This window comes from Callospermophilus lateralis, chromosome 3 (genome assembly GCF_048772815.1).
Source record: "Callospermophilus lateralis isolate mCalLat2 chromosome 3, mCalLat2.hap1, whole genome shotgun sequence".
Classification (NCBI taxonomy): Eukaryota; Metazoa; Chordata; class Mammalia; order Rodentia; family Sciuridae; genus Callospermophilus; species Callospermophilus lateralis.
The window spans coordinates 32,895,344-32,967,432 of record NC_135307.1 but is presented as its reverse complement, the minus strand read 5'-3'; the positions used below and the strand labels follow the sequence as shown (position 1 = coordinate 32,967,432).

Below are 72,089 nucleotides of genomic sequence, written 5' to 3'. Positions count from 1 at the left end.
CAGGTGGAGTTATTTGGTGAGGAGAGGCAGGAAGCCGGGGCCTCCTGGGCCCTGGCCGGGCTGGCTCCCTGGCACAAGTATCTCTGGTGCTTGTGCAAGGCCTGGACGGGGCACGCGAGGCTGCCACTTCCCCTAACCCTCTGTCCTTTCCGCCACCCGTGTGGTGTGCAGGAGGTCTGAAGGCACCGAAGAGGGAGCGGCTGTGGGGAGCAGGGCGTGTCCGCTGGGGCACAGGGACCTGGAACCCGGACCGGGGCTTCAGGGGCCAGGCTGGTAGGGTCGGATGGGATCCAGGTGTCCACCAGACACTACCGCGGGGGACTGTGGCTGTGCTAGTTGCGCAGCCGCCTCCCCGTGCGCCATCTGGTTCTCCTCCATTACCAACCCGCACCCCTGTGAGTATCCACACCCCCACCTTCCCGGGGCCGGCGGGGAGGGGCGTGGACAAGGCAACCTTCTCCTGGGTCATTCTCCACCTGGTGCCGGGCTCCTGGCCCTCTCAGGCCGACTTAGTGCCATCCTCCTAGACCCCGGCCCAAGGCGGGACGCAGAGGTTTGGCATAGGGGCAAGAGGGCCAGAGCACGAGAGGAGAGACCCTGCGCGCCCTGGGATGCGCGTCTTGGTGGTCGCCGCCCGGCCAAGGCCCCACCAGTTGGCGGGGCATGCCAGGCTTCCGCTGGATACCAGGGGCTCCCTTGCCGAAGGGGTGTGTGTGCATTTAAGTGTTTGGGTGTGTGTGTGTGTGTGTGTGTGTGTGTGTGTGTGTGTTGGTCCTGGGCCCTGAAGGCAAGGACTGAGCCTGTCTAGGCAGGGCAGGGCGGGGCAGGGAGGGCTCCCTGGGGTGGAAGGCCCACAGTTGTAATGGGACCCCACCCCCGGACAGGACCTGCCAGCTCTCCTCCGCCATCTGCACAAAGGCAGAGGACCCGGCCCGCCGGTGTGCACCCTTCGATAGCTCAGCTGGTAGAGCGGAGGACTGTAGACTCAACAGACAGCTGTGGACATCCTTAGGTCGCTGGTTCGATTCCGGCTCGAAGGAAGTGCCCCACGCTTTTGCGCACACGCAAGCCCCTGCAAGCCTCATCCTGCCTTCTGAGCCCAGAGCAGGCAGAGCCTCTCCAGACCGCCCACCTCTTCCACCGCCAACCCTTGCATCTTGGCCCCCAACTCCCCCGCGCTCCCCAGGAGCTGTCCTGCCTGCTGCTGCCCGCCAAAGCCAGGCACCAGTCCTGGGAAGGCCCATTCTTCGCTGGCTGCCCGCAGGGGTTCCTGCTCTCAGGTCGCCTCACCCATGCAACCCACCACTAGTGCCCCCACATACCACACCCCTATCCCTGGCCCCTGACGCCACTGCAGCTGCTGCTGCCCTTGCCACACCCCCACCGCTCCTGCACTTTCAACCACAGGGCACTCCTCCAGCGCCTCAGCGCCCGAGATTCTTGACAACACACAGGCAGGCTTCCCTGCCACCCAGCCCTTCCCACCTGGATCATCATGGACTTGCCTCTTGGGAAAGGCGAAATGTCCAGAGCCATGGATGTGTTGCTCAGCGATCACCCTGGCATCCTCCCTGAGATCGCCAGGCTCCATCCCTCTCCACAACTGGGCCAGGGCCCTGGAGCCACTGGCCACATGCCCCCACCCCACGTCTGCCCCTCTCCATCTTTCTCACTTTCTGTCTGCCTCTACCTCTCTCTTTCATCTTCTTTCCTTTCCATGATGCCCTGCCATCTCTCTCCTCTCCTCCCTCACTCTCCTCCATCTCTCCAGCCACAGGCAATCAATCTCTGCCTCTGCCTCTGCCTCTGTCTCTGTCTCTGTCTCTGTCTGTCTTTCACCACCTCCCCGCCTTCATTTCTGTCCCCCACGCTGACCCCTGTCTCTGTTCCTCTCTTTCTCTGTCTATTGGTTAGGAATGCATGAATGGACAAGGGAGGGAAATGTCCATCCCAGCTTGGTTAAGTGACATGGTGCCCTGGTGGTGGTGGCGGTGGCCTGTGTTCTGTTTTCCCTTGGGGCTGAAGAGTGGGATGTGCCCTTCCCGCCCACATGCCACCAGCCTCACCTTTCGTGAACTTTAAGGAATAGGGTTGGAGCCGCAGCAGGACTCAGTGGTCCTCCTGGAAGAGCCAGCTCACGCCAGGTTCTGCTCTTCACCTCAGGAAGGTACCCAAAGCACCTACCTGTTGCTATCATCCTGCCTGGGGTGAGCTGAGGGGGAGTGAGAGAAAAGCCGAGTCAGGGCAGAACTCAGGATCCCCCCCCCCCCACCAGGGAGTGGGAGCTGGTGGTTCCAAGGCAGGCAGCCAAGTGACCTTGGGCAGCTGCTATTGTCTGGCAAAGGGCACGGAATCACACCCCCCTTACACAGACCACTGGGCTGTGAGCTGCTTGATGGCTTGAGCGCCCAGTTGGAAATAGAACCTAGCAAGAAGATGCTGCGGACCAGCCAGAGAGTGTGCAGGAGGCAATGGGCTGGGCTTTGGAGAATCAGGCGGGGATGGGGTGTGGGCTGCCAGAGCAACAGCCCAGAGTGTCCCTTGATCTCAGCCTTTCCCAAGAAGAGATGTCCACAGCTTGATGTGCAGAGAAATCCAGTCACAGAATGGACAGTCACTGGAACCTGCATGGGAGGGCAGCTCAATGCAGCCTTGAAATGGGAGGGAAAGGGGACAGCATTAGACCTGCATTGCCCTGGGCGCTTGAATGCTTTCATGGAGTGCAGGTATTTGTGTATGTCTCTGTGTGTGTATGTGTGTGTGTTTGTGTGTGTGTGTGTGTGTGCGCGTGTGAGAGAGAGAGAGAGAGAGAGAGAGAGAGAGAGAGAGTGTGTGTGTGTGTGTTGGTCCTGGGCCCTGAAGGCAAGGACTGAGCCTGTCTGGGCAGGGCAGGGTGGGGCAGGGAGGGCTCTCTGGGGTGGAAGTTGGACAGTTGTAATGGGACCCCACCCCCTGCCAGCTCTCCTCCGCCATCTGTACAAAGGCAGAGGACCCGGCCCGCCCGTGTGCACCCTTCGATAGCTCAGCTGGTAGAGTGGAGGACTGTAGACTGAACAGACAGCTGTGGACATCCTTAGGTCTCTGGTTGGATTCAATCTTGAAGGAAGTGCCCCATGCTTTTGCGCACTGGTGCTGCCCCCGTCCCCGCCACACCCCCACTGCTCCTGCACTTTCAACCACAGGGCACTGCTCCAGTGCCACAGCGCGTGAGATTCTTGACAACACATACACAGGCTTTTCTGCCCCTGGGCCCAAGGCGGGATGCAGAGGTTTGGCATAGGGCCAATTGGGCAAGAGCAGGAGAGGATGGAGCCATGTGCCTCCTGCTAAGCGGTTGTAGGTGGTCGTGCCCCTGCCTGGTCCCACCTGGTCCCCGCGCATGCCAGGCTTCAGCTGGATACCAGGTGCTCTCATATAGAAGGAGTGTGTGCGTATTTGTGTGTCCTTGTTTGTTTGTGTGTGTGTGTGTGTGTGTGTGTGTAGTCTGTCCTGATGGCAAGGATTTAGCCTTTCCGGGCAGGGCAGCTCGGGGCAAGACGGGGCTCTCTGGGTTGGAAAGTAGACAGTGGCCTTGAGTCCCCACCTCGAGTCCTGTGAGCTTGTCTCTTCCATCTGCACAAAGGCAGAGGACCCGACCCTTTTGGTGTGCACCCTTATATAGCTCAGCTGGTAGAGAGGAGGACTGTAGACTGAACAGACAGTTTGCATATCCTTAGGTTACTGATTTCATTCTGGCTTTTGTCAGCACAGGCACATGGACTCTCCCCCTTCACAGGGGCCCTTCTCTGCCCTGAGCAGGCAGAGCCTCTTCAAACCGCCCACTTCTTACAGTGCCAACCTTTGCATCTTCGCCCTGAACTCCCCAACTCCCCCAAGGAGCTGTCCTGCCTGCTCTTGCCCGCCAAGGCCAGGCACCATTTCTGGGAAGCCCCATTCTTCCCTGGCTGCCTGCAGGGTTTCCTGCTCTCCTTAGTGGCCTGCCTTTCTTTGCAGGCCCTCCTCCCTCTAATACTGTGTGTGTATGTCTAGAACTTCCTGGCCTGTAGAGGGAATCATCTGCCTCAGAGACTATGGTATAAGACTAGGAAACTCACTACCCTATAATAATAATCTCATAGCATTCCAACGTCTATAATCAGTGAGTAAAATTATAATTATGGAATGGATATTAAATGTCTTCCCAAAGCCCATTTTTTGAAGGCTTCGTCTCCAGCTGATGGTTTTCTTGGCAGGTGGTGGGGCCTATGAGGAGAAAGTCAGTCATTGGGCCCTTCCTTTGAGGGATATTTAGTAACCCTGTTCCTCCCTCTTAATCTTTCTTTGCTTCTTGGCTGCCACAAGGTAATCAGCTTTGTTCTCTATCACACCCCTCCTCCAGGATCTTCTGCCTCACCATAGGACCAAAGTGATGAAGACAAGTGACATAAACTGAAGCCTCTGAAACCATGAGCCCAAACAAATCTTTCCTTCTTAGATTGATCTCTCTGTTATTTTGTCATAGCAAAGAAATCTTCTTGTCACAGTTTCCTGAGACAGGAACACAAAGGAGACTGTGAGTCCTTGCAATGGCCTTGCTTTAAACCACTTTTAATATGAATGTTGGCAGCACATCTGAAAATACATGTCCCATTGTTAGTGACACTCTTGACTGTGTTGCTAATAAAATAAAAGCCCTAGGATTTCCATTTCTTTAAAATTTATATTCCAGTCATTCTCTTGAAGATAGTTTTCCATAGGGGAAGGAAACAAAGAAGTGGGAAGATACGGGGAGGAAGCAGACAGAGTACCAGAGCAAAAGGCAACGAGAATAGTGACCATGAATGCCCGACATTGTCTTTGCTTATTTCACAAGCTTGCAGCAGGCCAGGGCAGGCAGAGGACATACAACCAGGAATTTTTCCAGACCTTAAAATATTATTTGTTTGTTTGTTTGTTTTGATTTCTCACTTTTCTTGAAGGAAGTATTAGATTTCTGAAAGTCGACAGATTCCACACTGCACTCCCCTCATGGGCATCACTCCTGTTTCTCAGCCCCAGAGCATTTACATTTGGGAATCCTGCCACCTGCTGGATTTGTGAAAGATGACATGCCACCTTTCGAAATTTTCATTTGTTGGATCCAGGGAGTGAACTGTTGTTTCAGAGATTTTTTTTTTTTTCCTTGTGGGGTCGGGGTGGGCTGTGGTTGTGGCAGCAGAGGCTTGAGATGATTTCCCTGAGATTCTTGTATTTTTATAGTATAAATCTTTCAGTGGATTTTAAAAGCACACCTGTCAAAAAGCCTAAAATAATGTGTTAACGACCCAAAGTAATAATAAAATAAATCAACAATAATGGTAAATATTACATTCAGTGCTTCTTATGTGTCAGGACTGTGCAGAGGACCTGTAAACATTGCATTTGGCCACATTCCCCTATTGCTGGAGACAGGCAGATGTGAATGATGGAAACTCCACTTCTATAAAATGGTGACCTCCATGTGTTTCCATCCTTGATAATCAATTTCCCTGCAGCCCTTCTTGGCTTAAGTGGTTTAATGTTATATTTCATTCATTTATTTAAAGATGGAGGTCTCACTGTGTTGCTCAGGCTGGCCCTGAACTCCTGGGCTCAAGCAATTTTCCTGCTTCAGCCTCTCAAGAAGCTAGGACTATGGACCCTCACCACTGCAAAAGAATGACTTCAAATGTCCCAAAGAATTTTAATGATGCAGAAAGCTGAGACACAGTAAGTAGTAGGAATAAAAAAAAATCTTTTAATCTTGAACATTTTGACCATAGGATTATAGTCTTTTGAAATTAGATAATGCTTTGTCAATCTTTCAAGCTATCGTAAATGATATTCTCAATTGTTGGCCTCCATTTAGAAAATTGTTTCAAACTCGTTACAGCATGATCAAGTTCTCCTAAGTCACACCTGTGAATATTATCTGTGGAAAATATGCTTTGAGCAAAATATGGTTGAATACAGGAAAACCCCTGGACAATGGTTCCTTCCAAGAGTGCTTGGGGCTCAGTGTTCCTAGCAGCTCAATTAACCATAGCTAAGATATGGAACCAACCTAGATGCCCTTCCACAGAAAAATAATTTGAGCTTCGTCCAGGGTGAGACATAGGGATTTAATTTCATTTTGCTACATATGGATTTCCAGTTTTCCCAGCACAATTTGTTGAAGACACTATATTTTCTCCACAATTATTTTTGGTGACTGTGTCTAGTATGAAATAACTGTGCTCATGTGGGTTTGTTTCTGTGTCTTCTATTCTGTACCATTGGCCTACAAGTCTGTTATGGTGCCAATACCATGCTGTTTTTGTTACTATGGCTTTGTAGTATAGTTTAAGGTCTTCACTCTTCTTGATAAGAATTGCTTTGGCTATTCTGGGTCCCTTATTTTTCCAAATGAATTTCATTTTTGCTTTTTATACTTCTATGAAGAATGTCATTGGGATTTTAATAGGAATTGCATTAAATCTTTTGGTAGTATGATCATTTTGACTATACTAATTCTGCCTATCCAAGAATGGGAGATCTTTCCATCTTCTAAGGTCTTCTTCAATTTTTTTTCTTTAGTGTTATATAGTTTTCATTGTAGAGGTCTTTACCTCTTTCGTTAGATTGATTCCCAAGTATTTTATTTTATTTTTATGAGGCTATTGTGAATGGAGTAGCTTTCCTAATTTCTCATTTAGTGGATTCATCACTGATGTATAGGAACGCAATTATTTATGGGTGTTAATTTTATATTCTCTTACTTTGCTGAATTATTTTATGAGTTGTACAAATTTTCTGGTGGAATTTTTTGGGTCCTCCAAATATAGAATCATGTCATTCGCAAACAGGTATTAGTGAGTTCTTCTTTTCCTATTCGTATCCTTTTAATTTCCCTGAATCAGACAAAGCCTGTGATATATTTGTTAGAAACATATTCATTTCATATAGGCTTAATTATGGCAGTGCACAATGCCAGATCAATTGAGCACTCATATCTGGCCTAAAGATCTAGATAATGGTAATCAGAGACCTCATATTTCTTATTTAATATGTTATATGACTATAGAATTTAATTCAAGTATGAGTGAGTGATCTCTACCCTTTTATTAACTTCTTTGTATAATTTTCCAAATGTTCTCATTTTTTTCACCTTTGGTTATTTATTTTATTTGGTTTAGCCTGACACAGTTTTATGGGACTCTTGATAATTGGGTATCATAGGTAAAAATAATCCAGGTGGTCTCGGACACATTTTGGAGTCACCTGTGCTCTAAATGGACAGGTGAATGGACAGGAGGGGTCATTCTCAGCATGAACTGTCACATCCCTTCTTTCTTCTTCTTAACAGCATTTATTTTCTAACAGAGGGATATGGTGACCCAGTGGAGTAAGGGCTTGTTGAAGTGAACCATGAAAACTAGCAGAGTTTGAGGGCTGGGGTTGTGGCTCAGTGGTAGAGCGCTTGCCTCACACATATGAGGCACAGGGTTCAATCCTCAGCACCACATAAAAACAAATAAGTAAAATAAAGATATTGTGTCCATGTATAACTAAAAATATTTTTAAAAACTATCAGAATTTGATTTCAATAGCTAATGACTAAAGGTATAGCTTTTAGAATGTGCTTTTAGTTTATCTATGTAAAAGGCTGTATAGATTAACTGAACATCATTTTCAAACAGAGAAAAAAAGGAAAAAAGGGCTAGTTTGAAACCATCCTAATGACTCCATGTGACAAATTTACCTTCATTTTTGTCTTACTGTGATTGATTTAGACTTCATCAGTATTTCCTTTCAATGAAATTTGAAGCTCCAAGACTTCTACAGACAATAAATTCTATTCAAATAATATGTATCTTGGGATGTGCTTGGTCATTTAAAAAATTCTCAGATATCCTTATATACATGTTCTTTGTCAAAAGAATAAAGTAGGGCTGAAGATGCAACTCAGTGGTCTTTGTTTGTGAGCTCCACACTGCTCTACACAGGCCAGTGGGGAAAGCCAGCAGCCCTCTTCCAACAGAGAGAGCCCCTCTCCTGCTGACCCCTCTGGTAGTACACTTCACCTCCTGACCAGGGCTGAGGCTGGGAACCCCACAGGTGAACACCACAGTGCTTCCTAGCATGTGCCAGGCCATAGTTCAGTCCTGACGATGGCAAAAAATAAAATAAGGTAGATTTGATGGATAAGTACAGCTTTTTAAAAATCATATTCTATGGGCTAAGAGATATAGGTCAGTTGGTAGAGTACCTGCCTCACATGTACAAGACTCTGGGTTCAATTCCCAGCACCACCAAAAAAGAAGAAGGAGAAGGAGAAGGAGAAGGAGAAGGAGAAGGAGAAGGAGAAGAAGAAGAGGAAGAAGAAGAAAAACTTGCTATGAATGTAAACATCATCAATTAAAATAAAAAGCAGGGCTGAGCTGGGGTTGTGTCTCAGTGGTAGAGCACTTGCTTAGAATATGTGAGGCACTGGGTCTGATTCTTAGCACCCCATATAAGATAAAATAAACTTTCATCAGCAACTAAAAAAATACATTAAAACTCTTTTTAGAAAGAATCTGCTTTAAAAATCATATTCTACATATTTTTTTAAAGGACACAGTAAAGATCCTAGGTAAGCATCTACCAGGTAACTCTTCCAGGCCATTGCAGACCTAGCCCTGTAGGAATCTGAAAGTTAACAATTCAATCAGTTGCCATTATTCACTCAATAAATAGTCAACAAATGTGTATATGCACAGAGCTTTGATGTGTTGTGAGGGAGACAAATATGAATAATAATTAAAAAAATTTTATAGTTATGGATGGACAGCATGACTTTGTTTTATTTATTTTTTATGTGGTGCTGAGGATCGAACCCAGTGCCTCACACAGGCTAGGCAAGTTCTCTGCCACTGAGCTTCAGCCCCAGTCTGAGTAATAAGTTTTTGACTGTCAAGGAACTTCATCCTTAGTAGTAGCTGAGGCCCAACATCGACAACCAAAATTACCCTAAAGGCAACATGACACACGGAAAGCACAAAAGGGATGCTGTGAGAAGACAGAGGAAGAAATCAGTGACAGTTGACAAGACACAATCACAAAATAAGAGGACGAGAATGCCGTGGTCTGGGTGAGGACGAAGGCCTTCTCTCCCTGTCTGGCAAGAGGAAGTGCAGGGGGAACTTGCCCAAGGGGTCTGTGAAGATCCTCTGGGACTTGTACTTGCACCGCTACAAGCCCTGCTCTTCCATTAAGAAGCTAAGCCTTTCTGGACAGACCAATCTCTCAGTGCTGCACATATGTGATTGGTTCATCAACCTCTGGTGGTGGCTTCCCCAGACATGCTTTGGCAGGATGGCAAAGTCTCTAATCAGTTTACCATTTCCTGTTGTGGTGCTAAGCCCTGGGAAGTGGCCCTGCCAGGTGGTAACAGCCCCTCAATGCTGACTATCTGTACCAGGCCCCATCAATGTGCTGGTTGTCTGTGTGCTCACACTGCTCCACACAGGCCAGTGGGGAAAGCCAGCAGCCCTCTTCCAACAGAGAGAGCCCCTCCCCTGCTGACCTCTGGTAGTACACTTGACCTCCTGACCAGGGCTGAGGCCGGGAACCCCACAGGTGAACTCATCAACACACCATAGTTGATAAACTAGGCAGAAGAAATGATTGAGTGTAGACAATACCCTCACAGGTAGGCATTAGAGTCCATTGAAAGAACTAGGGCTTCATTAGGAGCAGCAGGACCTGGCACCCTAGATCCTACACATTCCCATCACTTTAGTTTTTGAGAACCCCAAGAAGGCATCAGCCAACAGGGGTGCTCAAGGCTCAAGCCAGCTGTTCTGGGTTCCTGGTTCACTTCCCTTCTATACAGAGGGTCTTCTCTAGATCACTGCCAAGCCTCAGGACCAAGACATCGTCTCTGTCCAGGGGTCAGCTGGCATCACTGCATTGTGACAGGGACTTCTCTACTACTAAAGATGAAGTTCCTTGACAGTCAAACTCTGCCAAGTCTCCAGGCCTCCTCAATGATGAGACAAAAGATCCACAGAAAGCAAACGCCTAAGGCTGGGGTTGTGGCTTAATGGTAGAACACCTGCCTAGCATGTGTGAGGCGCTGGGTTCGATTCTCCACACCACATATAAATAAACAAAATCAAGGTTCAAAAAATAAAATTAAAAACCACCAATCCTGTTTAAAAAAAAAGAAAGAAAAGAAAGGAATGGCTAACTCTAATCAGAGGCATACAGGGAAGGGAATACACGGAAACTTTAGAAGGACACTATTCAATCCCCTGTATTCATTAATAACCTCTCCAATCAATGAGGTGGTATCATGGAGGGAAGGGAGGGCCACTCTGCCCTCCCAGACCATCTCTCAGCACATCATGGAATGGCCAGTCACAAGGCCTTCAGGCAACAACAGGAAGCCCAGGTCAAAATGCCTCAAAGAGGGGCTCACAAGAACCCCCTCCCTTCCCTCAAACAGAGGCCTGCCTCAGGGGCAAAACACAAGGGGCTACAAGGGGAGATGCCTGCCTCTGTAATCCATAGCCCCAAGTCCCTGACACAAGTGATGAGGAGTTTCCAACCACTCAGAATAGCTCCACACAGAAATGTCTCTGGGTCCTGTGGGATGTGGGCTGCTGATAAGTAGAGATGGCTGAGAAGGTGATTCTCTTTCTCAGGACAAGTACATCAAAGGTTCAGTTATAAATGGCCAGGAAGCATATTTGACAAGACAGGGGTATTGATCAGGAAACAATGCTCTGGTGGAAGCAGCACTCTTTTCAATGAGTAAATAAGATGGTGTCACTTGCTAACTCCTCCAGGGATCATCCCTCTTCCAGCCCAGTGTCTTTAATCTGGTGTCATGGCAACAGGCTGGCCTTGGGTTCTCCTTCTGGAGCTTTCTTTTGCTAATGTGTCTTTTGTTCAAAAGTTACAGCTTGCTCCTTCCACTGTGTGGCTCCCAGCACAAGTGACAATGTGGGAGAAAGTGAGTTCAGATTTTACTGTTTAGCATGACTTTTGAAGTCAGCCCAAACGAATAATCTGGCCAGCCGCTGGCTACACTGAAAGGCGATCTCCTGCCTCTGCACAGGTGTGTACATCCTTGCAGTTCTTGTTCCCTTAGCAGCAGCAGGGAGCTTGCTAGAATCTCAGAATCTCAGACCCCACCCCAGCATCAAAATCTGACCTTAGCAGCATCCCCAGATGATTCAGAGTCACAGTAAATTTCAGGAAGTACTGCCAGATAGAGACTTCCTTTAAGAGCACCAGCAACAGCTTCCTGCAAAAGTTTCTCTTCCGAAGAGCCACATTTTTTTTTTTTTTAAATTAGCCTTGCTGGCCTGTCAAGATTTCAACAAAAAGTATGAGAGAGACACCATTTGTACAGTAAGGAGAAAGCCCTGGGAATGGAACCCACCCAGTCACCTCAGGGACCACGGATTGTGAATCTAGCATCATGTTCCAGCTGTATAAAGCAGAGGAGGCTGTTCTAGAATCTGTACCAAACAAACGACAAAGCAAGCTCCATTCCAGCTAGGCTACAGGAGGATCCATCACAGCAGTGAATTTCTTGTCTAAACACTGACCTAAGGATGTTTATGAAAACGTGTTGCTATCCTAGAGAATCAGGTTTGAAAGATTTTCCTCCATTCCTAGAAGACATAGGAAAGGCCACAAGCCAGGTCTCTACAATCATAATGAAATAAGAAATGGAAAACAAAGCACAATGTTAAGGTACCAACTTGAACCATGACACAAAGAAAAGACCACTGACTTCCATTTAAACCAAATTAAAGCAAGATTACATTGTGTACACAAGAGAGCTGATCAGTGACTTTCTCACCTGGAAAATCAGGGCCAGAGAACAGCAACTGATCTGATTACAGAGAAGTTTTTATAGCACAAAAAGTTACAGAAAGGGGGTTGTCTTGGGAACTTACAGCTGACAGGGTTCAGACAAGCATAATATAAGGGCAGATAGCAGGTTTATGATCTACATTGTTTAGCATCTCAAGGTAGGGAGCAAACTCAGATTCCAGTAGCCGGGATTTCAGGGAAGGTTGTTATCTGGTCAAGGAGAACCAGGCACTGGTGAGTTCAAAGCATAGGCAGAAATCCGAAGCAAGTTTTTAAAACATCAAATTATGGTAAGGCCAAATAGAAATCTTAGTATTTTTATAGTAAAACAGACTTTGTGACGAGATGGCTCCCAATTTTAACATGGAGTTAAGCTGAGTTCATCACCAACATTATGAATATATTTATTCACATTTAAATTTATGGATGAAATTTATTTATGATTTTTTCCCATGCTACAAGGTTTTGTTAAAAATAAGTATTATGTAGGGTGGGGCTGAAGCTCAGTGATAGAGTGCTTGTCTAAACCATGTGAGGCACTGGATTTGATCCTCAGCACCACAAAATGAATAAATAAATAAATAAACAAAGATATTTTGTCCATCTATCTAAAAATATTTTAAAAAACAAATATTACAGGTCTAGGGTTGTGGCTCTTTGTATGAGTGCTCGCCTAGCACGTGGGAGGCCCTGGGTTTGATCTTCAACACCACATAAAAAAATAACTAAAATAAAGGTATTGTGTCCAACTACAACTAAAAAATAAATATAAAAAAACAAGTATTACAAATTAATAATAGTTTAAATTTCTATTTCAAGCAGAATTATATATAAATAGGTGCTACTCCTTGGTATACACAAGACTTAATTTTTTTCTATTGTACCATCATTTTCCCTTTTATTTGTAGACTTCCCTTTGGGATGCAACTGTTTTTGCACATCCTTTTACACTTGTCTTAACTGTTAAGATTTGTAGCACACAAAAGAACTACAAACATTTTCCATTGAAACTTGTTTACAACCAAGCAGGGTTGATTTCTGTGTGTTATTTGCTATGCTTTAATTGAGATATTACAAACAAAAAGGAAGCAAAGTACAAAAATGAATTTCTATAATATATGTTCATAGCCTGGAATACTGACTGGCTTGAAAGGCTTTTAACTATTGATTATCAAAATTATATGCAATAGCCATGAAGAACTCATTTAGCTAGCGGCATGTAAATCATTGAGTTGTTTATTCAAACACTGGACAAACAGAGTACCAGGGTGCTATTTCCATTTTGTTTTCCAAGTTGTATGGCTGTAGCTGATAATATTCTAACATTACATAAATTAATTGTTTTCCACTGAAGACTATACACACCACAGTGTTGTCACAGCCAATTTTCACTTGGGCTATAATTGATGGAAAAAATAAAAGTTTCCCAGCAGGTTAGAAACCAAACCCAACTCATTGCTGTAGACCAGGATATTTAAACAATGAAAGTGAGGTGATGAGATGTAGTGACTTGTGGGTTAGGTGCTGCATTAGTGCATGAACGGGTGGCTAAACAGGTGGCAGGTGGACTAAACTGAGGTGGAGGGACTGGGCAGAAGGAACAGAAGTGGGAGGAGTTTGTGCGGAAGTATTGGGAGGAAGAGGAGGAGGAGTGTCCACAGAAGAAGCTACAGATGTAGAGGATGGGGAAGTGGGAGGTGGGGAAAGTGAGGCTGAGGGTGGGGGAGAGTGGTATGGAGGCGGTTCATTAGCTGGGTCAAAGGTGGAGGCGGAGAGCAGAGAAGAGGAAGAAGGGAGAGGAGGTGTGGAGCAGAGGGTGGAGAAGAAGAGGAGGAAGGAGGCTTGAGAGCGAGGAGTAACTGTTGAGGCTTGCATTGGATGCAGAGATTTGGATGAGATCGAAGCAAGGAAAAAGCCTCCACATAGGGAATGTAGTTCCACTTCTTTGATTGCTCACAGTAATTAAAAGATCCTGGAGTAAATTGGGATCCAGAGACCCACTCGTGGGCCAAACGTTTTGGTTGTTTAAGGGGTACATAGGCCAGTCCTGGGTACAGAATTTTATGAACCTTTTCAGTTTAATATCAGGGGCCAGGCTCAGGGTTTTCAAATTATCTAAGAGGCACCACAAGGGAGAATCGGCTGGGAGGACTTTCCCATGCTAGAAGGGCAAGATGGGAGTCAGAGAAAGAGAGAGGGAGAGAGAGAAAAAACCGGGCCGGAAAGAGCTTCCTGGAAGCTCCAGAGTGAACGGAGGATCAAGTGGGCATCCCCAAAATGACCGACTGCCGCAGGGAAATACAGAGGGCACTTCCTGGTGGTCACCAGTGAAGTATGATCTGTGAGATCCAAATAGGGCCAGGGCAACCTGACGTCAGGAGAGTTTTTCCCCTGGAACGAAAGAGTCTGGAACGGGAATGGAGTTCAGTCTGGGAGGAATGGAGTTCTGGACTCGGGTGAGATGGGCTGTAGCAATTGCGCTAACCCGTCCAGGGGAGCTAAGAGTGAAGGGAGACGGAGGAGTTAGAAAGAGAGAATTAATCCTACATCCCAGGCGGTTGATTCCCAGAGGTGTCCTAGCAGAGTGCCCGGGGTCCACCACGACCCTGATGGGTTTGAGTGGGGTGCATTCCCCCCCTCCCCCCCAAGAAAAAAACACCCGGGGGGATTGCCGGACACTCAATGGCCAATTCCCTTGTTCTGGTGAGTTAGGGTTCAGGCACTCATGGGATGGGGGAACTCACCAATCTGCAGGCCGGTGGTGGATATCAGGCAGGTGGTCAGGGAAGTGGACTACGACAGGAACGGTTGGGCTCAGAGTTTGGGAACGGGGTTCCACCTTGAGCGATGGGGATCCCCGTCCTGGGTTTTGGCACCAATGTAAGGAAGAGTGGAAAAGCTCCGTAAACCCATCAGGCCAAAACAACCGTTTACCTGTCCGAGATTTTATTGGCAGAACCATAGCAGCCAGTCGCAGAAGAGAAGGGGGGGGGAGAGAGGGAGGGGGAGGGAGAGGGAGGCAGAGAGAGAGAGAGAGAGAGAGTAAGAGAGTGAGCCCGAACACGGTGTTGATTTTTATGGGCTCCTCACAGGATGAGGAGGAGCAAGGCAAGTGGGCTGTTACTTCTTCATTGGCTGAGAGTTCTCGCCACTTCAGGGATTGGAAGTGCACCATTCAAAGTTCACGCCATTCACAGGGATTGGAGGTGATGGTTCACACGCCATTCGGTGCATCATGGACCTGAGCTCCTGGAAGAGAAGCGCTCTGGGCGCCATCTTTACCAACAATCCATTATTTCATTCATTTCATTCATTTATTTTAAGGCTAAATTGTCAGAGTTGACAGGTGGGAGCATATTTAAGCTATCATCTGTCACCTTTCAACATGTCTCTGTTATTCTTTGAGCATACCATTACTTTTCGGCACAAAATATTATAAGCTCATCTTATATTTTACCTGTTCTAGGTTTTTTTGCTTGTTTTTTTTTTTTTTATAGCAGTTTTTTCCAGGACTCCTGACTTCTTTTGAACGGATAATGGTATTTATAGAATAAGACTGGCAGGGGATGGGGGATGCTAAATATATTCATTGTTTCTGGTGTATGATTTCTTATAGTCATTTATAGAGAATTAGATGTGACTGCTAGCTTGAAAACATAATTCTTATTGTCCTTGATGGAGCCTGCCTGCAAACGGGATATTCTATCAAAGTCTAGATAAGGTGACAGCAAGCATACTTGCACACGAGATGTTTGTTGTCTTTGATGAGCTTGCTCGCAAATGAGAGGTTCCTTCAAGGTTTAGATAGGTAACAGCGGACATGCTTGAAAACGAGGTGTCTGCTGTCCTTGGGAGGACTTGCTCGCAAACGAGATGTTCTGCCAAGTGGGCTAGGAGGGCACTGAGAAAATTTTTATCTGTTCTTAACAAAGAGCAGAGCTCAGTATGCTCCGGGCCAAGAGTAAGTGGGTCATGAGAGTGGATCATGAGAAGTGGGTCACTTCTGATTAGAAAGTAGGACTTCTGTATGCTATGTTTAACTAGCTGAAAGACCTGACTTATTGCTGTTGGAAGGCTGCCTTCTTTGTTCACAATACGATAAGAAGATTGCTGTATACAATAAAGTGACTTTTTTTTCTTCTGCTGCTTGGGCTTCTTCTTTCTTTCTCATGCTGACCAGCGAGTGAGTTATTTGCAACAGTCCTTCTCAGCAGACCAAGTTTAGACAGTATTTACACTTCTATATCTTTATTCATTGAGAGACAATTCTGTGTGGATCTCTTACATTTCTATACATCTTGAATACATTAGCACTGATAGATTTTGTTCTAGACTTTCCTTTCAACAATGTTTGAAGAGTGGACTGGCTTTGATTGAGCACACATGACTTAGATTACTACCATTCCTGCCTATATCTATTATCATACCACACAATGACACCATTAGTTTCTGGGCAGAAACTTATAGTTCAGGAATTACAAGCAAATAACATCAATTTCCTTTCTACTAGGCAGAAAGTAAGGACTATATGTCTGGTGCAGAGGCTACAACTGCCTGCCAGAATTGTGACACCTGCTAAAAGTTGACCTGTTTGTTTCAAAGTGAGGAAGTCTGCATTTCATAGGTGCTGCCCCAGCTTTCTCCCAGAAGACCAATTACATCAGAACTTTGATCCCTTGTTGGGGCTATCAGTAGTGACTTACCTATATTGCTGCTCTAGTCTGATCACTTGAACTCAGCCACATAATTGTAATTGAGGACATGAAACTATTCTGCATCATGTTTTTGAATTTCAAGACCTTTTGCAACCTGACAATGGTGTATATTTGATTGCTAAAGTCACTCAACAATGGGCTGTCAAGGTATTCAACAATCCATTCACATTCCCTACCCTCTACAGGTTTTAGGTATTGTTAGGTGTTATAGTTAACCTACCCTGTTCCTTTACCTCCTGTATCTCCTGGCTTGCACAATGGCTCACACAACTTCTTAGTAAGGGCTTAGAAAGGTAATTAAATGCAACTATCTCTAGAAAGGAAGCATACTCTTTTGACTACTTCCTAATTAATATCAGGATAAGAGGGGCAAGAGGTTACATAGCACTATTTTGAAACTTTTGACCATTCCTAGGCATTTTTTATCTTCTTGGTGTACCACTTGGAACTACATCCTCTTGGTGTCAGCCCAAACAGAAAGGGTATTAGAAAATTTAAAATCAATTCTCTTTAATTCTTTTCATAAAAATGCTCTTTTCTCTCTTGTCCTATTGGTACAAGGAAGGAAAGCCTGGGTCTTGTTAAACCACGATGTAAAGAAAAGACCAGCGACTCCAATTTTAAATCAAATTAAAGCAAGCATGTAAATCCGACCAGCTGAAACTGTCTCTCCTGAAATCTTGGGTTAGAGAACAGTACTCCAGCTCTCTAGAAGTGCAGTTTTATAGCACAAAAAGTTGCAAAAGGAGGGTGTCTTGAGAACATACAGGTAACAGAATTTTCACAAGCATAATACAAAGGCAGGTAGTAGGTTAATAGTCTAAATGGCTCAGCACATAGGGAGTAAATTTAGATCCCAACATCATAATTTATGAGGTGCCATTAGGGTTTCAGAGAGGGTTGTTATCTGGTCAGGGAAAGCCAGGCATGGGTGAGTTCAAGGCACGAGCAGGCATTCCAAGCAAGTTTAAAACATCAAAATATGGCCAGGCCAAATAGAAATCCTGATATTTTACAGAAAACAGAAATGTATCTTTTATAACTTTTGACAAGATGGCTCCTGATCTTAAGAGGGAATTAGGCTGGGTTTATCAGTCTGAGCAGTATGTTTTTAGAAGACTATTCAAAATTAATTTTTAGCTACGGGGATGAAAAAAAATACCAATCTTCTAGCAGTAGAGGAAGAGAACAACCCTAGAATTGAGAAGGGAATATCTTCAACCCTGGAAAGTATGGAGGAGAGAAGGACATTAATGAACTTTGTCCTTCGTAACTACTGTAAGGTCCTTGCTTAGCATCTGGACAGCCATCTTAAGTGACAGTTGCCATTTTAAGATTCTTAGGTTTATAATTAATTTCTTATATTTCAAATATCATATGGTCCAGGGCTGGAATAGATAAGCACTTCAAAAGAGAAATCTAGGTTATTAGACTAGAAATAGTCCTTGGATCATGGGAGATAAGTAGCTTTAAATGGAGGATCCAGACTGTCAGACTCTATGTCAGGGGAGAAAATGCATCCACACAGTAAAACACTCTCCGCCAGTCAATAAAGACAGGACCAGCTCTCGCCATTTTGAGTGACCAAAGTTGATTTGCTTGATTATCATATCATTTACATCTTACTTTTAGTTTCAGATTTGCTCCACCAGTGGGCTTGGTGCCTATAGGTAATGAATATGCATATTGCTGTTATGGAAAATATGGAAAATTATGGCAATGGGTCAAAGAGACAAACACTTGGAGATGCAGAAGAGCAAGGTTTATTCAGCACCAGTGTGGGCTCAGTAGATTTCTCCAAAGACTGAGTTCAGCCCTTTGTTCTTGCAGCAGTCTGGCTGGGCACAAATCACCGAGCCGCCACAAAGCACTTGTATGTTCAAACAGGAAACTTTATTGCCCGAACTCCACCAGCACTCCACGCATACTCCCCAGAATCTCTCCCAGCTCTCCCCAGGGCTCCGCGAGTCAACTCTCTCGGAAAGCCAGGAGAACTCAAAGGGAACTCCAAGAGCCGCCCTGTTGCCGGACAGCAAAGGTCTAATATACAACTGAATACACAGCTTAACTAACCATCATCACCTCAATGGCTCGCTGGCATCACCTTTCAACCATTCCCTCTGGCAAAATGCCAGGCGTCATTCCCACTTGGCTGTGGCCCTCAACATGTTCTCAGTATCTTTTATACAATACAGACTTCCAGGTTTCAAGACTTTCTTATGCAAGTAGCCTTGATCCCTCCCTCTTACTCCAGGTAGCTCTGGTTCCTGCCACAGCTGCTGAGCAAGCATGATATAGAAGTGAAACCTAGCATGTTGCAGTTATTAGCAGAGATAAAAGAAACAACTTAGGAAGGAGTTGCTGTTTCACAGCCAAAATGGTTATATAACTATGGTTATTGTTGTGAATTATGGCAATAAGAAAGGAGTTAAGTTACCTAGTAGGTGGAGTGTAGTTGCTGTGCATGTTTTATTATTGTTGTTGTTTGTTTGTTTTGTGGTGCTGGGGATCGAGGGCCTTGTGCATGCAACTGAGCTATATCTGCAGTGCTGTGCATGTTTAAAACTAAATAAATTATAGAAGACAAAGAAACATAAGGCCTAGTTCCTCTTCAGAATCAGTCTACTCACCCACTTTCACTCTCCCTTGGCTTTGATAAGAGTGAACATTTGCCTCTACTTCCATCCTCATTTTGCCTAAAAAATTTTCTTTTGCTAAACATTTACACTTGCCTGACTTTTTCTCTCACATAGGATGCAAGTACCCAGAGAATTTTCACTAGTGATTTCAGAATCAGGATATAAAGTAAACAAGCCGCACCCCTGAATCTGGAACAACATTTCTCCTGCTGAGAAAGGAAGCTGAGAGGCTGTGACCCCCACCCCCCACAGGCTCCATGAGAAGGAAATGAAGATTGCTTACTCAGGCCTAATACAGACTAAATCTACTTATGTACATTTCCCTGCCTCTTCTTCTTTAAAAGTTCTAATTTTCAGGGATTTCAGAGATGGAAATTTTGAAACATTTAAGTTTCCTCCACTTTCATTCAAAGCTGGCTATTTTCCTACCAAACTGACTCTGAATTTTTCTGGAATATCCTGAAAAATTATTGTTATTACTAGGTGACCCTAGAGGACACAAGATGTACTCTTCTCTGGGTGGGATCTTGTGTCCCCTAGTAATAACACTTTGAGCACCATAGACAAGACTATGTGTATAACTTCTTAGAATTGGATTTTTTTTTTTAAATAGAACCTGTATTAGTCAACTATTTTACTGCTGTGACAAAAGAACCTGACCAGAACAATTGTAGAGGAGGAAAAGTTTATTTGGTGGCTCACAGTTTTAGTTCATAAAAGTCCAACTCCATTCCTCAGGGTTCCAGGTGAGGCAGGACATCATGGCAGAAGAGTGTGGGGGAAGGAAGCAACTCACATTATGATCAGAAAGCAGAGAGAGATTCAAAATATATTGTACAAAACTACTTCCTCCAGCCATATCCTCCTGCCTCCAGTTACCACTCAGTTAATCCCAGTAGGAATTAATTCACTGATTATGTTAAGGCTGTAACACAATCATTTCTCCTCCAAACCTTCTTGCATTGTTTCACATGTGAGTTTCTGGAGGACACCTCTTCTAAACCATAACAGGACCAAACTTTATAATGCTTTACTTAGTTCAATAATATAGAAAATTATTTTTCAAATTTTTTAATACAACAATGTCACTGCTAGGAATTTTTTCTATGAATATACTTTCTACTATACTCCAAAATATATGTTATAAGTATGTTCTCAGAGTAGTTTGTAAGAACCAAATAAAATAGGAAGTCATCTCAAAGTCCATTATTAGGAAACTTCTTGAATACATCTATATGAAAGGATACTATGAGGCCACTAAAAGTAAAGTGAACCTTTAAATGATACTATAAAATGCTCTTCAAGATCCATGAAAAATGGGCTGGGGATATAGCTCAGTTGGTAGAGTGCTTGCCTCTCATGCAGAAGGACCTGGGTTCAATCCCCAGCACCACACACATACACACACACAAATGAAGAAGATACATGAAAAAAGGCCCCCACCCCATCCCACCCTGCCCCATGGGTTTGGTGCCAGAACACCATTAAAAGAACTACCACTAAATCAAATGGGAAAGGGAAAACAACATTGTTATCATTGGACTCATAGATTCAAGCAAGTTTATCACTACTGGGATCTGATCTACAAATGTGGTGGAATCAACAAAAGAATCATTAAAAAATTGAGAAGGAGGCTGCTGAGAAGGGAAAGGGCTCCTTCAAGTGTACCTGGGTCTTGGACAAAAAAAAAAAAAAAAGCTGAGTATAAGCGTGGTGTCACCATTGACATTTCCTTGTGGAAATTTGAGAGCTGCAAGTATTATGTGATTATCATTGATACCCCAGGACACAGAGACCTTATAAAAAACATGATCACAGGCCTATCTCAGGCTGATTGCTGATAATTGCTACTAGTATTGGTGAATTTGAAGCTGATCACTCCAAGACAGGCAGACCGATGAATTCCTTTCTGGTTTCCACACTGGGTATGAAGCAACTAATTGTTGGTATTAACAAAATGGATTCCACTGAGCCACCCTATAAGGCTGGAATTTTTTGATGACCACAGGGTAGGTAAGGTTGAATTTGATAAGAAAATTGTTTCACACACTATATTTTTTCCTTTCCTGACATGTATTTATACTTTCATTGCATCAATCACCCCAACTCAATTCAATTTCCATGAAATTTAATTCTCCCCTCTAAATTCCCAAAGAGAATATCTATTCTCCATTTTATAAGGTTCCTAACTTAATTACTATTCAACCCTTAACTCATATAGGTTTGAAAAACTTCATAATTGTCCTAAAATTGCACAAACCCCATTTATTCTTATCCCACTTATGATTTATTGTTTACTGTTTATTGTTTATTATTTACTTGGTTCTTCTAGTTTGAGAAAAAGCCATAACTGTCCAAAAATTGCACCAAATCAATGTATCCTTCCTATTGCATATGGAAAATGACAAACTCCCAAATAGTGAGACCTAGGAAAAGGGGAGTGGGAAGGAAAGCCATACATTGAGAACATTGATCCTCTCCTAGTATATACTTTCCAGTAGTGGAAAAAAAAAATCCTGGAGAGGAGATGTCCATCAAACCTAGAAAGGAAGTCTCTGGGAAGAGGCCAAAGCATTTATCCTTCCCTAAACAAATCCTTTCCAGAAACCAACCACTGACCCCAGGCCTTCCACTAGGCCCAGTAAGATAAATCCCAGAGACCCACCATTGACCCCAGACTCCCTCCCATTTGACCCAGTAAAACAGACCCCAAATTCCTGTGTGCCCAAGCTGACATGCTCATTAATTAAATCACCTCTTAGTATAACCTTCATAAGCCAAATCCCCTCCTTTGTTTAGTGATACATTTTTCCACTACGAGAGTGGGTCCATGAGAACCATGACTCCATTCCTGAATAAGGGATTTGGGCTAATCTGTGAAGTGTCAGGCCCGATCTTTTTGTGCTAACACTTCCTCTTCTTATTAATTCCCTTTAGAACTGGAGATTTTCAGCTCAGATATACACCTTTTTTTTTCCCCAAATACAACCCCAATTTTTTCCCTTCCCAAGAAGGTTCAATCCTCTGAGTAATCAGCTACTTGAGCACAGCATTGTTATGTAATAGCCTCACTCTCCCCTTCAACTCTCAGAGTTGGCCAGGCCTTCAGTCACTGTTGTCCTCCTGACTACCTCCACAGCAGTCTTGTCTGCCTCCCACTTGACCTTATTTGCTTTGGGCTGAGGCTCCTTTATTCATGGGGCCTGCTTGGGCCCAGAGGCCCCTGACGGGAGTTCTTTGGCTGCATGTACTCTGGGTACTCCTCTGCCTTGTCTGCTGCTCCCATGACCCCCCAAAATGGCGCTTTACATCTTCTGAGATTGTGATTCCCAAGAAGGTACCCCAGAGGAGGGGTGAAATTAAAATGCCAAACCAGCTCGCCTATAGCATTCGCTTCCGGGGCCAAAGACATGTGATCCACATGAAGCTCAAGAAGAACTTGATACCCAGACATTTTCCTGTTGTTACTAATAATGATCAAGGAGCCAATCAGGAGGACTACCCATATGTCCCTCAAGATTGTTACTACTACAGCTATCTGGAAGGGGTTCCTGGGTCCGTGGCCACCCTGGACACCTGCTATGGAGGGCTGCGTGGCATGCTGCAGGTGGATGACTTCACTTATGAAATCAAACCATTGGAGGCTTCTTCCAAATTTGAGCATGTGGTTTCTCTGCTTGTGTCAGAAGACAGAGCAGATGAAGACGAAAGGTGTAAAATTGAAGACGAAGAGACAAATCAAATACCTGAAGAGGTAAACTTAGCTGAAAGTCCTAGAGCAGGCCCTGTTTATTTGTGGCGATCACACATGAAACACATGAAACTTCATTTCACAATTAGTAGTTCAGTATATTCGAAGAATCAAAATCGCACCCAGGTAATAGAAAATGTAGTGATTATAAATAATATCCTGGATTCCATTTTCAGACCAGGCAATTTATATTCCAACATACGTATTCTGTGCATTTGGGAAAATAATGATGAATTTAAAACGAACACATACAAACATGCTTCTACAGCTACACACGAATTTGGTTTATGGAAATTTTATAAACTGTGGAAAGTTTTTTCACATGACACTTCAATACTTTATCTAGGATATAAGATAGGAAATTCGAAGTATTATGCCTCCCATGCTGGCTACTGCAATCCCAATTGGGGAGCAGCATATGTGTATTTTGAAAACTATCACATATTTAAGATCGCAGCTCTTACGGCACATGTACTTGGTCACAACATGGGCATACAACATGACGACCCTTCATGTGTTTGTTTTCGAAGACATCATTGTGTTATGAATTCAATACCTGGTCTTCTAGATATGTTTAGCAATTGTTCTTATAATATGTTGCATTGGATGGTACATAGATGGGATCCTTGTTTGAGTCCAACTAATAGACCATACTACAATTTTCCTTATATTGCTAATCGTTGTGGAGACAAGGATTTAAATTCGAATGAACAATGTGACTGTGGCTCCCTTAAGGAGTGTGCCAATAACTCTTGTTGTTCTACCAATTGTGCCTTCACTTCTGGCAGTACATGCGATACTGGAGGTTGCTGCGATCATTGTAAATTCGCTAGTGCGGGAAAGCTTTGCAGAGATGTACGTGGTATTTGTGACCTTCCAGAGTACTGTAATGGGACAGAGAATAATTGCCCAAATGATTTCTATGTCCAGGATGGAACCCCGTGTTCACCACTCTCTGTTTGTGTGAGAGGAAACTGCAGTGACCGTGATTTGCAGTGTCAAGCCCTTCTTGGATACCAAGTAAAAGATGCTTTACCAATGTGCTATGAAAAATTGAATGTAATAGGTGACCGATTTGGAAACTGTGGGCTTAAGCACGTAAGAGGGGGAACTAAACCTATGAAATGTGAAATAGATGATGTTTTATGTGGAATGTTGCACTGCAGTAATGTTCATCAAGTTCCTGGTGTAAGTGAGCACAGCACATTTCATCACATATATGTAGGTGACGCTAAACTGGAATCATGCTTTGGATTTGATACACATTATGGTGAAGAACTACCAGAAGTGGGGCTTGTAGTGGATGGTGCAACCTGTGGCCCTGGGCAATACTGTTTAAAAAAAAATTGTACTTTTCATCGGGATTTTCCTTTTACCTGTGATGTGAAGACATGCAATTACAAAGGTGTGTGCAATAATCTGGAAAAGTGTCACTGTTTGCGGGGTTGGAAACCACCAGATTGTGAACAGAAAGGAACAGGTGGCAGTGAAGACAGTGGCCCTCCACCAGATAAAGAGTTATCTATGAAAGGCAAAATTCAAGTCACTGTAAACAAGGGACTAGTTGTAATCTTATCTCGTACCACTGCTTTTCTTCTTGTAATTTGTATTGGTGCAGCTATCAAAGCAAAAATGACTGCAGATGAGAAGAAAAAGGCTAAACCTCCTAAGAAATGAATACTAATGGGACTCACCGAATGGAAAAACGTACAATGGCACTTGCTGAAAGAAATGATTACTCTCACAATTTCATAAATTTTCGTGATTCTGAGATTGTCATCTTAAAGTTAATCTTGAAATAAAATTCACTAGAAAGTTAAAAATGGTTTACTGTGCTTAAATTAACTTCATATCTGATCTTATTTTTGAATGAGAGAGAGACTGAGTGTGTGTGTGTGTATGTTTTATATGTGTATGTGTGTCTGTGTCTGTTTTGTTAGGAATTGAACCCAGGGCCTTGCAAATAACCAGGTAAGAGCTCAACCTCTGAGCTACACCCACTGACCAGGTTATACATATCCTTAATACTCCTATAGGTGAAACAGAAACTTTTAGATTCACTAGGAAGAGAAACTCATTGAAGATGTGGACTCTTAAGTTTTTGTATATGCCCTGTTCTGGATCCCCGATGTGCTAGGATGTTCTAGTTTTAACACTGTCACAATCTGTTTCCAACTGGTAAGCACTGGGTTTTTGTTGTTATTTTTATCATTAGTGGAAAACTACTGAGGGTAAGAATTGTCAGAGATCCACAGGGAGGACTAAAATGAACTTGTGTATTATACCCGCATTGTAAATTTCAACAGCAGTTCTGACACGTGCTGACGAAGCGATTATAGACAAAGTGCTACTCTTTCAGAATTTTGAGAACTACATTTAACATAGAGACATGAAACATACTTCTCCATAAGCAATCAAAATGGAATGATGGCACCTAAGAAAAGCCTATGAAAGCCAAAATTCACTAGTTGTAATCTTATCTCGTTTTAGGGCTAAGCGCATGCCAGTCTCATTATCCTCAGGTTTATTCTTAGCTTATGCTAAACCTGTGATATTCTATGCATAGTCTTTGACAGTTTATTGATTAACAATCACATAAAAAATCATGGGCAATAATAGAACACTTCTTAATGCTTCTCATGATTGAAATCATAGGATAGCACATACAAAATCCCAGGAATTGCAAAAACACAGGCCGGCTACAAATTGTAGCATGCAACTAACCAGAGGGCAGGAAGAACCACATCAGAAACAGTGCGCTTGTTTGGAGCCTGGTGAGTGACCAGGATAGTATATTCCTCCTTTAAAGGGGTCGTATTTCAAATTCTTCCTCTTCAGGAAGTCTGAATTAGGGTAAGTACCAGAGGGGAGAAGGATGCAGAAGGAGAGAGTCAGTGGGGTTGCCATGGTGATATTATAGTTTGTTCATCTTTCCAGAGTTCTGTCCATCCTAGAAAGAGGGGCATTAAATGTCCCTAAATTGCCATCTAATCTCTCCCTTTAGGTTTGTTAATATTTGCTTTCTATATTTGGGTGTTCTGATATTGGGTGCACATATATTTGGAATTGTTATTTCCTCTTGCTGAATCGTCCACTTATCATTATATACTGGTCTTCTTTGTCTCTTTTACTGCTTTTAACTTACATTTCATCTGGATATTAGCAAGGCTATTCCTGCTTTCTTTTGGGTTCCTCTTTGGGATATCTTATTCTGTCCATCACTTTCAGTTTAGGCATTTCCTTAGAGTTGAAGTGAGTTTCTAATTGCTTACCTAACATATTAATATAGTTATTTAAAAAACTATTCTCTTGGGGCTGGGAATGTGGCTCAAGTGGTAGCACGCTCACTTGGCGAGCATGGGGCGCTGGGTTCGATCCTCGGCACCACATAAAAATAAAAAGAAAATAAAGATGTTGTGTACACCGAAAACTAAAAAAGAAATATTAAAAAATTCTCTCTTTCTTTCTCTCTCTCTCTCTCTTAAAAAAATTTTTTTAGTCTTTAGTCAATATATAAATGTATCATATTTACAGTATTAGAGATTCTGAATTTGTCTGTATAGTTATTTTTACCAATGAGGTACACCTTCCAATTTTTCTTCCTACCCATTAAGAGATCTTTTTTTTTTTTTCAGTTTGAAGAATGCCATTTAACATTTCTTATAGGAGACATCTCTCAGTTTTTGTTTTTTCTGGGAATATATATTATACTTTTGCTATGCTATGTTTGTCAGCTTTTCCCCCCACCTTCAGTGCTGTGAAAAATCTCATGCCACATTCTTCTAGCCCATAAGGTTCCTGTTCAGTAGTCTGCTTTCATGTTAATTGGAACACCCTTGATGCATTATTTTTTTCCTTTTTCCTCACTGCCTTGAGAAGTTTATCTCTATCCTTTGAGAGCTTCATTGTGTTATACATTAAGGTAGGCTTAGTTGGGTTCTATCTGATGGATAATGTTGGACCTTTCTGTACCAGAATTTTTGTATGCTTCTCTTTTAGTCAGTTTTTTTTTTTTTCACAACTGTGATCAGAAAACCTGACAAGAACAATTACAGGGACAAAAAATTTACCTAATGCTCACAATGTCAGAGGCCTCAGTCTATACATGGTCAACTCCATTACTCTGGGCCCTAGTTGAGGCAAAATCTCATGGCACAAGAGTGTGGTGGATGAAAGCAGCTCAGGACATGGCCACCAGGAAGCACAGAGAGCCTGATTCATCAGGGACAAAATATAAATCCCAAAGGCAAAATCACAGCAACCCACCTCCTCCAGTCACACCCTATCAGCCTACAGTTACCACCCAGTTAATTCAAGCAGATGAAGGTATTGCATGGATTTTGTTAAGTCTCTTATTTTTATTTATTTTTATGTGGTGCTGAGGATTGAACCCAGGGCACGTGCTAGGCGAGTGCTTTGCCATAGAGCCACAACCCCAGACCATCTCTTAAAAACCCAATAATTTCACCTCTGAACATTCTTGTGTCATCTAATATATGAGCTTTTGGAAGAGATCTAAACCAGAACAATTTTCCTAGGCCTCTGAAGTTTTCTGTTACTATCTTTTAGAATAAACTTTCTGTTGCTTTGGCATTCTCAAGTCTGACAAGAACCCCAACAACCGGAAATATTTCCTCTCCAAATGCTGTCCCCAATTCCATTTCTATTTTTTCTATTTTCTGCTTTCTAGACTATGTATTTTCAAGAGCCTGTCTTCGAGCTCACTCATTCTTTCTTCTGTTTGATTTACTCTTCTGTTTGATTTATTTATTTATTCAATCATGTTCTTAATTTTTACTTTGCATATCCTTCCGCTCAATATCTGTTGGGGCTTTCAAATTGCTTCCATATTTCCAAGTTTCACTCTTAGGGTTTTGCATCTGTTCTCTGTGTTCTCTTGAAGCTCATTGAGTTCTGTTGAAAAAGATGCTTTCAGGTCTTCTGAAGGTTCTCCCATTGGGCACTCTCTATGGACAGTTTCTGGTGCCTTGTTTGATATTTGGTTGAGTACATGTTTCCATGAAAGTTCTTGATACCTGTTGACATGCATTATCATTAGGGTATTGAAGAATTAAGCTCTAAGTAGGCTGCTGATTTTCACTAAGCCTAGAGTCACTTTTTCCTTGCACTAGATGGAACCCTATGTTCTAGAATTGCCATGCGTCTATTATTTGTGGGTTTTTTTTTCCTGTGTGTGTGTGTGTGTTTTGATTTTTACTTAACTAAAGCAGCATCATGTGGAATACCCCGTTTAATATGGCCACAGTTTTTCAGATACTATTACAGGGAAGTAAAAGGGAAAGTCAAGTTTTTGCTGTTTCAACAACAGGGTTACCCAAAACCTTCTATGTCCCAATTTACATTTAGTGTGTTATAATGAAATTGGGTATACTTAAAAAGAGTAGTCCCTACAAGCCTGTCCCTGAGGCAATGGTAAACCCAGTTGGCCTCATCCAGAGTCACCATCCTAGGCCCAGAGCACAATCACCACACAGAAATTAGTTTCAGATTCTCAAGTCATGACTGTGGCCCCAAACACCAAAAGGTCATGTTACACCCTGAGCCCACAGCCTGCCAAGAATAACACATCACTCTGAAAGGACCGAGGCCCAGAGTGCAATCAGCTGCCTATTGCTGAGGAGGACTTGTGACCAAGGTTGCTGCAAGAAGGCATAGGCAAAATGGAAAATGACAGATTACAGAAAGGGTACATTCTCTAATTTCTCCTTAGCTCAAGATTCCAGCAGCAGGACTAATGCCCGTCATCAAGGTAGATGACTGAGGGAATTCACTGAGATTCAACATTAGATGGTAAAATAATCATAGTGACACAGAAAGTCAGAAGCTTTGAACATAAATAAGAACTAATACATTTAGAAATGCATCAGCTTGGCTGCTAGTGGCAGCATCATCTCTGCCAGTCAACTGCAGAACATGAGGAATAACTTATTTTAATTTGTAGAAAAGGTCATCCTTGTTATAAAATTGCAAAAATGTGAGTAACTTGTGTCCATTCCTGAGGGTTTTGTGAAAGGGGTGTTAAAAAAAGGGGTGTGAACTAGGGCTAGGGTCATGGCTCAGTGGTAGAGCACTTGCCTAGCATGTATAAGGCACTGGGTTCAATTCTCAGCATCACGTGTAAATAAATAAATAAGCTCCATTGACAACTAAATGAATGTTTACAAAAACAAAGAGAGATGTGAACTAGAGCATCTAAACAAACCTTGAAAGGATCTCTATGGTTTTTATTTACTTCTTATAGAAAAATGAAAATAAACAGTTTTAAAATAGAATTTACGTTAAAAATGAAGTAGAGTGTAAAGACTTGGAGAATTCTCAGACTAGGTTTGAATTCTTCATCTCAGATCCTCATGGTACATGTTTGTTGGATTACCAGTCTTTTATATTCTGCTTGAGTGTTTAAATTCTTATTTCTTTCTCCTCCTGAGATTGGAAAATTTCATATATAGACTATATGTATAAGGTTTTACTTGATAAAAACTATTTGTAGAGAGCAGGCTGTGCCCAGTTCTGAGTTATTCTGTGTTGTATAGAACATCAGCTTTCAGGCTGTGCCTAGCCCTGAATTCCCTCCCACTTTGTAAAAAAGCAGTTTTCCCTGAGATGTTCCATTTGGAGTGCAAGTGCTAAGGCACAATGATTTGGTGCCTTGTCTGGGCAGATAAATCACCAGATGTAGGACATGCTCAACATATTAAAAGGAATAACCGCCCCCCCCCCAAACTGCATAGCACAGCCATAAGGCACAAACTAAAAAGTGAATTAATTGTACTAATAAAAAAATGACCACCTGTGACTTTGTCGAATTAAATCAGAAGAACATGAATGCACTGGCATATCAAATCCATACCAGAGAAACCCAGTCCCATGAGTTTAGCAAACACACACCAGATCACTGAATGTCAAAAGTCCTTCACATGAAATACCTAACAGGAAAAGCACCTAAAGCAGTGGTATGGTGGCACACTGACCTGTAAACCTGTCCTCTTATCAGACCACCTAGTGAAAGAATCACCAGGTCAACAAGTGATGAATTCCTAACTCAGTCCTCAGGACTTTAGTTCACATCCATCCCCCTGCTTCACCTCAAAACTATCTGCCCAAATTCCTGCTGTCAGGACAATTGCCTTATCTTTGACAGTTCCCACCTGAAAAATTCTGTGCCTTGAATAAGCCTCCCTCAAGTCCCCTGGCTGGGCTTTACTTTATCTGACCACCTGCAGTGACTCTTTTCCATCAGTTCTCTGCCTTTGCTTTCCGGCTAGTCTTTTCAAATCTTGTGACCAATGTTAACCCTTTCTCAGATTACCCCTAGAGGTGTGTCTAGAAGTGTGTGTGTGTGTGTGTGTGTGTGTGTGTATGCATATATGTGTATAAATTAAGAAATATATAGTAATTAAGATTGAAATGGAATAAGAGACATAAGGATCACAATGGTCACAACACCAATTGAACCATGAGTGTTCAATGAATTAAGGGTGATGAAAATGGTTCAAGAGGCATTTGGCAGCACATCTCATGTGTCTATAACTACATGAGGTGGGTTTTAGTCAGTTTTTTTAAATGCTGTGACCAAGAGACCTGACAAGGATTTTAGAAGAGGAAATGTTTTATTTGGCACTTATGGTTTCAGAGGTCTCAGTGCACAGACAGCCAACTCCATTGCTCTGGGCCTCAGGGGAAGCAGAACATCATGGTGGAAGGGTATGGAGAAGAAAAGCAGCTTAAGACATGGCACTCAGGAAGCAGAGAGAGAGTTCTGCTCACCAGGGACAAATCATAAGTGCCAAAGGGATTCCCCTGTCACTTACCTCCTCCAGCCATACCCTCCCTTCCTGCCTGCAATTACTACTCACTTGATCCATATCAATGGATTAAGCCACTGATTCGGTTATGTCTCTCATAACCTAATCATTTCACCCCTAAACATTCTTCCATTGTCTCACACATAAACTTTTGGGTCACTCTCATATCCAAACCATAATAAGGTGGTTCTCTCTGTGGAACTGTGACCTGAAGTAACCTGTAGGTAGTTACCAAGGAAGGATGGGAAGGACACTAGGACACTCTGGGAGCTGGGTATGAACTCAGAGGCCTTGATTGATGTAGTTGTAGACTCCACCCAGGAGGAGTTTTGCTGGATCCTTCCCAGAAGAAATTCTAGAGATTTAATGTGGGATACCTTTAGCAAGTTGGCTTCTCTAGCAAAAAAAGTGGGACCATAAGTTGTCATCTTTACTAAGAACAAGATAAGAAAGCCACGGAATGAAGATTGCTACCAAAACAAGGGGGTTAATTTCTAGTTTTTTCTTTCTCTTTTTTTTTAAGATGATTTATTATTTTATTGCATACTTTATAGAAAATGAAAGCCCAAATACACATTCCCCCCAACATCAGGGAAAGAGCTTACATCTTTCTTGTCTTCTAAAGCACACCATATTGTTTGTTTCTCTATATACCCCTACATACTTCTCTTTCCTCACATATTTATATCCCAAGTACAAAAATGGAACTGCAAAGGGTTTTTACAGAGATACATGAGATCTGTTTGCCCTTGTTATTATACAAACACTTGAGGTGACTCAAGAACCATGAGAGTAATGAGGAGGAAAAAATACCTAATGAAGGAATGGAATGTCTGTTAGCTGTAACAAATAGCTGTTATTTTCTGTCGAACTGGCACCTCCCTGACTGAATCAGTCTGTAGGGACATGGGCTTATGAATCAGGGAGACTGACATAGGCTTGTGAACTGCTTCTACTAATTTCCAGAAGACACACATCTTCTACATCCTTTCTTAAGTAACTGAAGACAAACTAGAGGAGAATCCAGTATATAGATTCTGCTCACCCTGAGGTATTAAATGCATCAGGAAAATATTTTTTATGTCCAGGTAGCATGCAATAAAAATATTTTTAAACCAACATGGTCACATGGTAAGATTTTTAGAAATCAGAATATTTATTCATAGAATTTTTAAAGAAAAGTCAAAGCTAATTATATTCAATGGTAATGGTTTAAGTGCAAGTGATGCAGTTTTCACATTTGTTTCCTTCAGAGAAAAGACAGATAGTTGTTCCTGAACAAGTCAATGCAGCTCGAGACATTGTTCTGGCATGCTTTATTTCCAGTTCAGACATCTCAATTAGGTTCTTTCTAAACACTGCCACTCTCTGCCACTTGAAATTTATAAGTTCTTCTTTTGCAAATTCAGAAAGCTGTTCAAATTTCTGGCAGCATTCCTGCTGGTGTGCCTCAACCAACTTGACATCTTTGCTTTTTAACCGGGCCTTATCAGGAGCTTTGAGTTCTCATAGTCAGAGGGCTCTGGTGTATGTGATACTGTATATGTGATACAGTATATGTGATACTCTGCAGCCTCTATGTTGAGCATGTAGTATCAGAGAAGCTCTCTCTGATACTTCATCTGATGAAGACCTGACCCCCTACTTTGATAAGTTTTTCAAATAGTTCAGCACCCTTCAATAGGTATTTTTTTTTATTTCAGTGGGTTCATCTAAAGCCAGCCTCTGCAAGCAAGCTAAAGTGTGAATACAGTCCTCAGCAACATTTTTATGAGATGTGGTCATTCTTTCAGCTTGAGCAGCAGGATCTTGGGGGTCAAGGAATAATTAATAAGGAAGTTCTTCTCTTGCTCAAAGAAGTCACCCACCCACTTAACTCCAGGAAAAAAAAAAAAAAAGAACTTGATCAGCACTTTTCACCACTCTTTGAAAGAAGCCACCAAACATTTCTGTGGTATTTTTCCACCTAATACTTAGATCCTGATATATTCCAGGAAAACATGAAAGTTGTCATCTTTACTAAGAATAGGATGAGAAGAAAACCGCGGAAGAAATACCTCGTGAGAGGATGCAGTCTTCTTAAAGACTGTAAGATACGATTCAGCTTCTAGTTCTTGCTTCATCTTTGCAAATTCTTCTTAAGTCATAGACCCTTCACCCTCTTCTCAGTTTCTGCATCTTTTCTCGAGGACCACCAAAATCTGGTTTTGTAGGAGCAGCAGCAATAATGAGTCCAGCATAGTCTATGCTTTCAATAGGATCATCATGTAGCCACAGGAAGTCTTCATGTCTTGTAACAGAAAACTGGGCTCTGAAAAGTGGGCAGAGTAGTCTTGGTGTGCACTGTATACTTGACCTTCTCTCTTCTCACTGAGTGCATCAGGTAGGTCAATCTGAAGTGAGGTATCAAAATTCAGGTCCACAGACACAGACCTCAGCCTTGCTTGGCACCATACAGAGACCATTGACTCTAGGACTATGATATGGACTGGAGCCACTGACACTCTTCCAGGGAGGTGTGCTTCGACAGAGAGATCTTGATCATCCACGGAGCAATTAATGGCTCCTAAGTTCTCGGTTTTATAACAATAATAATGTAGAGAGAGCCTGTGAAATTAAAGAGCATCATGATGTTGGAGAAATCTTTAGCCAGACTTTAAATACTAATATGAGCAAGAAAAGCCTTTGTGGAGCTCAACCCCTATGAATATATTGTGTCTGAACTACTCTTAATGTGAATTCTTTCCTTAATAGGTATAATTTTGTGGATGTAAATCAGACACAAACCATATGAGACTCAGGGTAGGGGGAAAAAACTACATAATTGTAAGCAATGTGGGAAGTTCTTCACTGATCACTACTCCTTTCAAAGACATGGAAGGACTCAGTGGGGGTGGGCAGAGGGAGTAGCTCTGTGATTGCAAGGAATGTGGGAAATCATTTCTCCTAAAGCTACAGAAGACTTGAATTTTTCATATTAGAGATGGCATGAAAGGATTTACACTGGAGAGGAACCCTGTAAATGCAAGCACTGTGGAAAGAATTCACTTCTAAAAGGTCTGAAAAAACACACAATAGTTCACACTGCAGATGGACCATATAAATGTAAATTTGGTGGGAAAGCATTTAAGATTCCCTGTTCAGTTCTGAGGCAAGAAGAGACTCACAATGGGGAAAAAGCCCTACGAATGTAAGAAAGGTAAGAAAGGCGCCAATGATTCTGGTTCTGCTTGAGTCCATGAAAGGATTGGCACTAGAGAGAAACTCTATGAATGTAGGAAACGTGGAAATCCTTTAGTGATTCTAGTTCTTTTGGGGTTCACGAAAGGATTCACCAAGGATAGAAACTGTATCACTATATGCAATGTGGGAAAGCTTGGTGTGGTTCTGGGTCTGAGTCCATGACAAAACTCACATTAGACAAAAACCCTACAAATATTAATAATGAGGGGAAAGCCTTTGTTCATGTTCACTCTTTTCAAGTACACAAAAGGATGCACATAAGAGAGAAACTATGAATTCTAGGAATGTGAGGACAACTTCATTTCTTTTGCAAACATTGGATGACACATGACTGTTCTTATTGGAGATGAACCTTATACATGGAATTTTTGTGGGAAAGACTTTAACTTTCCCAGCTCAGTTCTCAGGCACAAAAGGCCTCGCTGAAGAAAATTACTACGAATGTAAGTAGTGTGGTAAAAGCGTGAGTAGATTTACTTAGTTTTAAGTATCAGAAATAACAGTTCATCTTGGAGACAAACCAAATTAATTGAACAAATTTGGAAAGCCTGAAAATTCTTAATTTCTTTCCAACTCATGGAGTAACTCATACTGCAGAGAAATTCTATTTAAGTTGCATGAGAATCCTTTAATTTCTCTTGTAACTTCTGAAACAAAGAAACAAATGCATAAAATGCAGATGCTCCATACTTACGAAAATATGGGAAAACATTCTGTCTTCTCAGTTCAAAGAAAACCCATTAAAAACTCACACTGGTGAGAAAGTCTATGAATACATGCAGTGTGTCAAAGCTGCTGGTAGCCTATACCCTTTCCAGCAGGATGTAAGCTTACATAGAGGATTGAAATACAACTAATTATTATAATATGGGAAGATTTTCTAATTTACTAAGTATGTTAACTCATCTGAAAAAAATCACACTGTGGAGAAAGTTTTTAAATGAAGTGATTAGGAAAACCTGTTGAAAATGGATCTCTATGTATTTCTCTAGAAAATCCATAACATGAAAAAAATGCTTTGAAAGTTATAAATATATTATGTTCTATACTAGCTCAATATATATATATATATATATATATATATATATATATATATATATATATTTGATTTCACTTTTTTTACAAATAAAATTAAAGTGAGATATTTCTCTAAGCAGTCTTTAAGCAATAGTAATAGGTTGGGTGTTTTTCCTAGCAATTTAATACAATTATTCTTCCATTTAATATATGTAGATGGGTAAATTTAAGTGTTTTTCTAATATGGTGGTAGGTTTAATTTGTACATAGTTTAATTGTCTTATGATTAAAGAGATATTGTGTAAGGGTAAAATTTCTAAGCTGATTCTAAACTGCAAAGCCTGAGTTAAAGTGTAAAAGACCGGGCATTGTAAAGCTTCGAGGCCTGGGTTAAAGAGTAAAAGACCAAGTATTGTTAAGTTCCCCTGCTACCCCCAATACCTATAATCCCTGTAGCTGTTAGGACAATACCCGAATTGCCCAGTAAATATTTCCACTGACTCCCGGGTTGCCTAATAACTTGGGACTCTGTGTAGTGTGTCACGTAGGCATTGCAGGACCTAAACCAATCAGTTTGAATGTGTACCCCGCTTAGGGGTGACCAATCACCCCTGCCCAATCTGTTCCTGCCAATGAATGTACTAATCATGTCTCAGAGTTGTTGTTCAATTTTCCCACGCCTCATGATGATTTGTTCTGATGTATGCAAAGCCTCCACCCTCCCCAAAAAGTGTACTTAAGCACTGCTTGACCTCTGCTCGGGGCTCTGGGCTGCTCTCCCTTCTTGAGCGAGTCTGCCTGGAGCCCCAGCGCGCTGAATCGGATCCTCCATAAACTCCCTTTTTAATTTAATTTAATTTGTACATAGTCAGTCTCTTGGTGGTCTCTTCCTCTGACGCTTCGCTGGACCCTTACAATTGTACAATAACTTTTTGTCAGTTGTGATTTTCCTACCAGCCTGTGTGGCAGGCAATGGATATTTCAATTTTTTTTCTTATGAAAAAAAAACTGTTTTGTTAAAAAAAAAAATAGGGCAGAAAAATTTTCTTGCATTTTCCATCCAATAAATTGCTGTATTCAGTTTCTAACTATGTTTATCAATTAGCCTTGTGTTGTTATTTTCATCCCTTTCAAAACTGTGTAAACTCAATTAAAATATGTAAAGTCCAAAAAAAACGTGCTGAGGACTGGGGTTGTGATTAGTGGTAGGAGGCTTGCCTAGCACCTGTGAGGCACTGGGTTTGATCCTCAGCACCATATAAAAATAAACAAATAAAATAAGGGCATGTGTCCATTTATAATTTTTTAAAAGAGTGCTGATAAAATATTCTGTAGCTGGTGAATTTACTGGTATTCAATAAATTCTGACATTGTGAAAGGACACAAATGTCTCTGGACTACATTAATGACACAACTTACTCAGAACACCATTGTTATATACCCTCATTTCCCACACGTGACATCGCTTTCCTCTTGAATTTTATCAATGCTCCATTTAATTTCTATAAGCTCCCATTCTTCTCTCCAATTTTCTGTGGTATGAGAGCATTCTTACTCTTTTATACATCCTAGGCTTTTTTTCTCCTGCTCTCTTACCCCTGAATTCTCTCCTTCCTGCATATTTGTCTAGGCCCAGGAGATGCTCTGGTGGGATAGCCAAAAGGTGAGAAGCAGATGGACTGGAGGAAGGGCCAACTGGAGTGATCCAGGCAGGAAGCAGCCCAGGACATATTAATTAACAACTTTTACAACTCCTTATAAGGAGGGACAATTCCTGGGACAGGGTACCTTAGCAACCGATTGGAACAGGAGCAGTTTATCTTGATAAGAGTGAAGGAAGGCCTCTGAAGGCATTAACATTTCAATTCCTCAGGGGCAGTCTTTCTGAACCCAATTGGTCTTCTCTCAATTGATCAGATTGTCTATTTATACTAACTGCCTGTCTTTTTTTTTTTTTTTTTTTACATAATGTGATTTTTTTTTATTTTATTTTTTCATCTTTCATACATTTGATTCATGTGAGTTATGCTTTTCCATTTTTACCCCAAATACAAATTGCAGAATCACATCAGTTATACATTCACAATGTTTACATAATGCCATATTAGTGACTGTTGTATTCTGCTGTCTTTCCTATCCCCTACTATCCCCCCTCCTCTCCCCTCCCATCTTCCCTCTCTACCTCATCTGTTGTTGTTCCATTCTCTCCCTCCCCCCCTTTCCCCTCACAACCTCATATATGTGATTTCGTATAACGATGTGGTTTTCCTTCCGTTTCCATGCAATTTCCCTTCCCTCTCCCTTTTCCTCCTTTCATTCGTCTCAGTTTAATGTTAATCTTTTTCTCATGCTCTTTCCCCCTGTTCAGTTCTTCTGGCTTCACCATGGCTAATAAGTTGCCCTAAAGAGAGGCTGGCGGGGGAGGGGGGAATTAACCCTTTCCCAGGCATTGGTTCTTCATCATAATGTTTTTATAATTTCATTTTATATTCAGGTTTGGTTCCTCCATAACATTATAAAAGGTTGAGTATCTGCTCTCGGTTGTTTAAGTTTCCTGTCTTTCTACATGTTGAATTCTTAACTCATACAGCTTTGAAAAAAATTCATGTCTGTCCTAAAATTGGACAAAACCCACCTATTCTTCCCCCCACTTATGACTTTATTGTTTACTAGCCCATCATTTAATCACAGTAATATCTTGGTTCATTCTAGTTTGATAAAAAGCCATAACTGTCTAAAAATTGCACCAAATCAACTTATTCTTCCCCTGATTATGACTTCCCTTTAGAACTGGAGAGTTTTCAATTCAGGTATGCACTGTTTTTCCAAATACCCTCCCTACCTTTTATATCTCTTCCTGCCTTAGAGTATCCTCTGCCCCAGGGTACCCAGCTCACTGACACAACCTCCCCTGAAGAGGACAGCATTGTGATGTAATAGCCTCCCTCTTCCCTCCACCTCTCAGAATTGGCCAGGCCTGCAGTCACTGTTGTCCTCCAGACTACCACCACCTTAGGGACAGTCTTGCCTGCCTCCCACTTGGCCTTATTTACTTTGGGTGGAGGCTCCCTTATTCATGGGGCCTGCTTGGGTCCAGAGACCCCTGACGGGAGTTCTCTGGCTGCATGTATTCTGGCTGCATGTACTCTGCCTTGTCTGCTGCTCCCATGGCCCCCCTAGATGGCGCTTCACATCTTCTGAGGTTGTGATTCCCAAGAAGGTACCCCAGAGGAGGGGTGAAATTAAAATGCCAAACCAGCTCGCCTATAGCATTCGCTTCCGGGGCCAAAGACATGTGATCCACATGAAGCTCAAGAAGAAGTTGGTGCCCAGACATTTTCCTGTTGTTACTCATAATGACCAAGGGGCCAAGCAGGAGGACTACCCATATGTCCCTCAAGATAGTTACTACTACAGCAACCTGGAAGGGTTTCCTGGGTCTGTGGCCACCCTGGACACCTGCTATGGAGGGCTGTGTGGCATGCTGCAGGTGGATGACTTCACTTATAAAATCAAACTGTTAGAGGCTTCTTCCAATTTTGAGCATGTGGTTTCTCTGCTTGTGTCAGAAGACAGAGCAGAAGAAGCTGAAAGGGGTGACATTGAATGGCAAAAGACAGATCAAGCATTTGAAGGGGTAAACTTAGCTGAAAGTCCTAGAGCAGGCCCGGCATATTTGTGGTACACCCATATGAAAAACTTGAGACTTCATTACACTGTTTGTAACTCATTAGCTCAGCAAGCCAGAAACATTAGCCTTACCATAGAGAATGTAGTAATTATAAACAGCATCTTAGATACCATTTTCAAACCAACCAATTTAAATGTCTTCATACATGTTTTGTGTATATGGGATGGGTGAGATTGGGTTGACTCAGATAACAGATACCATGCTGAACGTGCTGTAACTGATTTCGGTTTGTGGAAATTGCATGGATGGTATGATGAAATTCCACATTCGACTTTAGCTTTTTATAGGACACAGAATTGCAAGTCAAGATTATTATGCCAGCTATGGAGGAATATGCAGCCTCAACTGGGGAGTACTGTTATGTGTATGCAGTAAAGTATCATATTTTTGGCCACCACTATTACAGCTCACGCCGTTGGTCATAATATAGGCACACTCCATGATGGTCCTCGTTGTGTTTGTTTTCGAAGAAATAATTGTGCCATGGCTCCTGGGCCTGGCCTTCTAGATATGTTCAGCAATTGCTCTTATGAATATATACATGTTCATGTTCATGGATGGGGTTCTTGCTTGAGTCAGGGAAATGTTCCATCCCAAAATTATCCTTATTATTCATTTCATTGTGGAGACAAGAACATAACTATAGGTGAGGAATGTGACTGTGGCTCCTTAAAAGAATGTTCCCATGATGAGTGTTGTACTAACTTCTGTGCCCCCACTCTTGGCAGTGTGTGTGATTGAGGACGTTGCTATAAAAACTGTAAATATTCCCGGAAGGAGACACACTTGGTATTTGTGACCTTCCAGAGTACTGTGACGGAAAAACGAAGATTTGACCAAATGACTTCTACATCCAGGATGGAACCCCATGTTCGCCACTGGCTGTTTGTGTGAGATATGCAGTGTCAAGCCCTTTTTGGATACCCAAGTAAAAGATGGTTCACTAGCAGGCTATGAAAAATTGAATGTAATGGGTGACTGTTTTGGAAACTGTGGGATTAGCTTGCAACAAGGGGGAAGTAAACCGATGAAATGTGAAATAGACGATGTTTTATGTGGAATATTGCACTGTGGTAAAATTAAATGTATTCCTGGGGGAGGCAAACATACCACATTTCATCAAATATTAGTTCACAATATCAAACCTAAAAGATACTTTGGATATGATGCACCCATGGCACAAAAATACCAGAAATGTGGCTGGTAGTGGATGGTGCAACCTGTTTGAACCAGGATTGTACTTTTCATTAAGACATGGGTTTTGATTGTGATGTGAACACATGCAGATTCAAAGGTGTATAATAACAAAAAATACTGTCACTATATGCAGGGTTGCCAACCACCAAATTGTGAACAGAAGAGAATAGGTGGTAGTATAGATAGTGGCTTTCCACCTCAAAGACTACCACATATGCAACATGATAATTGTAACTATAAACCAGCCAGTAGTCTTTTAGTGATTTTTCATTCATTTTTTTCCTGCTTTCAATTACGGCTGGTGCAATTATAAAACCAAAGAGCAGTATAATAAGGAAATTATGTCCAGGAGGACTTGAGAGTACTCAAGTTGAAGAAATACTAGAGAACAAAGATGAAGAAATTATAGAGACAAAAGATGAAGAAATACCAGAGCAAAAAAAAATAATGAGGAAATAGATGAAAAAATCAAATGAAGAAAATCACACTGGCACTTGTTGGAAAAAATGCTCAATAATTACTCTGACAATTACACATCTTTTAGTCATTCTGAAGTTGTCATCTGGAAGTTGTCACCTTAAAATAAAACCACTGGGGTATTAAAAAATGGGTCTCTATGTTCACATTCATTTAACACTTCATATCTGGTGATGTGTGTTGTGTGTGTGTGTGTGTGTGTGTGTTGCTGGACACAGATTCCAGGGCCTCTCACATGCCAGGTAAGTGCTCTATTACTGAGTTATACCCTACATCCCTGGTCATATTCTTAATATTGGTAGAGGTGAAACAGAAGCTATCAGACTTACTTGCAAGAGGAGATATGTTTGTAAAATGTGGGTTCTAAGTCTTCTAGATGCCTCTGTAGTAAATCTTAGTTGCATCAGTGTGCCTAGTTGTAACATTGTCACAGTCTGTTTCCAAATGGTAAGCATTGGGTTTTTGTTGTCCTTATTCTTTGTTCTTTTTACTGGTAGTATAAAACTAATAAAAATAAAAATTGACATCTGTCAATGATACACAAGGAGGACGAAAACTTTTATGTTACAAGCATCTTGATTTTCAGGTTTTGATACCTGCTGACCAAGAGTTTATAGAAAAAGCACTAATCTTTCAGAATTTTGAGGACTAAATTTAACATGGAGACATGAAATGTACTTCTCCATAAGCAATCAAAATGGAATGATGGCACCTAAGGAAAGCCTGGAACGTTTTAGGACTGAGTACATGCGAGTGGCCATCAGTCTCATTATCTTCAGATTTATTCTCTTGTGCTAAACCTGTGATATTCTATGCACAAAGTCTTTGACACTTTGTTAATTAACAATCACATGAAAAATCATGGGAAATAATAGAACACTTCTTAATGCTTCTCATGATTGAAGTCAAAGCCATACAAAATCCCAGGAATTGCAAAAACTCAGCCCGGCTACAAATTGTAGCATGCAACTAACCATAGGGCAGGAAGAACCACGTCAGAAACAGTGTGCTTGTTCAGAGTCTGGTGGCCTTTTCAAGGGTCTCATTTAAAGGGTTTGGAGTCTGGTGGTCTTTTAAAAGGTCTCATTTCAAATTCTTCCTCTTCACAGGGAGTCTGGATTAGGGTAAGTACCAGAGGGGAGAAGAAGGATACAGAAGGAGAGAATCAGTGGAGTTGCCATGATGACATTATAGTTTGTCCATCTTTCCAGAGTTCTGTGGGCCAGCAGTTCTTGCCCAGGTGGCTTATGTGATAGAGCAAGTTGCATGCTCCTCCAAGATGGGTCTGAGTTCCTGTTTATTGAGCCCTTCTCAAATATCAGTAGCTGCATTTTCACCTAATACTAGCACCTACTGAAAGCAAGACTGTATGACCATTTGCAAAGTAGGGATGTTTCTTCTTGATCCAAAGACAATAAATGAAACTACAGCCTGTCATTCTCTATAGAAGGGCAGTCATGCAGGCTCTGTTTGAGCAGCCTGTTTGCCAAAGCATGATAACCGTGGGCTCAGAAGCCTTCATCTCCCCCTTACCTCTTTCCTCATTTCGCTTGGTATCCTTATGTATGTGGTTTGTGTTTACTCAGGCCTCTTTGTTTCCCTTGAGCCATTACTATGCTCTGTGGTATGGTAAGTTTGAACCAGTGTGGTTTACTTGATGTTTATCATGCAGTCTTCAAAATAGTGACCAAGCTGTGGTACCTAGAGGCAGCTGTGATCTGCCATGTCTCTGATGTTTCTGAGTAGTATTTGATAATTCAGGTTTGGGGCCATAAAATAAAAGGCAGCAGTGTCATTTTTAAGGTGATATATGAAAAGCAGTATCTAATTGGTGCCAAATATTTGAGATAGACTCATCATACCATTGTCAACACATTTGCATTTACTTAGTCAACACAAGGAAAGAAAACTTCAAAACAAACCTTTACAGGATTCTCCTCCCCCCATTTCTAAGGACTCTGTCATGTACAGTGGGAGTTAATGTTCTGAGTCCAATGGTAATACTAATAATGCATAATAGGGATATGGCAAGGAGCCAAAAAGTAGACCAGGATCAGGATAGAAGGCCTATGTAAATAGTGAGGTTATAAGAAAAAGAAACAAAGTAGATAGAAGGGAACAGGTCTTTGGAAGGGATAGAATAGGAAACCTGTTGAAAGAGACCTCCAAAGACCTGTTATATATTTTACAAAATACATGTAAAAATCAACTTAAGAGAGGACAGACTTATTTTGGTTCAGAGGATTATTAGGGACTATTTTCAAAGTTTATATTTCAATAAATTGGTTAGTTTCCAAGTTGTCTTTTCTTGGTTTCTTCATATCAACTGAAATAAGCTATCCTTGGTAAGTCACCTACCATAGTACTCTTCCCATCTATGGAGCTACATGAATGCACAGTGTGATGCGCTCTCATAACCAAAGGAGTACTGTAGTTCAAGATTATGCTTTCTGAAATCATGCCATGTAGGTATAAGTGAACAGAACTACAAACTTAGTGCCAGAACATATATCTAGTCCAGATCTTGCCAGGTGATTGGGTTGAATTGGAGTTTCTATAGTACAAGCAGTTGGAGATAGTAGGAGAGCCCAGCTCTGTCTTTGGATTTAGGGAAATAACCTAAATTCTCTGCTCATCCAAAGAACTCCTAAAAACAAATGTAAAATACCTACTTCAATCTAAAGAAGGGTTGACCAAAAAATTATCAGAGCCTGCATCCTCCGTGTTGTAAAAAAAAATCTCTGAACAGAAGCAGGTCTTGCTTCCCCACGGAAGGAATTCATGTTTCTCTGATACATGCTGTTCTTGACCCCAAACCTCCCAGTATTGGGGGTTTGTCACATTTCAAGTAATGGCAGTAACCTATTTAAAAATTCTCTGTATACTTGGGTTTCTCACAGAGAAGTTAAAGGCTTAATTCACTTGAGAAAATGAGGTGCCATCACAAGTGGACCACCGTCAGGGTTTTTATAAGACAGGAGAATGAGTAACTCTTCTTGTCCTTCTAACTAAGCAGCAGATTTCGCCTTAACCACAACTTGTAGATGGGGGTTATTTATGTTTCCTTGTCCCTTGTTTAGAGTCCTCAAATTCATAACAATAGCATATCCAATAATTCATGTCCAATCCTTGTGGGTTTTGTGGGTAGTCATGGGATGTGGAAAACATAGGAAAAAAAAAAAGAAGAGGGATAAGAGAAGAAAAAGACAATGTGAAAGAGTACACTCAAGATATTGTGCATTTTGAATCTTTTGCACCCTCCATGCCTTAGTCAGCTTTAGTTACTGACAAAATACATGTAAAACTCAACTTAAAGGAGGACAGACTTATTTTGGTTCAGAGGACTTTTAGGGACTATTTTCAAAGTTTATACTTTAATAAATTGGAAAACCCAGAAGAAACAGATACATTTCTAGATGCATAGAACCTGCCAAAATTAAATCAAGAAGACACAGAAAAACCTCAGCAGACCAATAACCAGCAATGAGATAGAAAAAGTAGTCAAAAGCCTTCCAACAAAGAAAAGCCCAGGACCCAAGGGATTCTCACATAAATTCTACCAGACCTTCAGAGAACAACTCATGTCAGTGTTCCTCAAAATGTTCCACAAAATAGGCAGGAAACACTTCCCAACTCATTCTATGAAGCCATTATAATGCTTTTCCAAAACCAGATAAGGACACTTCAAGGAAATAAAACCATAGACCAATATGCTTGATGAACACAGATGCAAATTTTTTAAATATTAGTAAATCATATTGAAACTCACATTTAAAAGATTGTACATCATGATCAAGGTTGTCATTCAAGGGATTCAAAGATTGTTCAATATATAGAAATCAACAAATGTAATTTACCACATAAAAGAACTAAGGACAAAAAATCACAGAGTCACCTCAATAGATGCAGAGAAAGCCTTCAATAAAATACTCATTTATAATAAAAATTGAAGAAAATAGGGCTATACCACAAACCCAAAGCCAACATAGTAGTGAATAGGGAAAAACTGAAAAATTTTTCATTAAAATCCTGAACAAGAGAAGGACTCAACTCTCACCAGTCCTATCCAATATATACTAGAAATTATAGCCAGAACAATTCGGTAAGAGAAGAAAATAAAAGGGCTAAAAATAGGAAAGCAAGAAGTCAAATTATCACTGTTTGCCGATGATAAGATCCTATACTTAGAAGATCCAAAAAAACTCCACCAGGAGACTTCTAGAACCAATAAACAAATTCAGCAAGGTAGCAGTTTACAGAATCAACTTACAAAATTCAACACATTTCCTGTACACCATGAATAAATCTACTAAAAAAGAAATCACAATGACAATCCCATTCACGATAGCCTCAAAAAATATATCTGGGAATAAATCTAACCAAAGTGAAAGATCTCTACAATTAAAACTCTAGAACACTGAAGAAAGAACTTGAAGAAGACACAAGAAGATGGAAAGACCTCCCATGTTCATGTATATGCAAAATTAAAATTGTTGAAATGGCCATACTATCTGTTTTAGTCAGCTTTCTCACCACTTGACCAAAATGACCTGACAGGAACAATTAGAGAAGAAAAAATTTATTTGGGGGTTCACAGTTTCAGAGGTCTCTGTCCACAGATGGCCAACTCCATCCCTTGGGGCCTGAAATGAGGCAGAACATCATGACAGAAATGTGTGGTAGAGGAGAACACCTGGGGACAAGGCATCAGTAAGTGGGAGGAACAGAGAGGGGAGACTAAGCTCAGCTAACAAAATATATACCCCAAAGGCATGCCCCCAATAATCTACCTCCTCCAACCACAACCTACCTGCTCACAGTTACCATCCAGTTGCCATCCTAGAAAGGGACCAAAGTATTGCCTAGGTAAAGGCACTCACAGACCAATCAGTTCACCTCTAAATTTTCTTGCATTGTCTCTCACATGAACTGTTGGGGAGCACCACATATCCAAACCATAACTCTATCAAAAGCAGTGTATAGGTTCAATGCAATCCCCATCAACTCCAATGACATTCTTTACAGAACTAGAAAAATAGTCGTACAATTTGTTTGGGAGAAAAAAGAAAAGAAAAAAAAAAGACCTAGAATAACTAAAGTAATTCTAAGCCAAAAAGTAGTGCTTCAATTTATATTATAAGCTATAGTAACAAACTGCATGATTTTGATTATTTTGAGTTGAATTTTGTGCAGGTTGAGAGATAAGGATGTAGGTTCATTATTCTACATAGGGATAACCAGTTTTCCCAGCAACATTTTAAAAAGGGTGTCTTGTCTCCAGTGTATGTTTTCACATCTTTGTCAGGGATTAGAGCACTATATCTGAGTGGGTTTGTCTCTTGTGTCTTCTGATCTTTTTCATTAATATACTTGTCTATAAGGAGGCACAGGTGATGCTGGTTGGAATATCTTCTGAATAGACTGGAATTACATGTTTATGCCTGGCACTGGGACTGTTCCAGAGGCTCTATTTGCAGGTGCTGGCCCGGGAATGGGAGCTCTTAAGACCTGTTCACTACTGCGTTTTATCAGTCCAGCACCTAGTTCCAAGACAAAGTCCTGTACTTTCTACCCCATTATTCACAGCAAATGGAATCTTGCTCCATTCTGTGCTGCATGATATTGATGTGCCAGTGTGCTGGTCACCAAAGGTGACGCTAAGTTTTACCTAATCTCACAGCCACAAGGACCTGCATAGTCTTAGGTTTTGCAGCAGTCCCATGCTATAGATAGCAGTGATACAGGAAGAAATGAGTGTATACCACTGGGGTGCATGTCTGTCAAGAGGAGACAGGTGAAGTCCTTCTGAGAATACTGGCCTGAGGATAGGTGTGTTGCTCAACGTAAGGAGGGAGTGTCAGAGGACCTCCAAGTCCTTGATCTCCAAGTCTGACATAGGCACCTGTGCAGTTGGGAGTGAGACAGCTTATGTTCCAGACCCACTCCAAACTCTAGCCTGTCTCGCAGGGCACAGGTTTCCTCCTAATGCTGGAACAGTTCTAAAGGATCTCACTGTAAGCTCTGCCTTGGGTAGAGGGGCCTTTATTTTCTGCCCTTGTGCTAGGTCTCTCTGAATTGGCTTGGCACAGAGCTCCAGGGCAAAGTCCTGTGCTACCTTTCACACCCTGCACCCTAGTAGGTGGAGTCTTGCAATCATTCTGCTTCCCAATGTTGTGGGAAGGGTGGTGGAGGCAGTCTCTAGGTCACCTGACTGACACAGTTCCAGCAGCTGAGTCCATGGTAATGGAAGGAGTCACGGGGCTCTTGTTGGCACTAGGTTGCACAACCGTGAGCCTGATGCTGGGTATTAACCCTAGGATTAGAAAGAATTATTTTTCCTTTCACTAAGTGAAAGACACAAGACTTTCCATGTTGCATTGCTTAGAATTGGGGGGATAAGTGATAAGTGACAGAGACAACTCTTTTTTTAGTGCCCTCTGCAATGTGTCTTTTACTGTTATACTAAAACCAGGCACTATATTCTCTCATCTGACTTCCTCAGCTCTTGTGAAGATAGTTTCTTGGGTGAATATTTGTTCAAATTGGTGTATCTCTGTGTGTGGAGGGGGAGACGATTACTGTAAGATCTTATTCAGTCACCAAGTTGGTCCACATTTTTGCTTACTTTGTGGAATAAGCTTATGAATAATGCAGATGTGAGCATTCATAGACAAGACTACATGAAGAAGTTCTTAGAATTAAAATTTGCAGATCATTGAGTGGGTATTGGTTTTACTTGATAAAACATCTATTACTGGAGAGCAGGCTGTGCCCAGCTCTGAATTACTCTGTGTTGTATGGAACACAGATTTCAGGCTGCACCTATCCCTGAATTACTCCATTTTCTAAAGCATAGTTTCCCCTGGGTTACTCCACCAAGTACAAGTACTAAGGCTGAACGAGTTAACTTATAGGGTTAAACAAGATAACCACCATGTATTCCTGATGTAGGACATGCAGAACATATCAAAAGGAATAACCCACCAGTGGCACAGCACAATCGCAAGACACAAACTGATAAATTAGTCAAGCTAACAGAAACTGACCACCTGTGAACTTACACAATGAAACCAGAAGCACCTGAATACATGGGCATATCAAACTCATATTAGAGAAAGGTCTGCCAGCTTATCAAACAGAGCAGATGGCTGAATAGTGAAACCCTCTCGCCTGAAATGTATAAAAGGAGAGGCAATTAAGGCAGTGGTACACACCAACTTGTCACCTTATCAGTCGCGTATCATGAATGCAATAGGCGAGGGACTCCTGACAAGCCTGGAGCTTCATCTCTGCTCTACCTCCCTGCTTGACTGGCTCACATCAAAACTGCCTGCCAACCTGCCTGCTTTCAGGACTTTGGCCTTCCCTTGAACAGCTCCCCACTTGAAAAACTCTGCTTCTTGAACAAGTTCCATGCCTCCCACAAGTTCCCTGGCTGTGTTGTCCCTTATGTGACAACCTTCAGCGCTCTGCCTTTGCTTTCGGTTCTGTCTTCAAATCACATGGTCACTGTTAACTCTTTCATAGCCACACTTTGACATATATGTCATTTTATAAATTGCTATGGGTGCTTTATGTACTGTAGTGTTAGTAATTAAGATTGGAATGAAATAAGAGAATTTATAATTGCCATAGTCACGACACCAAGTGAACCATGAGGAGTCAGAGAATTAAAATTGATGGATATGGTTTAAAACTGCCTTTGTCAGCACATCTCAGCTGACCATGACCACTGAGGTGGCTCTGCCAGTGAAGCTGTGATGTGCCATGACCTGCAGTAACTGAGGGAACAGTGGAGAGGACGCCAGAACACTCTGGAAGCCAGAAATGGGCTCAGTGGCCTTAGAGGATATAGTCATTGGAATTCAACCAGGAGGAGTGGGCTCTGGTGGACCCTTCCTAGGAGAAATGCTACAGATGTGATGTCATGTGGGAAATCTTCAGTAACTAAGCCTTCCTAGGAAAAAAGTGTAAAGACAGGAACAGGACAGATGTTTTTGTAGTAACCTTCAAAGTAAAAACTCATGTTTTACAGTAATAACAATGGAGAGCAGCCTGTGAAAGCAAAGACCATTATCTCAGTGGAGAAATCTTTAGCCAGGTTCCAAATCCTAATGTAAGCAAAAGAAGTTCTAATGGAGTAAAATGATATGAATGCATTGTACCTGGAATATTCTTAATGTGTCACTCATCCCTTAATATGAAGAATTCTGCTGATAGAAACTAGGTACAATCTGTATGAGACTTCAGGAATATGTAACTGTAAGACCTGTGGGAAAGCCTACCGTGATCTTTACTCCTTTCAAATGCATGAAAGGACACAGACTGGAGAGAAATTCTATGATTATAGGCATGTGGCAAATCACTTTTTTCTGTTGAAAGTTATAGAAGATACATGGTATTGAACACTGGAGATGGAATTTATGAATGTAACTTTTGTGGGAAAGCCTTTAATTCTCCTAGTTCCGTTTTATGGCACAAAAGGACTCAGACTAAGGAGGGAACTCTATGAATTTAAAGAATGTGGGAAAGGTCTCAGTGATTCTAGCTCACTTAGAAACAATATTTTTATTGGTGCCAGGGGTGATGATGCATGCCTATGATCCCACCAACTCAAGAGGCTGAAGCAGGAGGATCACAAGTTGGAGGCCAGCTTTGGGAATTTAGCAAGACCATGTGAAATCATAAAAGCTAGGAAATGTAGCTCAGCGGTAAAGCACCCCTGCGTTCAAACTTCGGTACTACATGTACACACACACAAAAAAATATTTTCACATACACATACATATTCATATGTGTATGGGAATCTGTAATTGTACATAATAATAATTATATATTAAATAATTATAATATATATAATATTAATCTTCATTGTGATGTATTCCTACCTCTGCATAGCATAATTTGGTCAATTTCATTTCCTTGTGCCTCCCCTTTCCCTCCCATCTTCCCTCTCCTAAATCCCCATTCTCTATGCTACTTGTCTCCCTTCTATCTTTTTTTTTTTGAGATTCTTCCATTCACCTCCACTCCATTCTTATTCCCTCTACTTCTATATATGCAATAATATTTATAACCCTTGATTTCCAGAGTCTGACTTACTTCACTTAGCATGATGTTCTCCAGTTCCATTCACTTTCCTGCAAATGATTGCATACAGACTCCTCTATCAACTTTTTCATACATAGAAAAATGAAAATGGGCAGATATCCTATAAATATTAAAATATGAAAGTCTTCTGTCATTTCAGTACGAATCAAAGCCATAAAAGCAATCACTGTAGTGAGAGCCTTCAAGAATATTCACAGTTTCTCAATACTTCTGGTGGCTACATCCTGAAAAAAATGTATGATTACACAGATGATTGAAACATTATTAATTTTTAAAATACAGGAACACTTTTCATTTTTACCAATATTTTAAGCCCTATCACACAAGAGAGAAATTTTATCAATATGAGTAATAAAAAGCTATTAAAAAACAATTCATTTGTAATTCCCTAAAAAATTTACAATATGAAAAAATGTGGTAAAAGTTATAAATATATCATGTTCTACATTGGCTCATTTTTTTAAGAGAGAGAGAGAGAGAGAGAGAGAGAGAGAGAGAAACTTTTTAATATTTATTTTTTAGTTTTCGGCGGACACAACATCTTTATGTGGTGCTGAGGATCCAACCCAGCGCCCCATATTTGCCAGGCGAGCGCGCTACTGCTTGAGCCCCATTGGCTCATTTTTAATATGAATCTATTAGGGTATGATAGATTAGCCTTATCTCAGGCCCCACCCCACCTCATTTAGCAGAAGTGATGTGAAGTTAAGGACCTCCCCTTCGTCCTACCCTCTTGCTGTTATCAGAGGAGCTAGAGTCCCCAAAGTGGAAATAGCAAGATCTTATTTTTTAAAAAGGTTGCCTGACCACTGTTGTGGAGCATACTCAGAGATCCAAACTGGATCTAGAGTAACCTAATAAGGGAGAACCCCCCTTCAAGATCTGATACCTATTGCTTGCATCTCATACATCTAATGAAATCTAGGGAAACAGGTTTGGACACATGCATAATAAGCACTCTGGGCAAGGCAGAGGAATCTGTCAATCACCCTGTCACCTCTAGTTCAGCATAAACCACTCCTAGCAAACAGCCCACCAAAGATAAACAAAGAATTCAGAAGCATATATAAGCCCAGTCCCCAGTTCTCTGTTCCTATTGTGGCTATTGCCGACTATCTCCTGCCAATAAACTCTTTTAATTGCTTTCTTTGTCTTGGTGAATTCCTCTCATTCCCAGACCCCCTCCCCCCACACTGGCCTTCATAAAAGGGTCCCAGGACATCTATATGTACATTTGATTTCTTCTTCTTTTGCAAATAAGATTAAGTATTCTTTAAGCAATAGAAGGTGGATTTAATAGTAGAGGAGGTGTTTTGTGATTTTTTTTTTTTTAAAGTGAGTATGATTTTTCTCTTTGTATTTTGATATATATAGGTTGGGTGAATCAAAGTGTGCTTCCAATATGGTGTTAGGTTTAATTTTTACATAGTTTGTTTTGTGATTAATGGGATATTCTAAAATTACTTATTGTTAGTTGTTATGATTTTCTTACTAGCCTATGACAAGTATGGATATACCATTCTTTTCTTGGAAAAAAATATGTTTATTAAGAAAAGCGGGGGACAGAAAGAGGTTTATTTCATTTTCCTTGCTAATAAACTGTAACCTTCGATTTCTAACCATGTAACGTTTTTCATGTAGTCTTAATGTCAATTACTATTTTCTTAACTGTTAAAGAATAAAGAATAAACTCAATTAAATCATAAATAAATATAATTGAATAAACTCAATTAAAATACATAAAATCACTTCTCAAAAAATGCTGATGAATGTTATATAGGTGATGAGTTTATTGTTATTCAATAAATTCTGACATTGTGGAAGTGAAGCAGGAGCTAGATTACCTATGTGAAGATGGAAATAGGGACCTCAGAGAATGGGGGTCCCACTACCCCAGACTAAAGCCTTAGGCTAACGCTAGTTTTGTTGTGTTGTGTTGTGTTTGTTTTTAGCTGCCTGAGTGGAAATCTCCACTCACACTTGGGTAACCATACATTCCTGGAGTTATTACTCCAGGAAGGTAAGGCTACAATGGTAATGATATTTCCTTGACTACCCTAACATTAGTCAACCTCAAAGAGTTGTTTTTAACTCAAGCAGTTCCTTTGTTCTAAGGAACAAGTACAGGACAAACTCGGGTAAACAAAGACATTAAACCATCCTATTATAGGAATAAGAAATTTAAATTGTATACTTTCAATTGAGTCAAAAAGAGAACAAATAAGAGAAGAGTTTCCAATGAAAGGTTAGTTCCTCATTAATGGAGTATAAGAACCCCTAGACAACAGACAATGGTTGGCACCTCTTTCTTGGGTCTCCTCCATGTTTGGGAGCTCTGCTTTCTTTCTGTTGCTCTAATAAAATCTGTTACTTATCTCTCCCTCTACTCCTCCCTCCCTCTTGGGTCTGTGGATTTCATTCTTCAAATTCACCAGACAATGCTTGCTTTGGCAGCACATATACTAAAATGGGAACAATTTAGAGAAGATTAGCATGGCCCCTGCACAAGGATGGCATGCAAATTCATGAAGCATTCCATATTTTTGAAGTGGATCCCTATCTCTCACCTTGCATAAAAATCATCTTTAAGTGGATCAAAGACCTAGGAGGCCCAAAGAGGATCAAAGAAAATGGAGGCCCAACATTCCAACGCATTAGCACAGGAACTGCTTCCTTTGTTTTTTTGTTTTGTTTTGATATTTTTTGGTTGTAGATGGACAGAATACCTTTATTTACTTTTATGTGGTGCTAAGGATTGAACTCAGTGCCTCACACCTGCAAGGCAAGTGCTCTATCACTGAGCCACAACTTTAGCCCAGAACTGACTTCCTTAACAGGACTACGGCACAATAAATAAAATTTTTAAAAAATCAATAAATGGGATGGCATCGAACTATAAAGCTCCTTCACAGCAAAAGAAATAATCAGGAGCATGGAGAGAGAGAGCTTTCAGAATGAGAGAAAATCCTTGCCACCTTCACCTCAGATATGGCATTAATTTCCAGTTTGTACAAAGAACTCAAAAAGCTTAACACCAAAACAAACAAACAAAAAACACAACAACAACAATAACAAAAACCTCTCATACACACACACACACAAACATACACACACACACAAACATACACACACACACACACAAACATACACACACACACACACACACACACAAACACCCTAATCAATAAATAGGCAAAGAATCTGAACAGATTCTTCTCAAAAGAAGAAAGATACATGATCAACAAATATATGAAAAAAATGTTCAACATCTCTAGCAAATACAGAAACACAAACTAAAACTGTACTGAGATTCCATCTCACTCCAGTCAGAATGGCAGTTATCAAGAATACAAGTAATAATAAAGGGATGGGTTTGTGGCTCAGTGGTAGAGTGCTCACCTAGCATGGGGTTCGTTCCTTAGGCACTGGGTTCGTTCCTTAGCACCACATAAATGTAAAATATATTGTGTCCACCTAAAACTCAAGAATAAATATTAAAAAAGAAAACAAGTAATAATAAATATTGGTGAGTGATAGACCCAACCTGATCTTTTCTTAAAATTGGGAGCAATCTCGCCACAAAGCCATGAAAAAGATAATTTCGGCTTTACTATAAATTACTACAAATTCTAAATCTGCTTGGAATGCCTGCCCATGCCTTGAACTCACCCATGCCTGACTTCTGACCAGATAGCAGCCCTCTCTGAAATTTTAGTGACACCTCATAAATATTGGCCTTCCCTGGCCAGACAACGACCCTCTCTGAGGCTCTAATGGTCCTCATAAATTCTGATGTTGGGGCCAGCAAAAAATGTAAACTACCATTAGTGTTATGCTCGTCAGAGTTCTGTTATCTGTAACCCCCCTTTGTGTAACTTTCTGGGCTATAAAGCTGGGCTGAAGGAAAGCTGGGGTGCTGTCTTGTTCCCGACGTTTTGGGAGGGAGAGGCAGCCCGGCCAGTCGAAATAATAAGCTTGCTTTAATTTGATTTTAATTGGAGTCAGTGGTCTTTTCTTTCGACCTGATCTAACAGTGAGGATGTGGGGAAAAGGGAATACTCACATTGTTGGGACTGCAAATTGGTGCAGCCACTCTAGAAAGCAGTTGGAGATTCCTCAGAAAACTTGGAATGGAACCACCATTTGACCCAGTTATCCCACTCCTCTGTCTATACCCAAAGGACTTAAAATCAGCATATTACAGGGGTGCAGCCACATCAATGTTTATAGCAGCACAATTCATAATAACTAAGCTATGGAACCAACCTAGATGCCTTTCAGCAGATGAATGGATAAAGAAAATGTGGTATACATACACAATGGACTATTACTCAGACATAAAGAAGAATGACTTTATGATGTTTACCCTTAAACTGATGGATCTGGAGACTATTATGCTACGTGAAATAAGCCAATCTAAAAAAAAAAAAAGGTCAAATGTTTTTATTGATAAGTGAAAACTAAACCATAATAAAGCACAAGAGGGAAAGGAGAAGTTCAGTAGATTAGACAATGGGAAAAAAGGAGGGGAGTAGGATAGAAATAGGAAGTACAGTAGAATATATTTTACATAATTTTCCTATGTGAATATATGAAAATACCTAAGTGAATCCCACCATCTTGCCCACCCACAATAACGAGTTCTAATTAGAATAAGATATACTCCATGCTTGTATGATTTTATCAAAGTGGATTCTACTGTCATGTATAACTAAGAAGAACCAATAAAAAAAACAAATTCACGAGACAAAGAACCCACCCATTCACACTTTGTGTTATCAAAGAACACACCTGAGTCGGGACTATGTTAATGGCATAGTTCCCTGGGGACACTGTTGTCATACATCCTTATTTCCCACAGAGAACATCACTTTACTCTTGTATTTCATCAATCACCCCAACTCCATTTAATTTCTACAAACTCCAATTCTCCCCCACCAAAATGTCTGTGAAGAGGAGTGTACACTTGTCTTGCTACTATTTAAAGATTGTCTTTCAATCACAAATGATCCCTTGATTCTTTTCTGTTTGATAAAATCATTAATTATCCTAAAATTACACCAAACTCATTTATTCTTCCCCTATTTATTGCTTCACTGTGTAACTAGACTTTTTATCTTTCCCAAATACCTCTTCCCCCGCCCCCCAGAGGCCCTAGGGTATTCAGCTCCCTGAGCACAGCCTCTCCTGATGAGCACAGCATTGTTATGTAATAGCCTGGCCTCCCCTTTCAGAGGGTTCCAAGCCTTGGCCCTCTCTCTGATCTCCACAAGACCAGCTTATTATGAAACCTGGTGTTTCAAGAATAGTCTTGCCTGCCTCCCACTTGATTGCATTCTTTTATTTATTTATTTATTTATTTATTTATTTATTTATTTATTTATTTATTTATCTATTTATTTATTTATTTATTTTTGTCCTAGTATCCCTCATTCAAGGGGCCTGATCCCTCAGACAGGTATTCTCTGGCTGCCTGTGCTCTGGGTACTCCTCTCCCCTGTCTTCTGCTAGGAGGAAGTACCTAGTGTAAGGAACCCACTAGGGTGCTGCTTCATTTCCTCTGAGGGTGTGATTCCCTGGAAGGTGCCTTACAGAATGGGTAGAAGTGAGATGCCAAAACCATCTCTCCTGCAGCATTTGCTTCTGGGGCTAAAGACATGATCTATATGAAGCTCAAAAATAACTTGCCACCCAGATCTGTTACGACCAATGATGACTGTTACTACTACAGCTACCTGGAAAGGGCTCCTGAAGCAACAGCCACCCTGGACACCTGCTACAGAGGTCCGGGTGGCATGCTGCAGGCAGATGATTTCACTTTTGAAATCAAAACATAGGAGGCTTCTTCCAAATTTGAGCATGTGGTTTCTCTGCTTGTGTCAGAAGACAGAAGAAGCTGAAAGGTATGATATTAAAGGGGAAAAGACAGATCAAGCATTTGAAGAAGTAAAACTTGCTAAAAATTCCAGAACAAGTACAGTTCATTTGTGGCAAATACAAAACACTTCAAGCTATATCACAGTTTCTAACTCATTGCACATAACAACAAATATCACACATATAATATAGAATGTAGTGAGTATAAACTACAAAATGGATTCTATTTGCTACGCAATTTGTGTGGATGCTTACATACATCTTCTGTGCTTATTGGATTAAAAAAGTAAGTTGAAACTAGTATACAGATATAGAGTTCAATATCTATAACTGATTTTGTTTTGTGAAAATATAAAGGATGTTTTAGATAAGATTCTTCCTGACACTTTACTACTTCTTAGAAGGCATGAAATCTTAGGGTCCTCACTTTGTTTTTTATCATTTTGGAGTATGCAGCCCCAAACTAACAAGTATCATTAGCTTTTAATCAAGGTATCACTTGTTTCTGGCTGAAATCTTTCAACATATACCACAGATGTCATTGGATTCAGACATGACAAAATTCCTTGTTCTTATTTTGAACAGGCAACTATTTCATGAATCTTGTTGTCTGTTCTTTGGTTTATGCTGAGCAACTGTTCCTTTGACAAACTGCACAATTAGCTTTATTCTTGGGATCCTTGCTTGTGCCAAATATTCCATACAATAGTATTCATTTGTAGCTCCTTATTGTAGAGACAAGATCATAAATCAGAAAAAAAGAATGACTACAGCTTCTTAAAAGAATATACTAATTGTGAGGGTCATGAGACCAGTTGTGCTTTTACCCTTGGCACTGTTATGTGACACAGAAGGCTGCTGCATGGACCAAAATTATGTCTTCCCTATAGTGATTTGCAGAGACACAGTTTGTATTTGTGATCTTCCAGAATATTGTGATGGGAAAATGCACTGGTGCCCATATGCCTTTATATCTAGGAACTCGAGGTTCAGCCTTAGATATATGTGTGAAAAGAAACTACAGTGATCATGAAGTGCATGTCAAGCCTTTCTTTACTAGAGAATAAAAGATGTTAGACCAGCATTCTATCGAAATTCAATTTAATGGGAAATCGGTTTGGAAACTATGAGTCAATATTGGACATGAGAGGATGAGAAACCTTTAAAGTGTGACAATGATCATCTTTTTTGCCCAATGCTGCATGCGGTAGTGTCACACATATTCCTAGAGAAGGGGAATACTACATTTTTTTCATATTACAGTGCAAGGCAATAAAGAAAAATTCTTTTGATATGATGCACACTTTGGGCATAACTGGTCTGGCATCTCACCTTTTACTCCACCCATTCTGTGGGACACCTTTCTAGGGATTATGATTTCAGAGGAAGAGAAATGCTATCCTGGTGGGGCATGGGAACAGCAGGCAGGGGACAGGAGTTCCCAGAGGATTGGGCCCAGACAGGCCCCATGAGCAAAGGAGTAGACGATATAACATTTGGCCCAGGAAAAACTATATATTACAGAATCGTATTTATTAGGAAGATATGAGGTTTTACTGTGATGTGAATTGATGCAAATGGGGTATGTAACAAGAAATAAAATTGCAACTGTCTTTGTGGTCATAGACTAACATTTTGTGACAGAGAGTGGTACAGAGTGTAGCCCTTCAACCAACAGATAACACAATATTTGATTCAAAATAGTCTTTAGTAGGTTCACTATTTACAGTTTTTCTCCATTTAGATGTTTCTGTTTTCACTTTCTTTTGTTGCCCTTATGGATATAAATATAGTTAAACCATTATAGAAAAGAATTCAGGAAAACGCTGATAAACTAAAACATCAGGGAAAAGAAAAACAATAAAAACTTCCAAAATGAATGAAACTTGAAGGACCTCAGAAAAAAATCTTTTAAACCAAAAAAATTATGTCTTTTAAATGCTAATGGAAGACCACCCATCAGAGGAAGTACAATTGACACATCCTAGGGGAAAGATTATCACTCACTTTGGTAAACACACAAACCTTTAGTCATTCTGAGGTTGCTGTTTTGAAATAAAATGTCTTGGCAATTAAAATGGGATTCATGGTATTTCCAAAAATTTATTGGTGTATGATAATTGTACAGAAGGGTGTTTCATTGTGGCATGTTCATATAAGCCCAGAACATAATTGGATTGATTTCATTCCCAGTACCTTCCCCCATCCCCCTTTGCCCTCCCCCATTCCTTTCTCTATCCTACTGGTCTCCCTTCTGTTTTCCTTAGATCCTTTTATCTTTTTTCTCTCTAGCATCTACATTTGAGAGAAAACATATAACCCTACTTTCTGAGTCTGGCTTATTTCACTGGGAATCCCAGCAATTGTGGCCAGTGTGCACACACCTGTGCCCTCAGGGCTAACAGTATCTATCTAGCCTGCCTTTCTTTGGTGTGTCAGAGATGGCTCTGAAAGTTTGGCCATGAATCCCAGGGACTGCTGCAAGTGTGTGTGTAGGTAAGCCCGTGCACATGCCTGTCACCTCAGGGTTCCTAGTACTTAACTAGCCCTGCCCTTCTCCTGTGCAGCATTTGTCCTTCTCCCTTCGTCCTTCCCATCTCACCCTTCCATATCTGCATGTATTCCTCTTGATCTGAATTATATTCCTAAAGAGTCTGTTGTTTCCGTTTTCATTTTCTCTTTGTCAAGCTATCTTCAAAATGGTGAAATTCAAGTTGAAACTTGGGAATGGCTATGGCCAGTTGACTTATTTTATGTTTCTGAGCAGTATCTAATATTGGCTTTAGACCTGAAGTACAGTTGGAGATGGAGGTCCTCACTAGAGGCATAAGTTTTAGCCTTATTGCTTAAAAATTGGTTTATAGTTGGTTTCTAAAGTATGAGACAGATTCATCACGCCCTTGTCAACAAGATTGGATTTTCTCCCAGATGACATAATGGCAAAAATTTCAGGGATGCTATGGTTTGAATATATATTGTAAATTCCAAAACACATACTGAATTTCAATCCACATTGTGAGGTTTTTATGAGGGAAGAAACTTTTGAGAAGGTAGAAAGTTAATCTATGATGTTCACAGTTGGGGCATTTTCAAGGAAATTAGGATTAGATAAGGACATCAAAAGTGCCCATGAGGGGCTGGGATTGTGGTTTAGCAGTAGAAAGCTTGCCTAGCTCATGCGAGGCGCTGGGTTCCATCCTCAGCACCACATAAAGGTAAATAAATAAGATAAAGGTATTGTGTCCGATTACAACTAAAAAATATTTTTTTTAAAAAAAGTGTCCATGAGTGAATACTAGTGGCTTTATAAGAGGGAGAGACCACATCTCTTGCAAGCAACATTGAAATGTCAAGTCCTTCCTAAGATGTTCATTTTTATCTCTGTTAACCTGCTAGTTTCTCCTTCTGTAATCATGCTTGCTCAGAAGCTGTGGCAGGAATCAGAGCTGCTTTGGAGATGGGGGAAAAAAATAAAGCTACTTCCGTGAGAAAGTTTTGAAACCTGAAACAAAGGGCTGGATTCAGCTTTTGGAGAAGACCCCACTGAGCCAGCACCAGTGCTTGAATAAACCTTGCTCTGCTACATCTCCAAGTGCCCCACGTCTTTTTCCAGCACTATAATTTTCCGTAACACTTTCGTGTATGGTCTGGGAAATCAATGACTGTGGTGGGGGAACTGGAGAAAGCTGTGGCTGCAGACCTGGTGACAGATGGATAGGTGCCACCTGGCCACTTGCCAGATCCTGACTCTCACTTAAGCTGTGCTGGTCCCAGCTCCCATTACTTCCTGGGTCAGACTCAGAAGGAGAACAAAAGCAGGTTTCAGGACAGGACACCAAACTGGTGAGTCCCTCAGAGGAATCTGCCCAAGTCAGGTCCCGCCCTATGGTGGAAAGGGAAACTGATCACTTCCCAGTGACCAAAGTGTCACTCAGTATAGGGTTGGCTTCCTCAGGAGGTCATCAATTCTATTTTGTATGTGTGTTGGGGGTGGGGGCTGGAATGACAAGAGTCCATGCTCCACCATCTTCGGACTAGAGAATCTGAGTGAGTCCTAATCTGCAGTTCTGGGGTGACCTCATAAGGTTTAAGGAGATCAAGAGTCCCTTCCTGCAGGGTTGGTCCAGAGTCCCTTCCTGCAGGGTTGGTCCAGGCAGGTCAATGGCAATGACCTGCCATTGATGCTAAATCTCTGCAAAGAGAGTGGACAGGTGGACAAAGGTGTGCATTCCTTCCACCATCTCTGGGTGGGAACTTTCACATAACGGGCAGCTTAGCTTCAAAACCTCTAGTCTAGAGAAAAAGTATGCTGGTAGAGGAAAAGACAACAAAATCCCCCCAGATATTCCTCTGGACCTTATATTGAAATATTTTAAAAAGTCCTAGGATGAAAGAGAAAAAGAACCCAAAAGATGATAAAAATACTGTTAATTTATTTGGACTCGAGAAACTATCCTAAAGCCTTCAGTATTCTGACTCAAAGTTTAGGCCTCCTAAAGGCCCAAACTCCCTGACTTCTGCCTTCAGGAATGATGCCAACAATGAAGGGGAAAGAAAATCTGAGCCAGCTGCAGAGCCTCCCATTCCTCCACATGCTCTGTATCCTTCACCATTCAAGCTAAGGAAGGAAGTAGAGCAAAAGATATTCAAATTTTATTTTGGGTGGAAGAACAAGGACTGATTTGAAGGACAACCTAACATCTTGGGAGTAATTACAGTCATGTCATTTTTTTTCTTCAAAACCTGTCTTGTTGGGCTGGGGTCGTGGTTCAGTGGTAGAGCACATGCCTAGCATGTGTGAGGCCCTGGGTTTGATCCTCAGCGCCACGTAAAAAGAAATAAATAAGGCAGTGTCTAACTACAACTAAAAAATATACTTTTTAAAAAACCTGTCTTGTTTAAGCTCATGGTTTCTATGATAAATTCACATTTGGTTCTGCTCGCCCAGAATAATATGTTTTGTTCCAATTAGTCTTGTTTTGTCCAACTGAAGTTTTTAGTCCTATGTTTTTCCTGCTTTGTTCAGAGGTTATTCAAGGAAAAGCTATGAAGTCTTTGTTTCCTGAAAGCTTTTATATATTTGTGTACATCTATGTATTATATGGTGTGTGTGTGTGTGTGTGTATCATGTACCTGGTATCAAATTTAATAAATTTGTTTAACAAATTTAAACAAAGACTTTGTAGTCCACATGACCTAAACATTTAAGAAAAAGTTTAATTTAAATTGGTTAAACAGATAAGAATAAAAATGTCTTGAAAATTACCCACGTTTTTCCAGGTGGTGAATCAATAGAGTGTTTGATTTCTATAAAATGTTTAGAAATGTAATATCCATTGTTTATAGGATTTTTCTTTAGCAGGAGCAGATGGATTATACTGTTAGCTACATTGGTCTGATATGTTCATTTTTTTATGGGTAGCCTACAGTTAACAATTAAAATGAAGTAAATTAGACTAAAAATAAACAGATAAATGTGTTTGTTAGAGGAGACATTTAGTTAATTTATCAAGTTAAAATACTAAATATCAGGGCTGGGATTGTGGCTCAGTGGTAGAGTATTCGCCTAGCATGTGTGAGGCCCTGGGTTCGATCCTCAGCACCACATAAAAATAAATAAATAAAATAAAGATACTGTGTCCAATTTCAGCTAAAAAATAAATATTAAAATAAAATACTAAATATCAATTGCTACTTATGAACTCCAGTACTCCTGACTTCTTGAATTCCATAGATAATATATTTAAGTACTATGTGTGTTTTTATAAGTTGGTAAATAAAAAAGGAAAATGCCTCTAATGCTTCTAATGGAAGCCACACATGGGTGACTCATCCTGGCAGATGGCACAACTGGAAGAGATGGCGCTAATGGAGCTGAGAAGCTTCTCACTAGCCACCAAGAGAAAGCCCCCGAGGAATCTCATCTGACTATTATATTAACAGTAAATAGGAACAAGGTCATTCTGACCAATTTGGCCTTAAACACCTGGCAGGAGAGTTATAACCAAAGCACAGCCGTCCATAGGCTGGTGTTCATTCTAAGGTGATAAAAGGTTTGAAGATCATCTGGAAGTTACAACTAAGCAAACTGTGTCAGGAAACCCTCCTACACTAGATCAAGTGTTGTCAATTGCTTTGTTAAGGATCAGGTCTAGTCCTAGACAGACACCCCAGAGGCCACTGAGGACAACAGAAGCTGACTAATCTCCATACAGCCTAAGCTTGAGAAATCAACCCTGGCAGGAATAAATGGACTACTCTATATGGGTCTATTTACTGTGATGCTTTGACACTGCCACACTTTTCCCGTCTCACTTGCCACAGTCTTAGCCTTAGTTTTCACTTTAGGATTACCAGCAACTGCTCCAGCTCATTGATCCTGGGTTGAAAAGCTTCTGCTAGCAGACTTTTACCTCCCTTTGACAGGATGCTTTGTTACTATTGGTTGTGTTTGATCTGGCTCCCGTTGTGGACTTGACCCTCTCACCTTGTGACCCATGTCTTCAAATCACTCAATCAGGCCAAGGTATCACCACAACCCTACTTTATCATACCCATTTCTCCTACCAGGGAACTATCTCAGGAACCTACAGGTTGGATAAAAAGGTCACCCACATCCCATTCTAGACCTGAACAGTTTAAAACCCCAGTAAATTATTTGGAAGATGGTTTTCAACTTTTGGGGGAAATTCAAGAGTCTCATAAGTCTCCTGCCTTGCCTGTTACCCCTGGTTATAAGATCTATTTCTAGTTTCATAGTGATTCTGATTAAAAGCAAAGTGGTTGCTCATGGTGTTATAAAAATATAAACCATTATATCAGGAGGATGCTCTTTGGCCCGAAAAGGATCTGAACCTCAAAGGGTAGAATATGGCAGAGATCTCCTCAAAGCATAAATAAATAAATAAATAAATAACATGATGCCATCAGTATCAATGTGACCCTTCCACAACTCAGTTGGGACATTGTTTGCCTTCACATAAAACCCACTCATGGGAACTAAGAGACAGCTCACTTGGATGAGAGTTCCTCAGGGGGTCAAGAACTCCCCTACACTCCTCAGTGGAGCCTTAACCACTGACTTGGATGCATTTCCAGGAAAGGAATGAAACTGTGTCTTGTTACAATATGCTGATGGCCTTCTGCTGGCCAGCTCAACACAGGCTCAATGACTACAAGGAACAAAAGCCCTCCTTTCCCTACTAAAAGAGGCAAGATATTGAGTATCAAAGAAAAAGGCACCAATCTGTCAGATAGGTTAAATACTTAGGTTTTAACATCATGCAGGGACTAAAAGAAAATGTGCAATTTGTGCCATCCTTACCTCCACCATGTGTCCAAAAGTCCAAGAATTCCAAGGAGCAACAGGTTCCTGCAAAATATGGATCCCTGGATTTTTGAACTTGGCCAGACACCTATATGATACCTTAAAAGGAGAGAAAAAGGCTCCCCAACTCTTGAGTGGGGCTCCCAGCCAGGAACTGACCTTTAAAACAGTCAAGGCCAAATTCTCCAAGGCCCCAGCCCTAGGACTTCCTGACATAACCAGAGTTCAACTTCTTTGTTCATGAAAAGAAAGGAATGGCCTTGGGAATCCTAACCAGACTCACTCACAGCCAGATGGCTGCCCTGTCTCAGAGCACTGGCAGCCACTATCTTGCTGTCAAGCTAACACTGGGACAAAACCTCAATGTTAAAGTCTCACCCTCAGTTGTAACCCTGATGAACATCAGAGGTTATAGCTCACAAATGTAGAAATGACTCACTATTAAGGGTTGCTATATAAAAATCCAGGGGTGAAACTGGAAGCTGTACAAAGTGTAAACCCAGCTCCCTTCCTACTGGGCAAAACAGGGCCCCCTGACCATAACTATTTAAAAGTACTGGTTTTCAGCAGACCAGACTTGACTGATAGACTGCTTCAGAACCCAGATTTGATCCTATTGATGAAAATAATTTTGTGGAAGATAAAAAGAGGATGGGTGTGTATGCTGTGGTGTCTGACTCTAAAGGGGTGGAAGCAGAGGCACTTCTCCAAAGATGGTCAGCACAAAGAGCAGAATTATGGACATTAATTAGGACATTACAACTCAGCCAAGACCAGTGGGTCAATATCTAAACCAACTCATGTTATGCCTTTTCTTCTCTACATGTCCATGGAAACTTATACAAGAAAAGAAGACTCCTTAGTGCAGAAGGGAGAGGAATCAAAAACCAAGCTGAAATTTTGAAACTTCTAGAAGTAGCATAGGAGCCAAAGGAGTGGACAGTTGTCCACTACAAGGGTCACCAAAAGGGAAATGACCCAGTGTCAAAAGGGAACCACCATGATGAGGCTGCCACCAAACAGGTTGCCCAGAAGCAGTTGACAAAAAAATCCAAAGCCTTGCTAGTCCCAGAAATGCCAGCTTTGCTACCTAGGAAGAGAAATAGATTAAAAAAGAAAAAAGAAGAAGAAGAAAGGGGTGCCAAGGCCAGGACAAGTTGGTGGCTCACACATGAGACTACTGAGTTTATAATCTGGACAACTAGCTTACAGACTGGTCCACCAACATGAATATACCCACATGGGGAAAACTGCCATGGAAATCTTATTAGGCTGATACCACCTCATTGCTCATCTCCCAGCACCTGTTCTGCTGTCTCTCAGTGCTACATGAACAGCTTACTAAACAGTGCTTGCCAGGGACCTAACAAACTAGTGGGAACACAGCACTGTGCACTGTTCCCCTTTAAGGATGTGGAAGTGGACTTCACTGAAGTCACCCTGAGCCGAGGATATACTTATTTTTGTGGGTACTTTCGTGAGATGGATAGAAGTCTTTTAACCTGAACTAAAAAGACAAAAGAGGTAACTAAGTCTTTCCTAGGGACATTATTCCCAGATATGGGATGCCTCTAATCATAGGATCAAATAATGGACAAGGGCTTTAGAAATTTGGTGGAAACTACATGCTGCCCATCACCCTCTTAAAAGTGAGATGTTTGCCCCAGGCAAACAAGAGATTTTCGCCATTTAAAATCCTGTATGGGCAACCACGTCTGCTGGTCAGCTTAAGGGAGACACCAGAGATTCAGGAGACTTAGATTTATATAAACAGCTATAAAGTTTGGAGCTCACTGTCTCACAAATGCATAAGTGGGTCACAGAATAGCCATATCTTTGGGTATAACTCTTCACCCCCATAAATCTGAGGAGCAAATATGGATAAAAGACTAAAAAAAAGGAACCCTTAAAACCAATTTGGAAGGAACCCCACACTTTAATCTTAACCACCTCTATTTCTCTCAAAGTAACAGGAATAGTCACCTGGATCCACCACTCCAGAGCCAAATATGCTGGCCCAACAGAGGATGGGGGAAATGGAGGACAGTCTTAATCTGGAGAGATTCCTGCACCTGATGCTACAAAAGAGGAGACAATGATCTCAAAGCCTGCTCTGGCCACACCAGAAGCTGCTCAGTCAATAACACGGGCTAAAGCCTGAGGAGTTGACTGCCTAGTTAAAAAAAAAGTTTTATTCTCCACAATATTCCCTTATTGTTACATACTTTCTTCCTTTTCTCAGTATGAATGCTTATTGCTATTGCTTGCTGTTATTAATTTGGTCCCCGACAGTCCTACCAGATTCTACATCATTATGTGACCCAAGTATCTGAGAAACTGGATCAGACCAAGGAGTTGCGTGGAACTTGAATATTGTTTACAAATAGATGACACAGGGAAGGTTATAGAAGAGACTGTAGATCAAATGATAAAAATTGCCATGTGTCTGTACAGACTTGGGACGAATGGGACACAGACAGTTGTGTCCCAAAGACAATAATTCTTTGGAGAATGGGGTCTCTTAGGAGGAATTAAGGCAACAATGGGGGTGATTTTGGCTAAATTTTCAGGTGTCTACTTATTCCTTTCCTCCTGCCCCTCCTAACAGCATTATAAGAAATTTAATGAAAACAGTTGTTAAAAACGAGAAAGCCTCTCATCTATTACTCATGAGAGGATACCAACAAGTGGTAAAATGATGCTCTCTGAAGGCTGCAGATGCATCCTGAGTATCAAGAGAGGGGAATGAAGTGACGACTCAAGTTCTTCCTAAGATATTCATTTTTATTTCTGACAATAGCTGTAACCTGATAGTTTTTGCTTCTGTAGTCATGCTTGCTCAGAAGTTGTGGCAGGAACCAGAGCTGCCTAGAGGTTGGGTGGGGGGTGGGGAATAAAAAAGCTACTTGCATGAGAAAATTTTGAGTAAAACTTTGAATGAAAGATACTGAGAACAAAAGGCTGTGCTCAGCTTTCGGAGAAGACTCCGCTGAGCCAGCACCAGTGCAGAAATAAACCTTGCTCTTCTACATCTCCAAGTGCCACTTGTCTCTTTCCAACGCCATAACTTTCCATATTTTTTTTTCCATAAACATGATGCCCTGAGTTAACTTTGAACACTGCCAGCAGGATTTGGCTATCTGCTTTACAGATAGAACTCCATGACTACTCCAGCTGTGGTTCAACAATCTAGATATGGCTTGTGTCATCACTTTGAAGGGAACAAGAGGCAGACCTTGGCATTCATGGGATTCTGATTCTGCAGATGCACAGAATCCAAGATCTGTGAGATCTTGGCAGTTTCCAATGAGATTTCAAAGAAAAGACTGGGAAGCCATGAAAAGACACAGTATACGGGCAAATCTGTCATAGAAGTTCTCCATTAGAATGCCTAGCAGAGCCATGGTAGAGTAGGACTACCATTCTTGAGATCCCAGGAAGGTAGAGTATTCAAAAGCATCCCACCTCAAGCTTGGAAGGCCACAGGCATATGTCACAGAACAGCTGTGTGGAATGCAGGCAGCAAAGCCATGGGGACAGGGATGCCCAAGGCCTTTATGGCCCATCTCCCATTGTAGTGTGCACAGGAAGCCTAATGTGGATCCTTAAGATTTTATCAGAAAAAAAACCCCCACAAAAAATTATTAATGTCTTCCCTATTAGGTTTGGATCTTGCTTTGGTCTGTTCTCTTTCATACTTGCCCATTACTTTCTTTTGAAATGGGAATGTATACCTTATGCCTGTTCCACCATCGTATATTAGAAACAGATAATTGGAAGTAGATAGCTTTGATTTTATAGGCTCAAAGTCAGAGGAGTTTGCCTTGAGTCTCAAATGAAACTTTGCATTTTAGAGTCTGGAATTAATGCTAAAATAAATTTAGACTTTGGGACTGTTGGATTGAACAATGTACTTTTCATGTGAGAAGGACATGAATGAATTTGAGGGTGGGGCAAGAACCAAATGCTAAAGTTTGAATGTGGCTTGTCCTCCTCAAAACCATGTTAAAATAAATTTATCTATTTGGTACCAGGGATTGAACCCAGGAGCACTTAACCACGGAGCCACATCACCACCCATTTATTATTATTATTATTATTATTATTATTATTATTATTATTAAATTTAGGGACAAGATCTCACCAAATTGCTTAGGGCTTCGCTAAGCTGCTGTGGCGGGTTTTGAACTCACAATCTTCTTGTCTCAACCTCCCAAGCTGCTGGATTATAGGCATATCCACCAAGCCTGGTTTCATGTTGAAATTTAATCCATATTGTTAGATACTGAGAAGGAAGAAATTTAATCCAACTATAGTATTTAGAGGTAGGTCATTTAAGAAGTGATTAGGATTATATGAGGTCATCAGAACAGAAACCCCATGATTAATTACTGGTGGCTCTTTTTAAATCCTCAAATATTTATTATGATAAATCCTCAAACACTTATCATTTCTTTAAGGGGAAAACATTCAAAATCTTATAAGCAATAGGTCAGTGATTGATCTCAGTCAAAAAAAAAAAAAAATGGGCAAGAGACGCCCATGGCAGAAAGTAGCATCAGTCTACTGATCATAAGCTTTTTAACTATTTTGGTTACAAGACCAAAAAAAAAAAAAAAAAAGTGCTCATTGTCTGGCCATCTGTCTCAACACTGGGAACACCAAAAAAATTTTTTTAAATTAATTTTTATTGTAGGTTTTTTTAAAATTAATTTTTATTGTAGATTAACACCAAAATTTTAAAGTCATGACCACAAATACATTTATGTCAGGGCCTAGTGTTGGCTTTTCCTGTCTTGTTGCCGATTATGGTAATTATGCCCATCTTGTTTTTGCTAAGGATTACTATCTTTATTTCAACTATCCTGGAATGTTATCACCTCCACTGATATTAGGAAGCCTAGTTCTGTGACACCATATCCTTTCATAAATCCCATAAAGACAGTGATGTAAGATTCCTAATGACACTTGTACCCATCTTCTTACTTTATTTCTTAATGCTTACAACAGTGCCCCCTAGGACCTCCAGTAAGAGAGTCAGTGGTCCTTTCTCTAGTCTTTTGTAGTAAATTTATTCTAAAATGCCTTCCTCTCTGAATATTCTGACCTCTGTTACATTTGGGCCAAAACAGTTCTAGCAACTTCACCTCGATGATTATAATCTATTAACATATCTAAGCCTCAAAGATGCAAAAATTTCAAAAGCATGTTAAGATAAGCTCTGGGCATCTTTGTAAAGATGTTAAATCCTAAATTACCCCTTATTTAAAAAGCTTTCTCTTGTATAATCTTATATTCCATTTTTCCTGCATCAGGATCCATTTATATATATGTTTTCCTGCCTCCTGTTGGTATATATTAACCAGCTCCCAAAGCTCTTTTGATCAATGATCCTGATCCTCTCATACTCACTGATACCAATTATTGGTTTAGATGTAGTGAGGGGAGGTACATTGGGTCTTCCAGAGCATAAGCATAATCTTTGGCAAAGCAAGGTATGCAGGAAATAAGACTGCTCTCTTCTATCAAGGGGTGAAGAGTAAGTTGTGTTGGCTAGAACACCCCTGAGAATCTTGGGATTGAAGTTTTTTCAAATGTATCCCCACTCAACTTCCCCTATCCAAGGTATCAGAGTAACATTTCTTTCCTAGTAGGACCTCTGTTTATTACAAGGGAAATCAGAGATCTAAATTTAATAATATTTATAATTCTCTGGCATAACTTGGGTATTATTTTAAGCCTTTCCTCTGACTATAAGGAGAATTCCCTTTAAATACTGTCATAGAGGTCTCAGGACTTTCATACCATTCCCCAAGTTGGAAGTTAATTGTTCTGAACCTATTGTCATCTTTCTTCATAGCTTCTTAACCATCTAATTTTATAATTCTCATATTTCCAAATCCTGCTCTATGAATGCCCCAAATACTCTACTGTCAAGTAGAAAGCCATTAGTATGTACAGGAATTGTCACCAGTACTATAAAACAATCTCAGGGTTGAGTCTAAAAGAATATAAATGGGCACTGCCAGCATTTGCTGTACTGTTCTTTCCAACCTCAAACACCTTTACTTTACTCTCATTTCTCTACTTTTACTTTTACCCTGCATTTCCCAAATAAAGAATTTGAATTTAATCCTTGACTCAGTACCTGCCTTCAGGGGAATCTGGATGCAATAGATGCTGATGCCCCATCCTATATCCCCTGGTCCCACCTGAGTTTACATGCAGCCACAGCAGGTAATTTTCATGCTCTGATAATTTCCCACTTCAAATGCTGACGATTCATGTCTTCTCTTCCTGATATTTTTCTCCAGAACCATGAAGTGATATTTCAGTGTTTCACATGAATTCCCAGAGAGTCTATCCACAAAGAATGACCCCAGTAGCTCAGAGAGGAAACTTGACCATTAACCTATCTTTTGTGATTTCCAAATAAACTAAGTCTACCTAAATTCTTGTCTCTGGGTCGACTTTTTGAGGAATCCAAATTAAAACAATAGATAAGACCCTAGATTTGTCACAGGAGGTTAATTCTACCAAATAACCTTGATATAATTGACTGATCTAGCCTGAATTAACTCAACCAATATAAAATAACTACACAGAAGCAAAATGTGCTGCATCTTATAAAAGTTTACAAGTAAAATGATTCACTCCAATAAATTATCAGTAAATTCCAATGGATTACAGTAAATCCGTGAAAAATGGCTTATTAAATAAATTGTATTAGGGCAACTGGCGACCCATTTGGAAAAGTGTGTGTTGGATTCCTGACTCATTGCTTCTGGCAAGGTAAATTCTGAATTTATACATAAAAACTCTGAATCATGTTGGCATTATCCCAGGAAACATAGATTATTTCAAAGTAATCTCAAGCAGAAATAAAAATCTCAGAAAATATATAAGTAGACCAGACTGATAAATCCGACTATAACTCAATTAAAATATTTTTTTACAACAAAAAATTTCAAAAAGAGAGTCAACAAATTGGAGCACTGATCTTTTGTCTCCATACAAACACATACACTTAAAGCATGTGAATCTCCGATGTATTTTCTATGGCCAAATTTAATCAGATTATATTCTTAGTCCACTCTTCCCTGTCTCTATGACTTCACTACTAATTCTTTTTATCCTTGACCGGTACATTGTTAGCCCTCTCCACTTTCTTTCCTAGAGAGCATCAAACCATAAAAAAAGTAACCACAGAGTGACAGGGGCACATAAATGGAAAACTTAGCATTGCATAAAGAAAATACATTTCCCCAAATATAACATTTAACCTCTATGGAGACAAAAGCAGAAATTTTCTAGGGCAAAAGGAGTCAGGGAGAATAGTAAACAACAGTTTGGAAATGGAAATTGCATGTACAGATGGATATGCAGAGAATAATGCAGACAATTATATCCTAAACAGAAAACAGCTAGAGAATGCAAAGCTCGTAAAGCGTAATGAAAAAGTGTATCAAAAAGGTCACTTCACTCAATTTATAGAGTGCCATTTAGAAGTTTTCTGGATAATAAAAGAGTATCTGATTATATTTACATTTTCAAAAGATGGGCTTTCAAAAATTGCTGAGACAGACTAAGGAGAAGACAGATTGGGTACAAAACAGTTAGCAAATTTTATCAGGTACAAATGGGAGCATTTGAAATGAGCATATTTTAAATAATCACTGTTGAAGTTTAGTAGTTTTTGAAAGAGGACCAGAGTGATGTCCTTAAGGTGACAGATAAAATATTATTTTTACTTTTCCTAATACTCCATTTAAGTTCATTATCTCACTCAAATATTTATTATGTATTAAGCACTAATTCAGGTGTTGGGGATAAGATAGTGAGCAAAACCGATTAAAACAATCCCTCAAGGACTTTATGTTTTGATATTCAAAGCAAATTCTACAAAAGGATACCCAAATTGCCAAATGAAGGTAAAGAGTAAGATTAGGCAAACTTGACTAGGAAGCACGCAGGAAACAAGTTCAGGAGCTTTTATTAAATAAACAACAATTTGTTTATATTTAACAAGAATTCACTTCTCCCTGTTGTTTACCAACTAAACACAATGAGTTAGGTGGGGCAATTATTACTATCCCTCTTCACAGATTTTTAAACAGAGCACCTGAATATTTAAATAATTTGGCCAAATTTCTAAATGTCACCCCTGGACACACTGATGTCTATCTCTTATCTCTCCCATGAGTCATAAGAGGCAGGCCAAATTATATTGTTATATTGGGTGCATATATGAATATGTAACAACAAATCCCATAACTATGTACAACTCTAATGCACAATAAAAATGCAGGGGAAAAACACAAAAAGGATTAATTTGGGTCACTGGTTAGAGACAAAGTTTTATTTGTTACTTAAAATAATGAACAGTAGGCAAGAATACCTATACTTAACAACAATGCTTCTGAATCTGATGGAAGGGGAGATTCCAGCATCTTTCGGTAAAATGTCAGGAATGTGCTCACTTTCAGGCATGTGTTAACATTTCTGTGGCCAAGAAACTACAACTTAATAATGCATGGAATATCAAATTGGAAACTTTTTCTTAACTTGGTGAGTGCGTTTTGGTCTCCTTGGGGCTAGAATGCATTCGAGGATATCCATAAAGGCCAATAGTCAACAGAAAAATCAAAATGGACAATAAAGAAATCACGATTCCTGGTAATAAAGCTATTTTTTTTCCTAAGGGTGGGCCACTGTCAACACTACCTCCATAGCCTCTGTGCAGACAATCGGGTGGGGACCACCCATAACCACAGTGGCAGTGATGTTTGTTATTACAGATCCCCTTCATATTGCAGGTCTCAGGAAGGCAGTCTTGTGACAAGACAGATAAACTAACACACTTTTTGTCGATACAGATCTTTCCTGTTCCACAGGCAGTGCCATCTTTCACTTCACCAATGTCAGGTATGTCCATCCCTAAATGATGGACAGAACTCCAGCAGGTGACACCATTGATGCGAGTGTGCTGCAAAACATAATGATCTTGGAGATGGGGAATGTCTTCTACATCTTCACACTGAACTCTCCCACAAAAGATGTCAGACATGTTACATTTTAAGTATACTGTGCCATTTATACCACAGTGGCCAAACTGGTTTCCTTGGGAGTTGATTTTTTGGTAGCAATTCTGAGATGCACTCTTTGCACCTTGGCCAAAAATTTCCTTGCACTGTTGGTCATGGTTATGACATCTCTTTTGATAGCAGTAGGCACTTTCACTACAAGGGATCCCATCCTGCACATACCCATCTTCTGGGCACTGATGGGATGACCCATTACACCACTCTGGAAGGTCACATTCATTGACCTGTTGTCTACAGATTTCCCCTGATGGTACGAATTTGCAG

At 40.8% G+C, this 72,089-nt stretch overlaps 2 protein-coding genes, 2 non-coding genes and 2 pseudogenes across 4 annotated transcripts in view; 4 read left to right on the top strand and 2 right to left on the bottom strand.

Moving 5' to 3' along the window:
• Positions 1–946: 946 nt before the first annotated feature.
• Positions 947–1,040, top strand: Trnay-gua (transfer RNA tyrosine (anticodon GUA)). The gene is made up of 2 exons: positions 947–983; positions 1,005–1,040. It is a non-coding gene; the product is annotated as a tRNA-Tyr (tRNA).
• Positions 1,041–7,365: 6,325 nt separating this feature from the next.
• Positions 7,366–9,620, top strand: LOC143394579 (homeobox protein TGIF2 pseudogene; annotated as a pseudogene).
• Positions 9,621–22,400: 12,780 nt separating this feature from the next.
• LOC143394578 (disintegrin and metalloproteinase domain-containing protein 20-like) lies at positions 22,401–24,632 on the top strand. Its single transcript, XM_076849281.2, has one exon. The coding sequence runs from the start codon at positions 22,401–22,403 to the stop codon at positions 24,630–24,632; it is 2,232 nt and encodes a 743-aa protein (XP_076705396.2).
• A 7,826-nt stretch (positions 24,633–32,458) lies between these two features.
• LOC143394577 (sorting nexin-5 pseudogene) lies at positions 32,459–33,246 on the bottom strand (annotated as a pseudogene).
• An 18,713-nt stretch (positions 33,247–51,959) lies between these two features.
• Positions 51,960–52,062, top strand: LOC143395975 (U6 spliceosomal RNA). Its single transcript, XR_013090880.1, has one exon. It is a non-coding gene; the product is annotated as a U6 spliceosomal RNA (small nuclear RNA).
• A 19,219-nt stretch (positions 52,063–71,281) lies between these two features.
• Positions 71,282–72,089, bottom strand: part of Adam21 (ADAM metallopeptidase domain 21) — an 8,554-nt gene continuing 7,746 nt past the window's right edge. The window contains exon 2 of the mRNA XM_076849278.1: positions 71,282–72,089. This exon is cut by the window's right edge and continues 1,372 nt beyond it. Within this exon, the coding sequence (XP_076705393.1) occupies positions 71,282–72,089 (808 nt within the window).

Excerpts from the sequence above, each read along its gene's own strand:
- LOC143394578 (XM_076849281.2), top strand. The coding sequence starts at position 22,401 with ATGGGGCCTGCTTGGGCCCAGAGGCCCCTGACGGGAGTTCTTTGGCTG.